Source organism: Rana temporaria, chromosome 13 (genome assembly GCF_905171775.1).
Source record: "Rana temporaria chromosome 13, aRanTem1.1, whole genome shotgun sequence".
NCBI classification, from domain to species: Eukaryota; Metazoa; Chordata; class Amphibia; order Anura; family Ranidae; genus Rana; species Rana temporaria.
Genome location: NC_053501.1, coordinates 32,415,823 through 32,487,911, shown reverse-complemented (window position 1 = coordinate 32,487,911; position 72,089 = coordinate 32,415,823). Strand labels below are relative to the sequence as shown.

Genomic DNA, 72,089 nt, shown 5'->3' with positions numbered 1-72,089 from the left:
TTCTGTGGGTTTGTGATATACCGTAAGTGGCTGTTTCAACATACACTATGCTTCAGTGTTGTCATGATCAGAAAGCCCACCCTGAAGAAATGCCAGACAGAAAGAGGCTGCAAAGAGGCCACAGGAGAGCTGCACACAAAAAGAATATATGCTGAATAAAAAAAAAAATAGGATTTTTTGTACTCACCGTAAAATCCTTTTCTCTGAAGTCCATGGACGGACACAGCTCCTTAAATCTTGACAAGTGGGTTATGTTCCCTGTTTACAGGAGAGGACTAGGCAGAAACATGTTAAATAGTTAAATACATGTTACATTAACAGAGTTGAACAGCCCCGCCCAGGGGGCGGTCCCTCCAGACATAACCCTCCTCACTGCAGCTTGCAGCCTCAGTTCGTAACAAGCAGTACAAACCTAAAAAGGAGGGGTGGGAGCTGTGTCCGTCCATGGACTTCAGAGAAAAGGATTTTACGGTGAGTACAAAAAATCCTATTTTCTCTTATCGTCCATGGACGGACACAGCTCCTTAAATCTTGACAAGTGGGACGTCCCCAAGCAGTGTCAAAAAACGAGGGGTGGGAAATATATCAGTAAAAACAATTTTAACTTCACCCCAAAACAAGCAGAGCTCCTCAACGGAGGAGGTGCAACTTTAAACAGCCGCCGGCAAAAACTAGCGGCTGAAAAAAACATCATAAGATGCACTCACAGCAACCATGTAAATTCTGGAAAAAGCGTGAACGGACGAGCAAATCGCCGCCTCGCACACCTGTGAGACCGACGCATGATGTCGGGAAAAAAAAAAAAAAAAAAAAACCCAGGAAGCACCAATTGCCCTGGTCGAAAGTGCCGTGACCGGAAAGGGGGGCCCGCCCTTAGGAGCATAGGCCTGTATGACGGCCTGCCCGATCCACCGAGAAATGGTGGTCGACGAGACCGCCAGGCCCTTTTGTGGACCAGACACCGACACAAAAGAGAGTCAGAAGCTCCGAAATGGAGCCGTAGTAGGCTGGTATACCCGCAAAGCGCGTACCACGCCTAAAGTATGAAAGGCCGAAACCTCCTTCGGAAGAAGGGAAGGTCGCGGGTGCACCATCACCTAATCCTTATGGGGGATCAAGCATGGCGGCTTGCAAGACAAGACCGCCAACTCAGAAACCCCTCTAACAGAGGTAAAGGCCACTAAAGGGGCCACCTTCTGAGATAGTGTCAAGAGAAAATCTCTCTGATGTTTCCAAAAGGAAGGTTCCTGAAGAACCGAGAGCACCAGAGTCAAAACTCATGGGGGAAGAGATGGGCCAAGAGGGGAAAGTATATGACAAACCCCTTGCACACAAAAAAAGGGGACCCACCAGGGAACGGGCCGCAAAAAGGCCACTAAAAGAACACAGCCAAGGCTGAAATCTGCCCCCAAACGGTGCTTTAAGCAATTTTTAGATCCAATCCAAGCTTTAAAAACAGCAGGACCCTGGACATTGAAAGTACGCCCGTGGACGTCACTCCATCCCTTCGCACCAAGAGAGGTGCGACGGTAGATCCTCCGGAAGAAGACTACGGTGCCCTGTTGAGATGACCGAGTCAGACAGACCCTGGTCACCTAAAGTCTGGCTTCCAATAACCATGTTAAGCAAGTCAGTGACTGTACAACAGGAGGAAGTATGGGACCTTGAGACAGGAACCTCCTGCCCTGGCAATCGCCAGGGTGCCTCCGCTACCAGGCGCCCGATATCAGCGTACCAAGGACGCCGAGATTAATCTGGAGCGATTAGAATCATCGGGATCTCCTCAGCATCCACTCTGTGGAGCGGCCGAGGAAGCAACTACCATGGAGGAATGGCAAAAAATCACCGATACAGACAACACAGGGCCACCAGCGCGACTGACGCGTCTGTACAAGATCACTAGACCTGGCCACTAACTGACACCCTTGCGGCGGAGACAAGCTGCCAGGAGATCCATGCCATGTGAGGCTCACCTCCTGCAAGGGAGCCGAAACACCCCAAGCACAAAGACCAGTCGCCCTGGTCCAGCATCTGGCGACTCCAGTAGTCTGCCTGCCGGCATACCTGATGGTAGACTGAAGCCACGGCCGTGGCGTTGTCCGGCTGAAACCAGATTGGTCGACCACAAGGAGAAGCATAGCCTGATCGCCTAAAATAGTAGGACAATGAACAGTAGACAGCACCTGGTATTCCCAGGCGGTCTTCCACCAGGCACTAGCCAGGCCCGACCCTGGGTAGCTACCGAGACCAGACACATTCAAGGAGGTGTGGTCATAGGTCCACGCAAGTCCAGCGACTCAGGGCCGACTGGACCCCCCAGTTTTGTGAACCTCCAGGTTCACAACCCGTGAGCTGGCATTCGTCGTAAACACCGACCACTGGAAGGAAGGAACAACTTCCCGGACCGAAGAGTCGGGAATCTCTGTCACCAACTCAGAGAGACTCTGACTAGGTGGCGCACAGGAATCTAATGATTTCAGAGACAAGAGATTTTTACCACCTGGACAGTAGTTCCACTGGAAAACCAGGGTGTGGAACTGGGCATACAGTACCACCTTGAAGGAGGCTACCCACAGACCCTGAACCAGCAGGCGCCCGGAGAGAAGACCGATTGCGTGATGCCAATACCTTCTCCGCAGACTGAAGAGTCTGCAATTTCTCCAGGGGAAGAAGGACCTTTGCCACTGAGGAGTCTGGATCAACACTAGATACTCCTACGCTGAGTCGGAACCTAGCATGCCCATAATTTGAACCCTGGGTCGCACACATGTAGGGCAGGCTTGCTGCCACTGAGCTACACTTTCTGGCCTAAACGTTTAACATCCACCCGAATCTTCGGAGGGTCTGAATGGGAATAACCCATCCACTAGGTCGGAGACAGAAGCTGCTCTCAGAAGAAAGTCGTCAAAGTAGCCAATGAGGCAAAGCCTCGCTGTCCCAACAAAATTCAAATAAGTGCGAGCTCCTAGCTGAAAACCCATGGTGCTGACGCCAGATCAAAACGGAGGGCCACAGGCTGACAGAGACCCTTCTCTCATCACGAAGCACAGAAAAAAACACTGTGACATGTGCAAAACGGGACATGCATGTATGCGTCCCTGATGTCAGGACATCCCCCGGATGAAGCGCAGCTACCACCGAACAAATGGATTCCATGCGGAACTACCCGACGTTCACAAAGGTATTTAGGGCCTGAGGCCCATAGAAAACCCCAAAACTCTCGTCCTGCAGGAAAGGTAAAATTACCTTGCAGCTTAGCAAATCCCACACTGCCCAAGGCAGACCGACGTGCCGGGAGGGGAAGACACAAGGACAGAACTTTGTTCTGTGGATAGGAGGAAACCCTATCTAGTACTCCGAAGAGACCACCTCGCAGACCCACTAGTCGGAGAGCAGGGAGGTTTCACTGAATTGTGAACCTGCAAGCCGCCCTTCCCACCTAGAGACAGGGAGGGAAGGCTATATACATTGGCAGGATTTGGGTGCCGGCGTGATCGGCTTATGCACCCAGGGACAGATTAGTCCCCCAGCTGGGCCTTTGACGGCCTGGGAGGGTTGCCCCTAAATAATACACACACATAGTGTGTATGTATATTATGTAGGTGTATGCACACATGTCTTTGGAGGAAACCGGAGTACCCGGAGGAAACCCACACAGACACAGGGAGCGACAATGCAAGCTCCAGGCAGATTGGCGTCAGTGTGCAGATTCGAACCAATGACTCTTTTGCTGCCAAGTAATGGAGTTAAGCACTACACCACCGTGTGCATAAAACCATTCTGAAACAGACGCCCTGGATAACAAGGGCGCAGCATTCAATGAAGCATCACAGACCTATATGAGATGAGGCCCTGGACCAGCTGGTCCGCTAGGCTAATAACCTCAGGAGAGAGTCGGTGCTCCTCCACTGTCTGGTGCAAAATGCTCACTCTGTGAGTTGTATACAGCACTAGGGGTCAGGACTACTCCAAGATGGCCGCCGAGCGTTCAGAACGCGGCCACAGGAAAAAGGCCAGCACAATGTAAGCTGCGCCATAGCGTGGCTACGACAAAATGGGCGCCAATGGGAGTTTTCAATGTAATTGAAAAATCTCCCAAAAAATAGCGCCAGCGACCACTGAGACCCAGTGTAGTGGCCACAATAGGCCGCAAGCCAGACCCCAGCATGGTAAACATGGAACGGGTCAGTACTTCGGATCTTCTATCAGTCAGATCCATACAAGTAGGGGTTCCCGCCCGGCGGTGAGGGACTACAAAAGCCCTCAGTGGCTTTTCTCATTCCGCATCTCAGAAATTATCAAAGAAGGGCACAGAAGGAAAAACCTACACAGCGGTCTGATGTGTGATCCAAAAAAGACCGAGCCCTCAGCGGAAACCCAGCTGCACTATGCAGCTTAGGAGAGTCCCTTGCAGCAGTAAAAAGCGCACCCATAAATGCCTTATTCTGCCTTTTTTTTTTTTTTTTTAACTAGGTACCTAGTCCATGGCTCCATAACAGAGCATTCCCCAGGGGATAACGGGGGAAGGGGGCACTCTTTTACCGCCCGCCCGCAGTCCACCCCCACCCTGGCACAAACTGTGTCCAGGACTAACAATAAAAACTCTGTGGGAATCACAGGTGCCAACACCTGCTGCCACCACCAGCATGTGGGGAAGGACCCAGATACTGACTCCAATATTTACATATAGTGTGTATTATAATATGCACACCTGTCCATACAAATAGACAAAAGCTCCTAGAGCCCTATTCAGGGCCTCTCACCCACTTGCTGCGCTGACCAGGGGTAACCAGGGGACTCCCTCAGGAGGAGACTGCACAGCGCTGCCTGTGAGGAAAAGAACCGTGAGGTAACTTTTGCAGGGACCTGTGTTTAAACAGGAAAAGCCTCATAGGGCTGTTTTATTTAAGGACAAGTCACAGATACAGCATAAAAAGCAAAACCGTTACAGGTGTCACCAATCAGTCAGCGTCTGCTGAAGTATAATCATAAACATCTGTGCTCATCACAGGGCTTTTTACCTCACAGGAAAGCCCAATACAAAAAAGAAAAAACACAGGCCAGATAACAGCCCCCTCAGGAAGGCCCCCTCCCCCCTGACAGCGGCAATGTTAGCAATGCAGCAAGGGAAAGGAGCAGGGAAGTAAGGGGAAGGGACCCCCGAACCCCAGGAATGCCCAGCCGTACCAACCCACCGAAGCAGGAGGGACTGTACTTACCCGTCCGAGCGAGGACTCGCTGACGCATTCCTGACAGACCTACAACCGCAATGGAGGTAGCTGTCGGCCCGGTCCACTGTGATTGAGGCAACACCACAGCTCAGTCATATGTGGACCTCGGAGCAAAGCTCACCGGCCACCTCAGGAGTCATGAGGTATGGCGTGGCAGACCAAGCCTCTTTGCAAAGGTGTGCCCACGCTTGCTGGTCGGACTGAGTAGACTACAAGGATCTATAATATCCAGCCTGTCTCTCAGCCAACAGTTGAAAGAAGATTCTTCAAGAAAAAGTAAAGTAAAATAAAATAAAATTTCTCCTCAGGGCGCTGGGCCCAAAGGGAGCCATACGTCCTTCTCCTTTGCTAGGCAGAACGAAACTGAGGCTGCAAGCTGCAGTGAGGAGGGTTATGTCTGGAGGGACCGCCCCCTGGGCGGGGCTGTTCAACTCTGTTAATGTAACATGTATTTAACTATTTAACATGTTTCTGCCTAGTCCTCTCCTGTAAACAGGGAACATAACCCACTTGTCAAGATTTAAGGAGCTGTGTCCGTCCATGGACGATAAGAGAAATGTGGGTTTTATATACGATACAAGTCTCAGTTTAAAAAAATTGCAAACTGGCTGGATCTTTTTTGCAGGAAATAAAATAAACCCACCTACCTGACTGCAGTCTTCTTTGGAAGTATCACTTTTAAAGCTGAACTAAAGTCTTCCTTTTTAATTGTACCTACAGGTAAGCCGATGTAGCACCCTGATGGTAGGCAAATTTAGTTTGCTAGGTGGTAATTAGCCTGGCCAATTCATATGGGATTCACTGGCTTTTGCCCTAACTCTGGATTTGATGCACCTCTCTCTATCACTAGGTGGCATTGTTGCCTGTGGCAGTAGACCGATAAGGGCATAGGAAATCCAGAGCACGAGTGAATAGGTCGACTCAGCCAATTGCCAGGGGTCTGCTTGGCCTGCTGGGAGCACCTTTTTATTCAGGAGGAGTTAGGTGATCAGGGTTCTGAGCTGTCTGTGTGGACGTGCGTCACAAGGCTCTGGGTTGCTAGGCCAGAAGCCTGAGGCCCATCCCGGGTGCACCTGACTGCTTATAGGCTGTAGTCTGAGGCCTATCCAGGTTTGAGAGAGGCAGCACAGGGTTGGTGATTCAGGCTGGGAAGCCCAATCAAGTTGCAGAGGTTCAGTCTGATAGGGGAACTGGATCATTGCCAGCAGTGAGGGAAAAGCAGTTGCCACAAGGGACGGCCACTCCTGTAGCCAGGGGCAAGTAATGATCAAGGCCAAGGGAGAAATAGTCGCCAGCAAGGGACAACCATTCCATTCATCAGAGACCAGTGTATAGAAATTTGAAGGATTACTAGAGCAACCTTCCACCAGCCGGGGAAGAAGTGGGAAAGCTTCAGCAGAATGCCAAGCCAAGGACCCAGCGGGGTTAGCATGGGTGAAGCTTGAGTCGTTTACAGCAGGTTAGCTGTGGAAGATGTAAGGGGATCCAGTGATGTCTGGGATCTTGAAGTCTAGTGAAAGACCGGGGAGCTCAGTGAGTGCATGGTCCACCTGCACTTCTCGCCGTTGATTATCTTTTGCCTCCCACGTCAGCCAATGTAGCTTTGCTTCCGAAAAATGCAGTACACAGTCCAGAGGTCGTGTAGCATCATAAACACTTGCAAATGTTAGTGGGCATCGGACAGCACTTGCACATGTTGAATCAGAATTTTTGAGTCCCATGTTCCAGAACAGCATCCAGCGTCCAGAAGAACATGATGTTCTCAAATGCTGGAGAACTACAGCAGTGAAAAGATAGTTATCCAAGGAGGTAAGTGCAGAGAGGACTGGGGATGCGAGGAGGGTGTTTTAACTTAGAGGAAAGGAGTCACCGCTCCAGGTGGGTAAGCTTGAGCAATCAGTGGCTTCTCAGGAAATCAAGGGTGCCGGCACTGCACGAGGCAATTGATAGAGGCTAAGAAAAATGACAGCCGCACTCCAACAGACCTTTCTGTTGTCTTTATTGTAAAATCAGAACAGAAAATGCACTACAAAAATGCAACAAAAGTAGGGATCGCAGCCAACGCGTTTCACACTTTGGGTCAGTGCTTAGTCATGGCATTTTGTTGCATTTTTGTAGTGCATTTTCTGTTCTGATTAGTAAAAAGACAACCGAAAGGTCTGTTAGAGGCTAAGAAAAATGGACAGCCGCACTCCATCAGGTGTTTTAACTTAGTTCCTCTTTCCACAATTCCACTATTCCTACCACTGCCCCCCCCCCCCCTCAAATACCAAAGAGAGAGGACACTGTTTACTTACAGTGACCCGGATATTTTATACTTCCACTGGCCACAGTTCGGCTCCCCTAAAGTTTGCAGAACAGTAAACTGGACCTTGGTTTGGAAAGAAAAAAGCAAGTATATACACAGTGGGTAAATTAAGTAGGTGATACGGACGTGGTGAAAATTTTCCTGTCAATAACAACCCAATCCATACACACAAAGAAACCAAAACATACAAGTTCAGAAATTAACCACTTGCCAACCGCCCTATAGCAGAATGACACCTACAAGGCGGTTTGTTAATTCTGGGAGGGCGTACATTGAAGTCCTCCCAGAATCGTGCGCACAAGGGCGTGTCCAGAGGACCCGGCCCATCACGGTAAATGGCTGCCGATAGCGGCCGTTAACCACGTGATCGCTCCGTCAAATGTCGTCATAACGCCGATTCCTCTCTCCCCTCTGTTTACTGGTCGGTACAGAGGAGAGGGGGAAGGATCGTGGCAGCAGCGCTGTGGGCTGCATCTGTAGTGCCCACAGTGCTGCTCTATGACAATTGCAGTCACATCCAGCCAGCCATCCCTCCATACTCTACAATACCCAGCCATACTCTGTGTATGGTTTGCATGGGATGTTACCAACATGTAGTGAACATTTCATGTCAATAGCACCTTTAGAAATATATTTACTTAGAAAAATGGTGACCTGTTCAATACTTATTTTACCCGCTATATTTTTTTTACACAGGGTTAGCAGCATAGCTAGGAGGGGAGTGGAAGGGAACTTTAAAGGATAGTTAGTGTTAGGATAGTCACACATGAATTTTGCTGTATTGTAAAAGTGGTAGTAAGCCTTTGTAGCAAGGTCCCAAGCCGCCTTTGATCGAATGAGAACCTTCAGGGCCAGGGATAGTCAACGTCCTTCTGGAGAAAGATAATTGGACAATTTACAGAATAGACACGATACTCCAGTCCTTGAAGTGTTCAAAGAAGGCGAGCATAGATAACACAATCTCCATAAGGTCCTAATTATTCTAAGTTGGCAAATACCCGCTCAGTTTATTGTCCCCAATTTTTCAGCCAACGTCCTTCTGTATGTAGTGTGCAGTAAGACATTGTGGGTGCAGAGTAGAATAACTTTCTTTTGCATTCAAGAAGTGTCTGGCATACAATAACTATTTTTCTTAAACTTTTTTTGGGGGAGAGAGGGTTAGGGCCAGGACACCCTCCTGAGTCAGAGACTTCAATAGGACAGCCATGCAGAAAAAGACATCCAGCAAGACGCAACATCTGCATGTGCAGGAATGCTGTCTCCTATGGCAACAGTCTTTTACAGAACTTTAACAGTTCTTTGACTTTCAATCGCTCCTTGTAGTTCTTCAGCCCACTGAGCCCCCGGTCTCTCACTAGACCCTCCGATTCACTGCCACTGAATCCCTTGAGCTCCTCCAATCTTCACAGTGGTATCCTCCTCAAGCGTCACCCCCACTTGTCTGCTGGGTCCCTAGCTTGGCACTCAAGATACCTCTCAAGCTTCACCCCACTGGCCTGCTCAGTCCCTGGCTTGACACACACAAGGCTGCTCTGCAAGCGTCACCTCCTATGGCTGGGTCCGTGGCTTGATACCCATTGAAATTTCCCAATTTTTCACTGTCCCCAGTTGGTGAGAATACTTCTCCAGTTTCTCACTGCGGTCTGTGGAAATTAGGCAGATAGTCCCTTACTGGTGACAGCTTCCCCGCTACCCCTGACCACGACAGGTTCTTGGGCCGGCAGAGCTGGCAATTTTGGTTGGACTGCTAACTGCAGTCCCAACCCTGCACTGCTCTCTTGCTTCTGGAAAGGCTCTCAGACAGCCTAGCAGCCAGATGTGCCCAGGATAGGCCTCATCTCTGGCCTAGCTGCCCGGGCAGTACAACACACATTTACCCAGACAGCCATCCAGGTGGCACAGAACACCTGACTACACCCAAATATATAGGCTCTCCCAGCAGGCCAAGGGATTCTAGAAAACCATTGGCTGAGATATCCCATATACCTATAACCTGACCTTGCATTGTCCTTCTCATATCTAGTACCACCAAGTACCCAGCCACCTAGTGGTAGAAGAGAAAAAAGCAACAAGGCCAAACTTTGATAGATCTATTGATTTCTCCCTATCAACCAGGATAATTATTCCTGGCAAGTAAGTTTGTGAGCAGCAATCCTGCCTAAACAGGTTGCTACACCTCGTATGTTCATAATTAAAAATAAATTGCATGGGTATGTCAATCATTTCCTGGGAGGCGTTGCAGTGATCTGGATCCTCAGCATTCAGGCCATGGCTGCCTGTGCATTATGGTTTTATCTACTGAAGGGGCTAGATCCACAAAAACGGGCATATATTTAGGCGGGTGTAGCGCATCTCATATGCGCTACGCCGCCGTAACTCAGAGTGGCTCGTAGGGTATCCACAAAGCACTTGCTCCCATATGTGCGCCGGCGTAACGTAAATCGGCCCGCGTAATTCAAAGTAGGCTTGGAGTGGGCGTGTTGTATGGTAATCGGGTTTGACCCCACGTAATTGAAGCTTTTTACGAACGGTGCATGCGCCGTGCGTAGACGTATCCCAGTGCGCATGCACGAAATCACGTCGCAAATAGTCAATGCTTTAGACGTGAACGTAACTTACACAAAGCCCTATTCGCGAACAATTTACGCAAACGACGCTGTCCATACCTAACATTGCGTACACCTCAGAGGCAGGGGTAATGTTACGCCGAAAAAAGCCTTACGTAAAAAAATTCCCCCGGGCGGACGTACGTTTGAGAATCGGCGTATCTAGCTAATTTGCATACTCTACGCGGAAATCAACGAAAGCGCCACCTAGCGGCCAGCGTAAATATGCACCTAAGACGTACGTCAGTCGGATCTAGCCCACATTCAGGCATATCTTGTTTTGTGGATACAAAACAAAGATACGACGGCGCATTGTAGAACTTACGCGGCGTATCAATAGATACGCCGCCGTAAGTTCTTTGTGGATCTGGCCCAAGGTTGCTCCAGCCTTAGACAGACTGCATTGGATGCTCTTGTGTAGATATGAACAATTACAATGTGTTATGGCCAATGACAATGTGTTATGGCCATCAAAGTGTGAATTTTTAAATTCCTTTTTCATTGCCACATACCTGTATGTGTCAAAATTATTTTTGTGTAGCATTTTATCCAGCATTACCATGACGACTGCGATCTCTGACCGACCAAAAATATTTATTTGTCAAACAGCAAAGCACGGACTTGATAATGTAACAAACAGGACAGGTGGGGGGAAAATCACAAAGAGCTTTTAATTCCTTTACACAATTATCATTTTTGACTATTTAAATAAGAGACTAAATTAAACGCCTTTAAAAATCAAACTCTCTAAAATATATCTCTCTGCCTTAAAGGGTAAATCTATTTCCCGGCCAGGCTTGGAAAAGTTCATAACCACTTTAAGAAGAAAAAAAAATGAATATATCAAAATGTATTAAGTCACATATATAAAACATTTGCCCTGTTTTATGAAAAATTAGATATATTGAGTTTTATATATTTTTTTATTATAATCCCAAATACCTTCTTACACAGCTCCGCTATGTGGTCATGTGACCTCACTCTGCTCTCCTTCCCTGATCTAAGGAGTACAGTGGGAGGGGCTGCGATTCCCCTTTGAGGTATGCCAGCCAGCAGAGGGAGGTCACATGACTGCACATCTGCGCTGTGCAAGAAGGTGTTTATGTCATTTCTAAAAAATATATAAAGCACATTAGGATTATAATATATATTATAATCCTAATGTGCTTTATATCGTCATAAAAACAAACAGAGGGGATGCAAGTGATTTATATATACATTATTTTACAGTCACAGTGGAATAGTGGCAGTGGAGGAGATAAGCTCTCACTACACAGACTACTGAGCTGACAGGCAGGGAGGGAGAGGGAGAGGAAAAGACTGACCACACACAGCGGGATGACGGAGGGATGAAAACTGGCCATGGTATCATGTATCAGCAGCCATTATAACTGTTCCTGTGTCCCCCAATGTGTACTGACCACAGACACGATCAACCAGGTATTTTACAACATAGAATAGGACAAATTACACTGCGCAAGCACTATTCTATAGATCATGCTTTACCCACTTGGTGACCATGCTATAGTTGTTAGACAGCTACTGCCGGACAGATCTGGGAGGGTGTCATATGACCGCCTACGATTGCAGGCGGTAAGCTCTGTAAATGCTGTGCCAATCAGCAGTCCTTTATATTGTGATCAACTGTGATTGGACACAGCTGATCACATGGTAAACACAAGCTGGTTATCGGTATTGCTTTCCTCACGCTGAAAGCGTGAAGAAAGGAGAGGTGAAAAGTGGCTTTTGTAAAAAGGACATCTACACTGATAATCAGGGCAAGGATTATCAGTGCAGTCCCAACGGTGTCCACCAGTGTCGCCAATCAGTGCCGCCCATCAGTGAAGGAGAAAAAATTACCCGTTTGCTAGATAAACTAAAAAAAAAAAAAACGTTTTTCATAGATTCTTATAAAATGTTGCTAACAAAAAAAACCTGTGGCGATTAAATGCTACCAAAGCTATACATTTGTGTGACAAAAATATCATATGGGCTGTGTTGCATGACTGTGCAGTCGTCAAAGAGTGACAGCGCTGAAAACTGGCCTGGGCGCAAAGGGGGTAAAAGTGCCCCGTAGGCAAGTGGTTACAGAAAAAAGGAGAGATTGTAACCCTTAAAAAAAAAAAAAAAAAAAAAAAAAAAAAACACACATTACAACCCCTTTAATATTAAAGTGGTTGGTTGTATTTTCGAAATAGGTTCCTTTAAAGTGTATGTAAACCCAAAAAATAGTTTTTTGTTTTTGATGTCACAATGTACAGTATAAGATTCCCTATCATCTGTGCCCAGTCTTGCCACACAGAGTTAATCCAGCGCTGAGCAATCCTCTTATTGTTCAGTGAAAATTAACAGAATTCCAGATAAAAACTTGCCAAATTATAAAGTCCGTTTCTCTGTTCTTGCTTTGTGTTACAGGTTATTTACATATCTAGAGCTTGGACATGTTTATCATATGTTATGTTATGTTATGTTATGTTATGTTTATCATAATATGAGGTGATCCAAAGTTCATTGTATAATTACCAGGATATGTAAATAACCTGTAACACAAAGCAAGAACAGAGAAACAGACTTTATAATTTGGCAAGTTTTTATCTGGAATTCTGTTAATTTTCACTGAACATTAAAAGAGAATTGCTCAGCGCTGGATTAACTGTGTGGCAAGACTGGGCACAGATGATAGGGAATCTTATACTCTACATTGTGACATCAAAAACAAAAAAAAATGTTTTGGGTTTACATCCACTTACCTTCGAATTTTCTTTGAATTTCTCACTTCCTGTTCCTCCTCAGTAAGCTTGCCCCCCCATCATCCGAATCATTCTGGCTGGGGGTTAGTCAGCGTGCTCGCCCCCTCCCTTGGGACTACATTCCTGCTTGGAGACGCTGTAAACTCATTGGCAGTGCATTGGTGTGAACTGAAGTAGTGTCTCCCTGCAGGGATGTAGTCCCAAGGGAGGGGGCGAGCACGCTGACTAACCCCCAGCCAGAACATCTCAGATGATGGGGGCAAGCTTACTGAGGAAATACAAAGAATTACAAAGCATTTGGAAGGAAAAAAAAAATAATGAAATTGTGAACATATTTGAATTGTGTTTTTACCTACTTTCCTGGAGGTCAGCTTTAAAAAGCTTTACATTTACAATGTATATAGATTTTTTTTTTTTTTACATTTACTAGTTATAGCAAAGTTATTTCCCCCCTTTAAAAAAAAAAAACTCCTCCTTAAATACACAGAAAATTACTGCAAATGACTGCAAACAGGTAGATTTGTCACAGCCGGTCTACTGTTTTAGATTGTCAATTATAAAAAAACAAAAAATATATAAAAATAAATCTGCATTGTTTTTAAATGTCATTCAAATAAAAACGCGGTCTGTTAAATCTCCAGAGAGGAACATAATGCACCCTGATTGTTTAGGCAAACAGTCACCTGCTGGCAGCAGGAAAAGCTTTTGCATCTACGACTAGTTATAAAGAGTCTCTTCATGGGGTGGTTTGGGCATTTTCAAAAACCCATTGCCAATAAAAGATGTACTGTACATCTACTCAGACGCTTGCGGAATGCTTACCATTTATATGCAATAAAAGTTCCCACACCAAAGAAGGACAAAACATTTCAAGCAATCATTTTTTTCTGTTGAGCTTTTCCCACCAATTAGTCTTATTCTTCACATTTCCATGCCAATAATGAAAGCAATTCTTTTGCATTGGGAAATGAAGGGCAATCAGAACTTCTTGCTTTCTTGCTAAGGAACACTTAGCCATTGGGCAGCACTGTGCACCTGGATGAGCACAATTCAGATATTCTGTAAGTGTAAGGTAACACAAATAACATGTACATAGTGCTGCAAGAGAAAGCAATTAGATTGCTGTGGCTGGGTTGATTTAGGGCTTTGATTGGTTGCCACAGGTTACAGCACTTTGTTTTACAATAGTGATGGTCTCTAAGGGAATTTTTAGTAATGCAGTGCAAACAAGTAGATGAAAGTGGCAATGCTCTAAGTTTAGGTTACAGTTTGGATTTTGCCTGTCACGGGAATGCATGGAACAGATTGGCCCAGGGGGGGCGTGGGTATTCCTGGAGTTGGGGGATCTCTACCAAAGTCTCCATTGGGCAAACAGATGAAGAGAGATTGCGTGTGATAAAAAAAAAAAATTAAAAAGCTATATTTAAACCTCAGATAATGCAGTAACCCAGGAGACACTAGGAAATAATCACTGTGGCACTGCAGGTTGCAACATCCCCCCTCCCTGCACCAGGAGCTACCGCAGGACTCCTCCCCTGCTGGTCCTTAGGGCTTATTTACATTAGCGGCATCCCTTACTGCCCCCTCCGAAAATTCTCCTCGTGGATGGCTTTTCAGACAAGACGATATGTCACTTCAACGCTTTATCTGCATGCATTGCATATCGTTGTGGTGCAGACCTATTCATTTGAAAGGGTGCGTTCAGCAATGGTACTGCCGACTAAATGCAATTGGGGGGGGGGGGGGGTGGCATATATAGTTTTTTTAAGCAACTGTACAGTCCCTTCTTCTCACTGTGTTAAGTGTAAAACAGGAAGGTAAAAAAACAACAGCAACTCAACTGCCTAGTTTTACCGCTCCTCTGCCCCAAGTGTGAACAAGCCCTTAGGTTGCTGCATTATCTCTGATATCTATAGCTAAATCATCACTGGATGCATGATGCCTGGATGCATAAATCACCACCAGAGGAATTTGAGCACAACATTTTGCTAGACCCCAGGAGGATGGACACAAAAACACTGACACCAGTAATGTACAGCACAAACAAATATTACATACATGTCCGCTAACCTCCAACAGAGTCAGCTGAAATTCTGTAGCTGTGATGTAGTAACTGAACTAGAAAAGGATTAGTGGAGAATACAGAGAAATTAATAAGTAGGGCACACTAGGAGAAAGTCCACCGACTGTGTGTGTGAGCCACTCATTGGTCAAGCAAGATGGCCTAGCTGCCAGGCAAGAGTGGTCACATGGTCAGTGGTGAGTGATCTCTACCTAAGGTAGGTGCTAGATGTAAGAATTTTGAAGGTAAATTTAATCTGGCCTAGCAGCAAGCTAGGCCTGTTTATTTTGATCTGTGTGGGCTGGGAGTGACCTAGAGCAGCAGCAAATGGCTCACATGCAGCATCATTTCTCTGTCACCTCCCTCTGGTTTCTAGAGGATTCTAGAACAGAGGTGGGGAAGAGGAGTGGAGTGGCATGAGGTGTCTCAGGGAGTCTTGACCAGTCCCCAACTAGGATTGGCAGGGGGCAGGCCTCCTTGAAATACCCAGGGTCAGCCCTGCTGGGGAGGAGTTGTTGGGTGGAAAAAGCTGGAGATAGAGCACTAGGTTGTCAAGGTCTTTGAGGCACTCCCCAATCTGGGGGGGGGTGACCTTGGGCCTGTGGGGTTCGGGTGCAACTCAGAGGCTGAGTAACAAAGAAGAAGCTGTACTGGAGGCATGGAGAGGGGCAGAGAAAGACAACGGGTCTGCCGGGTCTTGCCGGGTAAGTCTCCAGGAGGGATCCACCGGAGTGCAGCCAGGAGGGCTGGTGAGTGATAAGCACAGTTGGGAGAGCTGGGGAGGCATGCCGGAGCGGATTGGGAGTGTGCAGTCTGGGATGGATGTAGAACCAGCAGGAGACACTGATGTCATGGGCAGTGGAGTTGGGCAGCTGCAGTCGGGAGGGCTGGCAGGGTCTGAAGAGGACTGACTGGGAGCAGTATTTCACCAAAGGTCAGCTAGCACTAAAAGACTTTTCTATTTGTTGCTACATCAAAGGGGCCCATGGTCCCTGATTGCAAATGGCAGGTGCTAAGGCGAGAGAGAAAATTGTGCTGGAGGAGGCTGAACCTATAGAAGAGTAAATAGAGGTTCCTACTGATTATTCAATTGATTCTGGGCATCCCATAAACTTCCCTTACCCTATCTAAGTTCAAAATCCCTCAATAAAATACAAAACAAACATACTGTTCATTGTCTCCAAGGTGAATGAGAAGCGAAGGCCGGGCTGAGGTGATAGATGGGACCACAATATCCAGCAGCCCCTACGGGGTACCGCTACATAGCATTTGGAAAGCAATACAGGATTCAATTCTTTAGCTCCCTGGCAATCATGGTTGTTCATCTACTTCCAGGGGCCACGAGTCTGTAAAAACCTGAGCTGCTATGCCTTCTGTCACTGCTGCAAACATCTTAAGAAATCTAGGCGCTCCACAAGCTTTCAGCAACTGAAAGTCATCTGAAGCTTACAGACATCAGTTCATAGCCCACATGTGTTATGGATGACGTGTATCTTTAAATGCAACGCTATAGTGCAACTCTGTTGTACTTCTTCCTGTGTGGCGTTTCCTGTTCCTGCTGGGTCATTCTGTAAACATGGCTTCTGTACAGTAATGGCTTGTGCTGTCTTCACATATATCACATCAAACATGATGTCAGATTACTGGATCCATGCTCTTTCTACACATTTGATACTGAGAGCCTGCTAGCCTTGATGTGAGTGTTCTTGGAACTGATTGTGCCTCCTAATAATTGCAGTCCTGTCCTGGATGCTGAGTAATTGCAGCAAAGAAAACAGCATCATGGCAGCTAACAGCATTCCACTGCCTGAGGCAGCGATGGCGAGTGGAGATGTCAGCAGTAACTGGGACAATTTCAGGGCCGAGTTTGAGGACTACTCACTAGCCCCAGGGATTAATGAGAAGCCAGCAGCAGTGCAAGCAGCCACACTGAGGAGGGTAATGGGCAGTGAATGCCTCCATGTTTACAAACATAATCTGAACCTCAAAGGAGGAACAAAAGAGTGACACCAAAACCGGTCTGGATGCATTAGAAGCCTTCTTCAGACCCTCAAAAAATGCCATATATGAAAGATATATGTAGCACTACCCCCAAGGAGCTGCTGGTTAAATTTCGGGTTTGCACGTTACCTTTATAGCTTAGTTGTCAGGGTGGGAAAGTCTATAATAAATACAACGTCCAAACAGATGTAAAACCTTCAACAGTTGGGTTTTATTTATTTTCTGCAGGGTAACTTGAAGTAGAGAAAGTAGAAGGAGACAAAGTAGAAGGGAGGAGAAGAGTATGGGGAAGGTTCAGGTACATGGTACAGAATGCTCAAAATAGTGAGTCTCAACTATTAAGTGGGTATTGCTCGCCCAGATAGTCCCCTCTCATATGGCCTAGCAGCCGGTATGATGCACAATAATGTCCAGACGGTTCATTCTAGAAGGCCTGTGGCAGAGACCGAGTCTCTGCCAGACCCTTGAATGAACTTGGATGCGTCCAGGAATCCTCTGCCACAGGATTACAAAGTCCTGAACCTCCAGCCGCGCAGCAGAAGAGCCTTTAAGCCGGAACTGGCAGACTGCAGGGCTTTCAATATAGTGGATCCCTCAATTAGGTCACCAGGCCTCACTCTAGACACTTTGCCGGTCTCCTCCAGGGCAGGTCCTCCCCGATTTCCTTAAGACAGCTTCCTCCCTTGTGAACAGACAGCTTGGGATCCCCTCTTAGGATTGCAGGCCCCAGCCATCATAGCTGGGCCTACTCAACAGCGAAGCAACCCCGAGCCAACATGGCCCCAATGTCGGGCTCACACGCACTTCGCACCAGGAGGCGAAGGACTCTGATAAATGGTGTCTGCCCCTTAAGTACCCCTCCCCAGCATGCACAGCGGGGTCACCACTCCCACTGCACCGCTGCCGAGAAGGGACACCCAACACATCATGGTACACCTGCGTTCCAACATAGTGCCGAGATGGCAACACCACCTGCAAGCAACAAGGGAAACTACCAAGTAGTACCACAGCCAGAACAGAGGCAAATTTGCGCTACATATATATTTGGCTGCTTTAAGCAAGAAGACTGTGAATCAATACACAGGTTTTGTCACACGACCAAGAGTAAAAGCTGCAAGCTGTGAGTATGGCTCTCCGAGAGATGAACTTATTTATAGTTTTGGGTATCGCCAGTAAAAGCACTCATCCGCCACCTATTGAGGAAACATGATTTAGAGCTACAAACAGCAATTGAGACATGTCGCACTGCAGAACTTACTGACAAACATATGAAAGCTATGGAGCAGGATGAGCTGATTGACAATATCAATGCAGCCTCTAAAACAGCAAAGCTTCAAAAACTAGGAACATAAGTTTCAGCTGCACAACTCACCTGGGCGGAAGCCTGCATCATGCAAGTATTGCGGCAATGTGCATGCACGAGAAAAAGAAAAGTGTCCTGCATATGGGAAAATCTGTACTGCATGTGGTAAACCAAATCACTTTGCAAGAATGTGTCTCTCCAGTAAAATGGAAGCAAGGAAGCTGCACAGGATTGAGTTAATGTCAGATCTGGAGGATGCACACCTGCTTACCATTGATATGGTTTGCTCCTCAGAATACATTGGTGCTGTAAACACAAAAGGGCAAAAAATGGTTTGTAAACCTCAGATTAAACAATATAATCCAACCCTGCCAGCTGGACTCAGATGCAAGGTGTGATGTCATGAGTATGAAGGACAAAATGGCACCCAGAGCACCCCTTCAGCCTAGTAGCACCAAACTAAAGTTGTATTTAGGGTAACCAATGGAATCATTGGGGCTATTCCAAACAGAATGCAGCATACGTGATTGTATACACAAACTGAATTTTGAGATTGTTGACGCCGATCATAAACCGCTATTATCGGGTTCAACATTTGAGCGCCTTGGACCGATTGTGTTCACCATTTCTGCTGAGCTACATAATGTTGATAATCGGCCTGCAAAATCTCTCACTAGGCCACTGACAAAACAGCAAATTCTTCACGCCTACAGTGATGTGTTTGAGGGCCCGATAGTCTCTGAAGAGGTTTGTTTTGAACTTGATCCTACCATTCAATCTGTACAACGTGTCCCACGCAATGTGCCCATCGCTATTAAAACACAGGTTAGAGCTCAACTAGATAAATATGAAGCTGAAGGACATTCAACTTCAGTATCAGAGCCTACAGATTGGATCAGTAACATGGTTGTTATCAGAAAGCCTGAGAAGATCAGAATATGCATTGATCCAAAGTTACTGAATATGGCCCTGAAACGGTCACACTACTTAATGCCAACGCTTGATGATATTTTGCACAAACTACCTAAAGCTCACACTTGTTGATGCTAGAGATGCCTTTTTACAGTGCAAACTGGAAGAAAAAGAGTAGTTACATGACCACGTTCTGGACTCCTTGGGGCAGAAAGATGTCTCAAACTACCATTTGGATTCTCTGTAGCACCAGAGGTATACCAGCGAAAGCAGAATGAACTATTAGGTGGTCTTCAAGGAATTGAGCCAATAGCTGATGACATTCTTATAGTTGACTGCGGTAATACAGATGAGTAGGCTTAGTGTAAAGAAATTACAGTTCAAGAAGAAGTCCGTTTTCATGGACATATCCTGTCTTCACAATGCTTAAAAGCTGACCCAGATAAGATTAAAGCCATTGTGGACATGCCAAAGCGGTACAGAGATTTATTGGCTTTGTTACATACCTAGCGAAATTCCTGCCACACTGATCTGAGGTGTGTGAGCCATTAGGGCGACTTCTGGACAAAGATACAGTTTGGCACTGGCTTCCCAAGCATGACCGGGCAGTAGTGGATATAAAACGCTTGGTCACCTCTCCCCCAGTGTTGAAATACTATGTCGTCGCAAAGCCTGTTACGATACAAAGTGACTCCAGTAAAAATGGTCTAGGTTGTTGCCTTTTGCAGAAAGGTAAGCCAGTAGCTGAGCAAAATTATGCTCAAATTTAGAAGGAATGTTTAAGCATTGTATTTGCTTGCCAACGTTACCATCATTATCTTTATGGACGGGATTCAATTACAGCTGAAACTGATCACAAACCTCTGATAGCCATTATAAAAGAGCCCATTTTGTGTGCTCCCAAGCGTTTGCAAAGCATGATGCTTACATTGCAGGGTTACAACCTCAATGTTGTCTACAAGCCAGGATGTGAAATGTATATCAGCGATACCCTGAGCAGAGCTACGTCAGATAATGTGGCACCTAGAGGCAGTGTTGTAACTAACGGCGTTTAAATAAACGCCGTTAGGCAACGATGGGCCTCCTGAGGGTAACGAGTAATCTATCAGATTACTTTTGCCCTCTCGGCAACGCCGTTCCCATTACTAGGCGGCGTTACCGAAATTACTTAGAGCGCACGGGGGGGGGCAGTCCGGGCAGACTCTGCCTCCTCCCGTGACGCTGCTTGTGAGTGACTCACCGTCCGACCACCTGACGCGGTCGCGTCGAAACGTCACTCCGTACACTCCCAGCCACCCGAGTATCGGGTGGCTGGGAGTGTACGGAGTGACATTTCGACGCGGCCGCGTCAGCTGGTCGGACGGTGAGTCACAACAAGCAGCGTCACGGGAGGAGGCGGAGTCTGCCCGGCGAATGGCGATACTTGACAGTGAGATGGGAGTGGGACCGGATGCCTAAAACGGATGGAACAGCGGCGTTGGAGCCCGCCGAGGAGATCATCATGACAGTCGGCGATGGAGAGGCACACAGGTACGCCCGCACAGTACACGGGACGGGACACACAGACCCAGGAGGTGGGGAATGGGGATAGAGTCAGAGCCAGATCATGATATCAGGCAGCTTAGCGGGCTTATCCAGGCTCTCTCTCCCCACAAAGGATGACATGCCTGGGCAGTGGGCAGTTGGGCACTGTGGGCAGGTGGATTTGATAATTAATTATACACAGTATTGCATTTGCTGGGCCTACCATATACTGTACTATACTGTATAACTGCACTACAAAATTCCTTTACAAATAATGCATATTTTAAAATGTTATTAGTAATAACATTTTAAAATATGCATTATTTGTAAAGGAATTTTGTAGTGCAGTTATACAGTAGAGTACAGTACAGTATATGGCAGGCCCAGCAAATGCAATACTTTGTACAATTATTAATATCATCATCACACTCCACCTGCCCAGGCAGCAATACTGTACAATATAGATTCAGTGTGCACTGCAGGAGTGTCACTCACACTGCACACTGAGTCTATATTGTACAGTATTGCTGGGCAGGTGGAGTGTGATGATGATATTAATAATTGTACACAGTACGAAATGTTCTAAAATACTGTATATAGTGTTTCTTGAAAACAATAAGAGTCTCAGGCTCTAAACATGCGCTTCAAAAAAGAAGAAAACCCCCATAGAAATCCATGTGTCCGGCACCCTGCATGGAGATTAGGGGCCAGGCACATCAATTAGGGGGGCAGCGCTCCTAATGGATGGGCCTTCACTGGGCCCAACCCAATTGCCAAACTTCTCAAAGCATCATGGACAACAGATTTAGCAACCCCACAGAACAAGTAAACCCTGAGACCTTGTTCACACCATGTGCAGAGACATCAGTTTTTCTGCACACGTTCTACAAGGGCGCAAAAAAATAAAAGTTCTTTATGTGAACGGTTCACACCACAACACTGATTATGCACAGATTTTTTTTGTGCAGGAATCCGCAAAGTGTATGCAGTTTTCTGCATTGAAAAAGGAAACTTGACGCAACATCAACACTTTGGGGTGAACAGGGCACATAACTAATATCAACGTGAATACCTCACCGAAACGCACATGAAAACTGATGTAAATCTGAAACTGAGTAAACGTATGTCTCTGCAAGTGAAATCTGTACAGTTTTCCCATCAGTTTTCATACACATACTGTGCCTTGAAAAAGTATTCATACCCCTTGAAAATGTAAATGAATTTTATTCGGATTTTATGTGATAGACCAACACAAAGTGGCACATAATTATGACGTGGAAGGAAAATGATAAATGGTTTTCAAAATGTTTTACAAATAAACATATAAAAAGTGTGGTGTTCATTTGTATTCAGCCCCCGAGTCAATACTTTGTAGAACCACCTTTGACTGCAATTACAGCTGCAAGTCTTTTTGGGGATGTCTCTACCAGCTTTGCACATCTAGAGAGTGAAATGTTTGCCCATGTTTCTTTGCAAAATAGCTCAAGCTCTAATAAATTGGATGGAGAGCATCTGAACAGCAATTTTCAAGTCTTTTAACAGATTCTCAATGTAATTTAGTTCTGCACTTTGACTGGGACATTCTGACACCTGAATATGCTCTGATCTAAACCATATGCTTCAAACACAAGGCCCGCGGGCTGACTCTGGCCCTCTAGGCCATTTCATGTTGCCCTCGCACCTCCAGCCCTCCTCTGTTCCTCCTCCAGACCATTACCTTCTGCTTTTAAGCAATGCATCCAGCGTCTTCCCAGCGGCAGCATAAGAAAGGGGGGTGCACTGTGATGTAAGGGAGAGTGGGGGACTCAACTGATGGTGGGGAGGCTCTTGAAATCTAATGTAAGGGGAGGGGATGCACTGGACATCTAATCTTACAGATACAACCGGCCCTTTTAACATGACAAAATTTGCAAAATTTCAAGGGGTATGAATACTTTTTCAAAGCACTGTATGGTGTGAATGAGCCCTAACTAAATGACAGTTTTCTAAAGCACTGTGTAGCATAAACAAATGCATTTTTTTCTTCATAAAATGCTTATATTCACTCTTTTTATCCTTCACGTGTACTTGTTAAACCCTTATATTTTGATATAGTTACATAGTTGGGCCCCTTTTACACTTATACGACTTGTCCCACGATTTGTGATGGCAAAGTAGCACGACAAGTCGTTTTCCATGATTTCCAATGACAACCATTCATATTAGTACGACTTCAAGTCGTTCCGACTTTAAAAGTAGTCCATGCACTACTTTGGTCAGATTTTGATGCCACTTAAGCAGGCATCCCCTAAAATCACAGCCGCAGAATCGTGGTGAAGTCGTACAAGTGTGAAAGGGGCCTTAGTCAGGTTGAAAAAAGACAAGTCCATCTAGTTCAACCATAAAAAAATAAAACTAAAAAAAAAAAAATATATAAAAAAAAAAAAATTCTATACCCACAGTTGATCCAGAGGATATGAACAGGAAGCCCATGATCAGTAGCTAGGAAATAAGGCCATATGCATGCAGAGCGATTGATTTTCTCCTCTGAACACCTTTCATTTCTGGCAGAAAAAAGCAGCGAAAAACAGAACACGACACCGAAATCCACACACGTATAGGTGCGTCAAGCATTTGAGCACTAATGGATTCCATTGGCCAAAATAATGTGTTCTGGCCTTTAGAATGAAGGAAAGCTCACGCACTAAATGAGTCAAATGTTCTCAAAAGCTCCTCTCCTGAACACACTGGTGATGTTTTTTTATTTTAGCCTGTAAATGCCTATGTGTGCATAGACACATAAAGCTTACACAGAGGTGCTCAAAAAAAAAAAAAAAAAAGCCCAAACTCCTGTAAAAACTGCCTTTTTCAAAGCCCAGTGTGAAAAGAATGCGTATATGCATGCTCTTGTTGCAAACACCACATGATACATTCGCCTCACATGGACGGTCCTCACCAACACTGAAGAGATTGCCTTTAAACAAGCACTGCCAGTCTTTCTGTACATAATGATATGTATTTATTCAAGCAATATCAGGCACAAACTGGATTAAAATATATATGTGTGGCGTTTGTGGAACAGGGTGCGTTTGCAACTTCTTCCATTAAAATATCTTTAGTCTTCATATTTGTTTTTTTCTAGATTTTTCTCCACCCTGACAAGCATGAGAGAGAGTATTACGTCGCCTCGCTGCACCAGGAGGAGGTGGGTGGAGCTGCGCTGCTGGCTTAGCCTCGGTCTGTGTTCTCTGCACTAGTTTCTAGGGCTTGGGCCGCCTGGCGTCTAGCAACGAATGATGTCAGGGAGTCACAGGGTGGGGTCCACACTACAGGCCTCCACCCCTGAGTGAGTGTTGGCTTCACCCACCTCCTCCCTTCATCTTCTTCACAATGTAGTGCAGATCGGCGTGAACCCAGGAGGAAGAAGCAGACTCTAATGCTGCCTGCAGACAGACTAGTGCAAATACCGGATCCCGCTCATCTCATTGCTCCTGCGACCTGCATGGGAGCCCCTCCCCCCACCAGAGGTCCAGTCAAAGCACCAAAATAATTTATGAAAAGTGAGTAAAAATAAATAAACAAACGTCATTATGGATGAAAGAAAGAAAAAAAGCCCCTAAAACTTGTTCAATCTTAACCCCCCCCCCCCCCCCTTCATGACCAGTCAATTTTTTGGTGATACTGTGCTGCGTTACATTAACTGACTGATAATTGCACGGTCATATGACGCTGTACATAAATAATGTTTTTACTCCATAAATAGATCTTTCTTTTGGTGGCATTTGATCACCTCTGCGTTTTTTTGTGCTATAAACAAGTTCTGTAAGCAACACCTTATTTTCTGGCAGTGCCCCTCCCGAGACTAGACTCTGGATCCGCCCCTGGTTAGCAACTGTATCCTATATAGTATATATTTTTTTTATTTTGCCCATAGTTACACTTTCATGTAAATGCATCAAATGGCCTCATGGGAATATCCGGGCACATTTGTTAAAGAACATGCCTGTAGTCTTGGTGAACTCATTGCATGATGCATGATGACAGCACCATTGAGCAATGTGTACATACTCTAAGCTGCAAGCTTCATCTTTTAAGCATTCACTAACCGAGTTAGAGACAGCTAAACAAACTGTTGAGGTTTCATGAGACCAATGTCCCTTAGTCCAACAACTCGGCTTGACCTTATCCATTATGTAACTAGAGGCAGAATGATGTCATGTTACCATAGATACATTAATGCCATGCTACAGGAGCAAAAGCAGTGTCGCGTAAAGAAAGGTATTCAAGAGTCTGGATCCGAGGTTTTGGAGACAAAAAGCATGAGAACCAACTTTCAGGTTCTAGGTTTTGGAGACAGAAAGACTGGGAGTCAGCTTCCAGATCCCCATTTAAGATTGGGAGCCAACTTCTAGGTCCTAGATAATTAAATCAGAAAGACTGGATATCAACTTCCAGGTCCCAGATTATAGAGGCAAAAATAGCCAACTTCTAGAACCCAAATTATAGACAGAAAGACTGGGAGTAAATGTTTTGCAATTACAGAGAGAGAAGGACTGCAAGGTCTTCCAGGTCCCAGAGTTATAGCGACAAAAGAATTGGAGGACAACTTCCCGGCTGCAAATTGTAGAGACAGACGGATTTTGGGCCACCTTCTAGGTCCCCTCAATTGTCTCATCCAGAATACAAAAGGATGTTGCAACACACTAGAGACTTGTTATATAGTGAGGTAGACGAACAACAAAACAGACAAAACATCATCCCTTTTAACAAAACAGTGTTTGTAGGACGTAATATGTACTTACTGACCATTGCAGACCACAGATCATCATGTGCCACCTCATTTTGAATTACCTTCATGATCCCCCCCCCCCCCTTCAGTCTGGATTTTGTTTGCAACATTCCACAGAAACTGTTCTCCTAAAACTCACAAACCACCTACTTATGGCTAAAACCAATGGTCACTGTTCTGTACTTTTAGTCTTGAACTTCTCTGCTGCCTTTGATACAGTTGACCACCCCCTCCTCCTGGGGGGAAAAAAACCCCTCTATTCCCTTGGTCTCTGTGACTGTACTCTTTTTTGGTTCTAATCCTACTTACCTCACCACACCTTCAGTGTCACAACATTACCGCCTCCTTGCCTACTCCTTTTTCCATTGGTGTCCCCCAATGGATCTCTCTTATTCTCGACCTACATCTCCATCCTGGGTCAGCCGATAGCCTCCCATGGCTTCCAATATCATTTCTATGCCGACTATACCCAAATCTATCTTTCTACCCCTCAACTCACAATATCAGTCTCCTCACACTTAACTAAATTACTAACAGACATTAATATGGATGTCACACCACTTCCTCAAGCGGAGTGTATCCAAAACAGAGCTTATAATATTTCCTTCCCCTGGCTTTTCAATCAGGATTGATGACACATCAGTCTGTCCTTGCATGCCAGGGTGCTAGGTTTAACCCTGGACACTCCTTTTGGTACCACATCCCTTTGCTGTGCAAATCGTGCTGTGCCAACCTCTGCAACATATCAAAAATCAAAATGCATCCCCTTCTTAACCAACGACACCACAAAGCTTTTAATTCACTCCCTGGTTTTCTCTTGCCTCGACTACTGCAACTTCACCTCATTGGCTTACCTTTACATAGGTTATCTCCTGTCATCCATCATGAACGCTGCTGCCAGACTCATCCAGCTTACTAACTAACTGTTCAGAGTCTGCTGCTTCTCTCTGCCGATCCCTCCTTTAGCTTCTACTCACTCAATTAATACAATTAAAAATATAAACAACTTACAAAGCCATCCACAACTCTGCCCCCAGCTACATCACTAACCTTTTTACAAAATAGCACACCATTCTCTTCCTTATAAGACCTCCAACTCCCTCGTCACCTCCCATGCTCACCTCCAGGACGTTTCTAAAGCCTCTCCCATCCTCTGGAACTCCTTACCCCAATCTGTCCATCTTCTACTCTATTCACCTTTAGGTGTTCCCTGAAAACCCATCCCTGACTCAATAGTTGTCCAACTCAGCATCTAATATGGTCACCTGAGAAGTTTGTAGTTCACTTTTTAAAAGGGTTTTAAGCTTTCATTATTCAAGCCAATGTATTTTTCAGTTGAGCAAATGGCAATGAATATCAGTTAAGGTTCTAAGCAGCACATATCAACAATTGTCTCAGACACAGTTAGGAAAATCTCCAGCATCATTTTCATGTTTAATCTGTATTCAATAATTATCTTTACATGGGTAAAATAAGGTTGCCACCTGTTTTATTGATAGGGCTTGTTGCCATCATTATTAACAGGAAAGACAAGTAATAAAACAAACAAAAAACACTAAGGACAGTGTACCCCCACAAAAATGGCAACTCCAGGTACAAGCCTTGGCTCCGCCATTATAAATATGTACAAATCAAGTGCATGCAAATTGAAACTCACCTGAGAATCCGATATAAAATTATCTGCTTGTATTAACTATACAAAGTACATTCCTATCTTAATTGGAATTTGGGAATTTTTGTCCATTTGTAATACAGAACAAAAAAAAAAACGGTTTTCAGCACATAGAAGAAAGCTTCATTATCGCCTTGTAAAAAGTCAAGTAAATGTTTGTAGGCTTTGTTCAGTCATCATTTTTTCACATTAGTTACAGAGCTTGGCCAGTCACTGAGGTGGCTGGGAGCTGGTGTCCCTACCGTCTGCTTTGGCACAGTAGCTGGCAGCTGCCATCGGCTTTCTATGGTCCCGGAGTGTGTGCGCATTCAGCATCTCTAGCAGCAGGTCATAGACAGGTACCACGTTCTTACACTTCATGCTAAGCAGATGCTCCATCCCTTTGTTACTGAAAACAACAAGGAACAAGTTTTAGGTGTGTTGTATACAGATATTTTAGCAACATATAGAAATTTTTTTATTTTTCCTCTTTGGAGGAGACCATAAGATTTGTTCCAATGTTCTTAAACCTGCAAAATCTTCAAGAAAAATGTATTGGAAAAGAAAACGTTTTTTAAAAGTTGGCACATACTGTAAACCTAGGGACTCAGGGCTGTCTTAATGAGAGGGCACACCCGGGCACTGCCCAGGGGCCCCAGCTGCATGGGGGGGGGCCTGCACTTTTCTCAAAGAAGCTGATCCTTGAGCCTGGAGGCACCACCAGCGATCACAGCAGCTGATTTAGGCTTCATACACATGGCCACAAGAGGGCGTATAGCATGCATGGAGTGCAAATAACTGCAGCATTCAGCCTTCAATTGCAATGAATGGCTGAACTAGGGGCATCTTTTCTTGGGCCACCCCACGCAATTTTTCTTTCCACCTGCTAAATAGCAGCTAGACTCAAAATCGGTTGTGGCCTGAGAAAAATATCCTCTTATTTTCTGTAGTGTCTACAGGAAAGGATGGAAAGCCTAATCTCCAGAATGGAATACAGATGGCAAAAATAAGGGGCAGGTTTTAACCATCCCCTACTTAAAAAAAATAAAAAAAAATAAAACAAAAGTTTGGGTTTTTTATATAAATATTAATAGGACAACCTCTATATTTAAAGAAAGGGCTTTTTAACAGCACAGATTTGTGGTTAACACACATTACGAGCTGGTGCATTTATTGTAAATGACAACCCAACACCCCTTCAAAATGCAAGTGTGCTACAATGCATGGTGTCCTGTGCGTTGCGCCTCACAAAATTGCAGCTCATTTAAATTTCCTGGAAGTCGAGGTGCAATTCAGTCTATTCATTTTGCATGAGCGGAAACTTGCAGCATGCCGCACTATGCAACAATGCGTGCATAGCAGTATATTGCATTGTGGTGTGAATGGACCTCAAAAGCATCGCACTGTATCCTTCAGTGTGTTCCAATGGCAGACACTCATAAGGGGTGCAGTCCCCCTAATTCATGCACCCGTCCCCCGCAAAAATTTCAATGGGGTTTTTTATTTTATTTGAAGCACATGCCTCAGAGCCTAAAGGCTTTAATTGGCTAATAAAAGGGTGGGCTTGGGGCGCACCCACTTGTGTGACATTAGCAAATTAATATTCGCTAAGGTCTTCCTGCTTCTCCTCCTGGCCAATCAGGAAGTGGGTCCTGAGACCCTATTGGCGGGAGTCCTAAGACTCAATTGGGCAGGAGGAGAAGCAACCGCCGGAACTTGGGTGGAGATGCAGGGGGGGAGGCCGCCGAAGCCATGACCTGGATGGGCCTGGTAGGCATGAGAAACGGTAATCGATCGAGCGTCAAGAGGGGGGGGGGGGGGGGGAGGGGCCAGGTTTGTTTGATGCCCCCCCCCCCCCAAAAAAATAAAAAATTCATGAGTACCAGCCACCACTGGTGTGTTCGAAATTGCTATGTCTTGCAAAATTGCCAGCTGCAGCCACTTCTTAGGGCTCATTCACACCAACTGTGCCGAGCTCTGCTGATCAATGCAGGTTCAAAACAAGACCACATAGAAAACAATTGCTCTCTATGTGCACTACAAGTGCGTTGCAATGTACTGTTGTGCATACAGTTTAATGAAGTGGGTTTTTTTTAAACATGAAATTAAAGCAGGTATTAAACCCCAAAAAATGTATTATATTGCAGTTTATCAATTGTTCGGTGTGGTGGCTGTATTAGTTTTATTTTTTAGTCTTTATTTTCACCTGGTACTCCAGCCAGTTTCTGTTATTTTTCAACTTCTTTTTACAGCCCAAGCTGTCCAAAAAAATAAAAATAAAAAGATACTATTACTTAAAGGGTCACTAAAGGATTTTTTTTTTTTAGCTAAATAGCTTCCTTTACCTTACTGCAGTCCTGGTTTCATGTCCTCATTGCTCTGATGTTGCTGTAAAACTGTTAGTTGGGGGTTCAGCTTTGTTAGTGAAATTCACTTAAATCTGCTAGTCCATCCAAAACAACCCTCTGCACAAATTAACAACATTGCTGTCCAAAGGGGTCTCTCTTGCTCCTCCATCCAGAGTGGAGACAATAAGTGTGTGACCGGCTGGATCACCAAGTGAAAATAAACAACAACACAATAAAAAACACACAGGTAAATGGGCCTGTTAGCAATTACATGCAGGAGACCCAGCAGCGGTTCCTGGCGATTAGCTGCAGACAGAAGCCCATTGAAAACAATGGGAGGCCGCCAGCTCCCACAGCTACTGCTGCTTGGATGCAGACTGTTGTAGGGGGCGAGAGGGCTGCATACAGGCCATATTAATAGTAAACCTGCCACGTCCACCTTATACAAAAGCCACATATGTGTTGCCCATAGCAACCACAGTCTATTTTTTACAGCAAGTCAAATAATTAACTGCCCAACCTCAGACAGTTTTTTGATAAGGTGAAGAAATGTTAGAATCTGAGGTATTACTGCTGTCTATGTCTTCCCATCCCAGAGATCCCTGTTCCCCTTATTCTTGTGTCACAGGGATAAAAAAAAATATTGGAGTCGCAGAAACAAAACAAACACTCTTAAGAGCCCATTTACCATAGCTTTGCCATCTGAGGAGCATCCCACCTTTAGAGGGCGTCTGACATAATACCTCCTTACCGCCTGTTTTAACCCCCCCAAAAACCTTTACCACTGTGCTGGGGCAGTTGCAGCTGGGCCCCATTTACTGGGATGGGTTGCATTCAGCAGGCAGTGCGGAGGACAAGAAGGTAGGGGATTACAAATTATAAGTAGGGGGTCACATGTGTACACCCCCCTCATGTGCTGGCTTTGCAGCTTATGGGGGAGCAGTAAAAACACAACTCATATGTTTACCCCCAACTAGAAGCTCTATCAGATTTGGTGTGTCCTCTTTTCACAATGACATCCGTTTCTCTCAATTTCTTGTCTTACTTTAATTTTTTTTTTTTTTTTTTTTTTTTACATAAATAAATCTTCTTAATGGAGTCAAAGACAGCAATACAAATAATTTTACCCTATCCAAAACCAAGAGCTAGAGCTTAGCATATGGCAGGCACAGAGAACTTGTTAGAACTCAACACTTATCATACATTTAGCATTTCAATTAGCCTTTTGATTAAACTTAAAATCACAACTTTAGAATATATGGCAAAAACAACTAAACTACTGCTGAAGAGGTAGAGAAGTCATGTAAGTCCATTTCTTACCTTAGCCTGGCACTGAGTAGTGACTCACAGGTGAGTGTGATGAAATGACAGAGAGAGGCTCAGGTGTTTCATTATATGTGACTACCTCTATTTGAATCATTAACTCCTTTCTGACAGCCATAAGGATGGTTATGGTATTCAGAATATTCAATATTCCTGTGTAGCCAGGCACCTGGCTAACTAACAGGAGCAAATTAGGACACTGAAGTGCAGTCACTGTAGATCTGAGGGGAAGATCTGACATGAGGGGAAGCTCTGCTGATTGTATTATCCAATCATGTGCAAGCTAAAAAAATAACATTGTATCTGTCAACTGTCATTGAAAAAAACACTTTCTCTTTGGGAATTGTCACCCATCACTCCAATAACTTTCATAGCAGAGTCCTTCCTCAAAACTACATCTCCCACAGTTCACTGCAGCCTGCCCCAAAGTCTCTCAAGTTCTTTATGCTCGCTGACTCGCTCTCCTGACTAGAGGCCGGATAATGTTAACTGAGTTAGCATAAAAGTCTGGTGGAAGCACCCAATGGGGGTTATTTACAAAATTCAAATCCACTTTGCGCTACAAGTGCAAAGTGCACTTTAAATTGCACTGAAAAAGTGCAGTCGCTGTAGATCAGAGGGGGACATGCAAGGAAAAGAAAAAAAAAATGTTTTACACTGAGCTTAACTACTTCAATACAGGGCACTTTCACCCCTTCCTGCCCAGGACAATTTTCAGCTTTCAGCGCTGTCACACTTTGAATGACAATTGCATGTTCATGCAACACTGTACCCAAACAAAATTTGTATAATTTTCTTCCCACAGCTTTCTTTTGGTGGTATTTGATAATTTCTAGGGTTTTTATTTTTTGCTAAACAAACCAACATTTTGGGGGGAAAAAAAGATTTTCTTTGTTTCTGTCATAAAAATTATTGGCACTGACAGGTGGCACTGATGGGCAGCACTGATGATTAGGTACTGATTAGTTACTGACAGGAATTACTGATTGGCAGTGGCACTGTGGTGGGCTCTGATTGGCACTGTGGTGGGCACTAATTGGTACTGTGGTGGGCATTGGCAGACTTTATTATGGGGGCACTGCTGGATACTGATTTTTAGCTGATTGGCAGATCTGAGGGGGCTGTGCTGATGATCATTGTGCTGATTATCAGCACAGACCCCCCCTCTGACAGGGAGAGCTGACGATCAGCTCTCCCTGTCAGCGCGAACCAAGGAATGACGTTTACCGTAACTTCCTGGTTCACGGGAATATCAGCTGTGATTGGTCACAGAGCAATTGCACAGAGCAGGCAAGTATAGAGATATTTGTTATTTTTGTACACATTTTTTTTTCCTTTAAAATCGTTTTAACAAAGGACTTGGGGCCTGTTCACACCAGACGCAGTTCCGGGTACTTTTTTCTGCACAAAATGCATGCACAGTGTTTTCCATGTATTCCAATGGCTCTAGTTGGCTCTAGTTCACACCATGCAGTCAGTTTCCGGTCAGTTTCTGCACCGGAAACTGACTGCATGGTGTGAACTAGAGCCATTTGAATACATGGAAAACACTGTGGCCCAGATTCTCATAGAATCGCCTATCTTTAGGCGGGCGTAGCACATCTGAGATACACTACGCCGCCGTAACTTAGAGCGGCATGTCCCGTATTCTCAAAGAACTTGCGCTTTAAGTTACGCCGGCGTAGTGTAACTGGGCCGGCGTAAGCTCGCCTAATTCAAATGTGGAAGTGGTGGGCGTGTTTTATTGAAATTAATCGTGACCCCACGTATTTGACGCTTTTTTCGAACGGCGCATGCGCAGTATCTTGTCGAATTTTCAAATTAAATTGCGCCCGCTCAATGCCTAGTCGACGTGAACGTAACTTATGTCCAGCCCCATTCACGGACGACTTACACAAACGAGGTAAAACATGAAAAATTTTACGCTGTTCCGAAGTCCATACCTAACATGGTACGCCTCATAGAGCAGGGGTAACTTTACGCCCAAAAAAGCCTAACATAAACGACGTAAAAAAATGCGCCGGCCGCACGTACGTTTTAAGAATCGGTGTATCTAGCTCATTACCATATTCAACGCGTTAATCGACGGAAGCGCCACCTATATGCAACTTGGATACGACGGCGTAAGAGACTTACGCCGGTCGGATCTAAGACAAATCTATGCGTAACTGATTCTAAGAATCAGGCGCATAGATACGACGCCTCAAACTCAGAGTTACGACGGCGTATCTGGAGATACGCCGGTGTAACTCCTACGAGAATCTGGGCCATTGCATGCATTTTTAGTGCAAAAAAAATGCACACGAAACTGTGTCTGGTGTGAACTGGCCCTTACACTATTTCACATGTTTATTAATGTTTAGGGCAGTGCAGTGGTTTAGTGGATGTACTTATGCCTTGAAGCACTGGGATTCCTTGTTTGAATCTTGGCTTGGACACTATCTGTATGGGAGAGTTCTGTGCTTGCATGGGTGTTCTCCCACACTCCAAAGAAATGCAAGTAGGTTAAATGGCTCCTGTCTAAATTGGTCCTAATATTTGTGTATGGTAAATCAACTTCTTTTTCAACCACAGTGGCCATATATGAATCGAAATTTGACCAGTCCCTGCTGAAATTTCTATCCATGTATGGACAGTTTAATTGAATAAAATGCCTATTTAAGTCAAGGTAAAATAACAGGTACATTTAAATGACCACCCACTAATATATTTACCTTTCATTCACTATCCCCGGTAGGGGTTGGTTCTTTCACATGGGGACAGAAAGAAGATCCTTAACCTTGTGTCAGGGGCGGACTGAAATCTCATGGGGCCCCCGGGCAATAGAAGATTATGGGGCCCCTGGGCTTACAGATGGCCACCACGCCAGGAGGCAGTGCAGAGGCGGGGCAGCTAAAATCGTGGGATTTTCACCTTAAAAGCATGTCGGTTTCGGGCATATCAGGGACAGATGTAAAAAAAACATAGATTTTTACATACAGGGCCGGATTCATGTAGCTCAGCGGATCTTTAGATCCGCTAGATCTACCTGGTTTACGATCCGCCGGTGCAATTTAGCGAGGCTAGTGCATGATTCATAAAGCACTCACCTCGCAAAAAGCACCGTTGGATCGTAACTCCCCCCGGCGGAATGCAAATTCCGCGGCTAGGGGGAGTGTACAATTTAAATCAGGCGAGTTCCCGCGCCGATTTAACTGCGCATGCGCCGCCGGCGAAAAAGCCTAGTGCGCATGCTCCAAATGACGTCGCTAGGACGTCATTGTTAGCGGCGGGTATGTCAATTGCGGCCATCGGGATTCCTGATCGACTTACGCAAACGACGTAAAAAATGTAAAACTCGGCGCGGGAACGTCGGCCATACTTAACATTAGCTACCCCTCATATTAGCAGGGGTAGCTATCCGCCGGAAAAAGCCGAACGCAAACGACGTTGAAAAAGAGAGACGGGCGGGCGTACGGACGTGAATCGGCGGTTTTCCTCATTTGCATATGCGACGTGTAAAAAAAAGCGACGACACCTAGCGGCCGGCGGGAGATTACAGCCTAAGATTCGACTGGTGTAAGTCACTTACACCAGTCGGATCTAAGGGAGATCTATGCGGAACTGATTCTTATGAATCAGTCGCATAGCTCCGACCGTGGGATCTCACAGATCCGACCGTCGGGTCTCACAGATACGGCGGCGGATCAGGAGATCCGCCGGCGTATCTATTGATGAATCTGGCCCACTGTCCCTGGTTTTACTGAGCCTGGCATCCCTGATGGGGCCCCCTAGTGGCATGGGGCCCTCGGGCAGTGCCCGAGTGACTCAATGGTCAGTCCGCCCCTGCCTTGTGTATGTCTAGTCATACTGACATGCAGCTTACATTGGACTGTTTTGACTTGACTTCAGCAAACAAATTAGACAGCAAACAAAAGGCTGGACTTTAAGGAAAAGTTCAATCTTGTTCATCTTTCCCAAAGTAACCATGTGAAATTTATTCTCCCTGTCAATTCACCCCTTCCTGTGTGCGTTTTAAAGGGCTAAAGTTGAGGGTTTGTATGAACTGTGTGATTGTACCTGGCATGCCGCACATGGGAAAGCAGCATCAGTAAGTTGGCCAAGCGGGAGGACTGCTGCCGGAAGGGAATTCCACTCTTGGCTATGACCCAGACCAGTCCATCAGTGACTGTGTTTAAGAGGTGGTGCAGTTTCCTGCTGCTGTCCGATTCCTCCTCAGAACTTGATAGTGGAAACATGTCTGTGAGCGATACAAAGCAAAAATGGCTTACAATATTATAAAGAAGTGTCATTTTTTTCGTTTTGCATATAATACACATAGGGCATCATACTATTTAACACTTGGCACCATTATGGGGTGCAGGTAATCAATTTTCTAGTATGCTTATAAACATAGGCGTGCGCACAGGGAATGCCAGGTGTGCCCAGGCACACCCTAATCACCCTGTGCAGCACAGATTTCCTCTACTGCCCTCGCACCCATCTTTCCCCCTGCAGTGCTGCCAGCTTCCCTCCTCTCCTATCGGCTGTTGCTGCTGGAATGTTTTAGAAGTTGGGAAGAGGCCAGTAAATATGTAATTTAATGGCATCATGCCTCACCATATACAGTTTTAGAAAGCAGATTATTGTTTGTAATTCTATTTCAATGTTTCATAATTTAAGGTCCTGCCAGGAACAGCACTTCCTGAAGCAGGCTGACAACATTAAGCCACTGCCTTGCAATTTAAAGCAGCATGGTCAGCCTGCGGTTAATGGCAGGTAAAAAACTAGGAAACGTTGCTACGAATTTCTGCCTACCTTAAGTGGGCTTTAACACTGGCAGTTCATGTAGTGAACAGATGATCACTGTTATTGTCTCTCACAGCAGTCACGTGCATGTAGGGAGGTTGCCTACTGTGTTCATGTTAGCCAGATTAGTGTAGCTCAGTGTTTCTCAACTCCAAGAAATAGGGAAAGGATGTTCTGTCATGCTGTGTTTATCATGCTGAACCTTTAGTAAAAGCTATTAACTGCACAAAGCTGGGTCTGAAGTTATTCAAGGCGCACACCCACAAGCGTCTGAGTCTACTGCTGCACACCAAAGGTTCTAGTATCATCACAGCAACCAAAGGTTAACTGCAACCAGTCGTTGGCATGGTACCTAGTAAGATGGCGGGTTATCCGGTTGTGAGGGGGTCCGGTGTTACGGCTTCCTCCCTAGCTGTCTGTTTCTGTCTGTCCCCAGGAGCAGATTAGCATTATCGAAAGTCTCGGCCTGATCACTGGGTACGGGAGAACAAACGTTAAGTGAGCACGTATGGGGTCCGTGCTATGTGCTCGGCGGGACCCCATTCTGTTACCAGGAGTGAGGTATGCTGACTGGTGTAGTGGGCATAGGCTCTGCGTGTTCCTCCTAATGCAACACAAGGCCCTATTCAAGTGTGTAGAATACGGGACGCTATCCTTAGAAGAACTCTAATTAACACTACACACAATTTGACTGCCTCAATGTTTGACTTTCGCATGACCGCAGTCCTTGTTTGGTCCCGGCACTAATGAGCATGCCTTCAGGCAAGGTGTAATCCCTCTGTTATAACAACTGACCCTTCTTGCCACCTGGTGTAGCCCAGAAGAACCCACCACGTAGTAGGACTCCTGTGTGACCCACACTTGGCACCCAATGAGTTAATGGGGAGAAGTTCTTCCTCTTGGCGCTAAGAAGAGAGGGAGAGCAGAGCATCTCTATCTGAGTATTCACCTGCCAGTGGGGATGCAAGCCTGAGACTAAGAGTTAGGACACCAGGGGCAGCACAGCACTGCCCACATCAGAGATCCTTTACCGCTGCTGCACAAAGGTTAGAGCATCCACTCACCCTCTGCTTCCCACAGCTGATCACCAGGCTTTCAGGAAAAGATTGAGGGGGCCCCCTTCTACAGTGAGCATCCACAGCAGCATACTAGGAACTTGTGAGAGAGATATCCACCCATTATTGACACTGCTAGCAGAGAGTGAGCCACTGAGCGCAAGACACCAAGTGTATCCAATCCATACAGCAGCCATACTGCACCCTATACCGCACTTATTCCAGACCTAGGGGGCAGATCCACAAAACCGTTACGCCGGCCTATCTCTTGATACGCCGGCGTAATTTTAAAATTTCCCGCGTCGTATCTTTGTTTTGTATCCACAAAACAAGATACAATGGCATCTGGGATCCATCCGACAGGCGTACGTCTAAGGCCCCGTACACACGAGGAGACATGTCTCCTGGGAGCTTTTGGTCTGATGTGTGTACACACCATCAGACCAAAATCCCCGCGGACAGAGAACGCGGTGACGTAGAAGACACCGACGTTCTCAAACATGGAAGTGCAATGCTTCCACGCATGCGTCAAATCAATTCGACGCATGCGCGGGATTTCGGGACGCTGGTTACACGTCATAACCAGCGGACATGTCCGATTAGGTGTACCTTTACTAACTGGTTTGGTGCCTGTTTTCTTTGATATAGCACTACTGTTGGGTACTAAGTATTACTTTCAGGGATTTCCTGTGATATTGTATGTTTGTACACTCAACCTGGCGTGTCAGAAGGGCTGAGGTTCTTGAGAATGTTGAGGCAAAGAACAGGACCCATTCTATCCAGTGGTTCTTAAGGGGGTAGGGCTACAGACACAATCTACAGTATGGTGCACCTTTACTCACTAGAATTCAGCAGGATCATGACCTTCAGGCAAAGGTACTCTCTGTGTTGCAGTTTTAGCTCTCGAAATCTTGAAGTTGTAGCCAGTAGCATGTCAAAGATTTCCAAAATTCCTTCCACGCATTTGCCTTCATCCCTGTAAATACAAAAATCAGTCTTCACCCACTGCTTCCACACTGTGCCAAGAGTAAATCCTACTGACCTCTCTCTAACTTTATTTACCGCAAGGTAAACGACAGGCAGGGCCGATCCTAGGCAGGGTGCTTTGCACCCAGGCGCCTGCAGAGGTGGGGGAGCCGATGTGTATACACACACGAAAGTGCCTCAAAGAAGCTACTTGCAGGAAATTTTTGGACGTCCCACAAGCACACCGCTCCAGTGTGAAAGCACCCGGGCTCTCACACTGGGATTGCAGATGAGGCTTTTTTTAGGAGCTATTTTTAATGCTAAAGTGCCTGAAAAAACCCTCCAGTGTAAAAGGGGTCTAATGGTCCATCTTCTGTACTTTGTCTGCAGTCTCTGACCATCTCCTATATCATGGAAAAGAAAATTTTGCGCCAATCTAGTTAATAACATTCAAGTCCATTGTGAACAACACAAATAAATAAATAAAAAGTCCAAAAATTAGTGAAGTTCTTGTGACAAACAACACCCAGTGCACCGATATTGATAGTGAGCCACCACCACACGGACAGAGGCTTACCAGATGGTAGGTAAATAAAAGCATTGTTATACAATCCACAGCAGGATATCCAGATAGCATGGACACACACAGGGTGGGATCAGGCATACAGCTCATCCACGGAGGGATGTGGTTGAATCAGCACAGACAAAAACCTCTAAGACCTTTCCAGGGAGCTCAGCAGTGTGTCATGTAGAAAAGAAAGCCGCACATGGTGTAATACGTCCAACGTTGTTTATTTAAAACAGGTTAAAATCTACTTACATCCATAAAATGTAACAGCAGCATAAAAGAGATGCCGGCCGGCATGGATAGGAGCCCTCCTCCTCGTACAAACGCGATGACGTCACTGCACGCCGTACCCAGACGCGTTTCGTTATACGATAACTTTTTCAATGGGTTATACGATCCCCATCTCCTGTACTATGTCTGCAGTCTCTAATCATCTCCTGTACTATGTCTGCAGTCTCTGACCATCTCCTGTACTACGTCTGCAGTCTCTGACCATCTCCTGTATCATGTCTGCAGTCTCTAATCATCTCCTGTACCATGTCTGCAGTCTCTGACTGTCTCCTGTACTATGTCTGCAGTCTCTGACCATCTCCTGTAACATGTCTGTAGTATGTCTGGGGGTCTTTATAACAGAAGCCCTCTCTGTGTCCATCAGAGAGGCCCCCCTCCAGGTCCCAATAAAGTACTTTGCTTCTCTTCCTGTATTTTTTTTATTGTTAAGAGATCATGTAAGGATCCCAGGGTAATGACTTTGTGGGGGAGCATTTCTGTGGTTGAGTCATTGCCATAGAAACATTTGTAAAGGGGAGGAGTTAGCAAAATGACCACACCCATGTGGGGGCGCCAGAAATATTTCTGCACCCAGGCGCCTGTGACCCTAGGATCGGCCCTGACGACAGGGTAAGCAAAAAGTATTAAGGGTGGACACAACCAGGCAAGCAGCATTTTTAGGAGGAGGTCAGCAATAGCGGCCACCATATTTTTCTAAGGACAGGTGCAATTATTTTTTATTTAGATAGAACCAATTAACAGAGTGCTTTACAGAGATCATTGAACAGTCCTTGCCCCAGAGTTGCGGGTTTACATAAAATATTTTTATAATTTTAACCCCTTGTGAAAAGGTTAGTTGCCTGTTTTTATATTATTCTTTTTTTTTTTGCTTTAAAGTGGTATTATATAAGCGTGTACATACTGTATCTTGTTTTGATTCTGGTCCTGTCTGGCCAGGTGATTCAGCAGCTCTGACTCCCCTGTATAGAGGAGCGCTTGACATTGACTGTGAATTCCCATTGCCATGATGCCACCTATAGACTCCCATGGTCTCCGCTCCCATGTAGCAGCTGCTCTCTGACACTGGGAAGCCAAAGCTACAGGATCATATGCAGTGGCAGCTCGTGTTCAATAACTCAGGGGGTGGGGACAGCAAACCACCACCCCCCGTGGGAGACAGACGACTTCCTTACCTTAGGAGGCAGATGTCCTGCATGGGATGACTCCAATCTCTTTAAGGCCCCATACTCACGACCAAACATGTCTGCTGAAACTGGCCCGCAGGCCAGTTTCAGCAGACATGTTTGGTCGTGTGTGGGCGCGAGCGGGCCGAATTCCACCAAACATTTGCCCGCCGGGCCTTTTCCCAGCAGACAAATATTCCTGGACTTGTTTTAAAACAGCCCGCTGGAATTCAGCCCGCTCGGACATGTACGGTCGTCAGTACAGACCTACCGTACATGTCCAGGCGCCCGCCGTCCCTCGCATGCGTCGAATGACTTCGACGCATGCGTGGAAGCATTTTAAAGGCGGGCCGCCCACGTCGCCGCGTCATTGTCGCGGCGACACCGCGTCATCGACGCGGCGACACCGCGGACACGCCCCGCGTATTGTTTACGCGCGGACTTCTGTACGATGGTGTGTACAACCATCGTACAGAAGCCCTCTGGCAGACATGTATGGTGAAAACGGTCCGACGGACCGCTTTCACCATACATGTTTGTCCGTGTGTACCCGGCCTTAGGGACCAGTGACATTATTACAGTCATCAGTGCTAAAAATATGCACTGTCACTGTACTAATGACACTGGCTCGGAAGGGGTTAACATCAGGGGCGATAAAATGGTTAAATGTAATACAGTGTAGTGGGGGAGGTGCTTTTACTGGTGGAAGGCATGAATTGATGTTCCTGCTGAAAAGGATCATAGGATTCAAGGCCTTCTGTACTGTCAGAACAGCAACCTGCCTTGTTTATATAGGCAGACTGACGTTCTGCCTGTGTACCAAACAATCAGCGGGTGCCTGCAGACATCAGGTCCATGGGTCCTGCTGCGTAAAATTACAGTAGGAGCGAGGTGCCAGGGGCGCGCACCCGTGCCAGATACCTGGAAGTGCAGGATCACATATATATATATATATATATATATATATATACACAGTACAGACCAAAAGTTTGGACACACCTTCTCATTCAAAGAGTTTTCTTTATTTTCATGACTATGAAAATTGTAGATTTACACTGAAGGCATCAAAACTATGAATTAACACATGTGGAATTATACATAACAAGAAGTGTGAAACAACTGAAAATATATTTCATATTCTAGGTTCTTCAAAGTAGCCACCTTTTGTAGCAGACACATCTCTAGAACTGTTAAGAGGAGACTGTGTGAATCAGGCCTTCATGGTAGAATATCTGCTAGGAAACCACTGCTAAAGAAAGGCAACAAGCAGAAGAGACTTGTTTGGGTAAAGAACACAAGGGATGGACATTAGACCGGTGGAAATCTGTGCTTTGGTCTGATGAGTCCAAACTTGAGATCTTTGGTTCCAACCCCAGTGTCTTTGTGCGACGCAGAAAAGGTGAACGGATGGACTCTACATGCCTGGTACCCATCGTGAAGCATGGAGGAGGAGGTGTGATGGTGTGGGGGTGCTTTGCTGGTGACACTGTTGGGGATTTATTCAAAATTGAAGGCATACTGAACCAGCATGGCTACCACAGCATCTTGCAGCGGCATGCTATTCCATCCGGTTTGCGTTTAGTTGGACCATCATTTATTTTTCATTAGGACAATGACCCCAAACACACCTCCAGGCTGTGTAAGGGCTATTTGACCAAGAAGGAGAGTGATGGGCTGCTGCGCCAGGTGACTACCTCTGGAAGCTCATCAAGAGAATGCCAAGAGTGTGCCAAGCAGTAATCAAAGCAAAAGGTGGCTACTTTGAAGAACCTAGAATATGAAATATATTTTCAGTTGTTTCACACTTTTTTGTTATGTATAATTCCACATGTGTTAATTCATAGTTTTCATGCCTTCAGTGTGAATCTACAATTTTCATAGTCATGAAAATAAAGAAAACTCTTTGAATGAGAAGGTGTGTCCAAACTTTTGGTCTGTACTATATATATATATATATATATATATATATATATATATATATATATATATATATATATATATATATATATATAAATATATATATACACATGTGATCCTGTGCAGTGCGGCCGTCCTGTAGCAGTAAATGTGCTTTATGGAGTGGTTGGCAAACTGTTAAATTGATCATTTGGGCCAAGGTGGCCAAAATTAATTAATTTTTTCATAAAAAATGCAGCTGCTGTGTGCTTTGTAATATACTGTAGTAACATTAGCTACATGCAGTAAATTATGCTGTGTTCTGGCAGCAGTAAAGGTAACTTCCGGTCTGATGCTGGAATTATAGTGTTACTAAACCCACAACAGTAAAATCAGTCTGTATATGCAGTAAAGCATGCTTGTTATACTCACTGTGGAACCTAAGGGGTTAATCATCTGCATTGTGTAAAAAGGCTGTTTGATTTTGTATGCACAGATCCTCCCTTCCTTCCACCGTCTCCTAATATTTTACTGATATCACAGAGCCTATGGAGTCAGCCTGCACATGCTCAGTTTGGTGTGCATTGCTAGACAGGTTTTTCATTTTTTTTTATTGGGAGAGTGCATGTGATCAGCACAGGGCCAATCAGCACTGCCCAGACAGAGGGTCAGGGGTCTTGCAGTCTCATAGGGCAGCCAGAAAACTCCTCCTACAAGCTCTAACCAGTGCTTGGCTGGACACTGATAGAAGTCACAAGACTGCTCTAACTACTGATGAGAAAAAGTATTTAGCAGTTTAAATTGACTAAAATAATTGCATTTCCATGTTCTGTGTACTGTGAGAGACCAGATATAGTGAATGCAGGGTGCTGGGTTTAGTAACACTTTAAAGAGTCACGCTGAGGACTTCTTTGCCATTCAGAAGAAGTCTTGTATTTTTATCAATGGATACAAAGATGCCTCTGATTGGATGAGGTGGAAATTGAGACATCATCCATCCGCCTCAGTCAATCAGTATCAGGATGCCTTGTATTCCATCTTGGCCCAGACAAATTTTTTTTTTTCCACAAGAAACCAGACAAATTATTTAAAGTGCACCAGAACCGGTAGTTTTACTTTAAACTTGATTGATGGCTGCAGCCTGCAAGAAGCAACAAGGGTGTTTCAGCATCACCAGCAGATGTGTTTCAGGAGCAACAGGTTATATATAATAAAAGGAGAAAGGTGGACTGGTGTACCCGACCACTAGGCAAGCTTGCAATACTACAGTACCTGTATGTATCTCAAGATTCGTTTTTAAGTTTGAATGACGTGTACCTTTAAATATTTCCAGTAATGTATGAGTGGCCTCAAATACATTATAATAAAATCAAAGCAGTAGCTAGTTTTAATCACAAAAAATGGTCTGCGATTTACCCAATGTTCCCTCCTTAAAAAGATGCCTTAATAAATATTTACTAAACAACAGCTGCCAAATCGGTTTTGACCTGCTTGTTAACTGCGCCGTGAGCTAGAATATTTTACATAATTCTCAGTCACAGGAGGGTTTACGGGAGGAAACCATTTACAAACAACCACAAAAAAAGGGAAAAAAATTATAATTTGCAAGTCATTCCAAAGAAATTGAAATATTTAGTGAAGAGCGGAGAGAGACGTGGTACATTTAGGAGCAAATTAAAAAATAATGAGTCAACTTGTACAGACTCTCACTGTTTAAACCTGTTTGAAGATTTGTTGTCCTGACACAGCGCCCTGGGTGTCAGGCACAAAATGTGTGTTTAAAAAGAATGTGATTTCAGCTGCAGGGCAATGGGTAAAAAAAAAACAAGTCTGAATTTGAAACCAAAACAACAACAAGGCCACGATTGTCTGCTAAAAAAAAAATGCATAAAAGAAGTTCCAGAAGTCTTTGAAAAACAATATTCTGGTACATGGTTTTAAAGCTGTCCTCAAACTTTATCAACAGTTCATGTTCTGTAGTTCTGAACGCCCAGGTGGTTTACCATGAACCTGTGATGACAGAAATATGGGAGATATCATCAGGGCAGCCATCAGGGGGGTACAGCCGATACAACTGTAAGGGGCCCTGAGACTGGAGGGTCCCACCCGGGCCAGAAGACGGGAGGACGGGTGAAGGGGAGCCGTGTTGTGCACTATAGAAATGATCTTGCAGCTTGTGCTGCTCTCTGTGTCATTGAGCTCAGACATCAAGCTCTTTACCGCCACATCTGGCTACTATGTGCATGTGCACTCCTAGTGAGAGCTGCCTGTACTGTGCCCCTCTGTGTCAGCAACATGTCAGCTTTGTGAAAACGAGCTAGGACTAGGTAGGAGGATATATACAGGTGTGGGGGGATGGCATATATACAGGTGTGGTGGGCTAGCATATATACAGGTGTGAGGGGGGATGGCATATAAAAAGGTGGGGGGCTGACATAAACAGGTGTGTGGGGGGTGACATATATACAGGATTGAGGGGGGGTCGTGTGTACAGGTGGGGGGAGGGGCTGGTGTGTGGATTAGATGGGATGGCCTGTGGGCAAGCCCTGGGCATTGTTGGTGGTCGGGCTCGGGGGGGGGGCCCAGGTCTAAAGCTGTGTAAGGGGCCCAAACGTTTCTTATGGATATCATTGCCAACTTTGTTGTTAACAGGTGCCAGGGCGGTCATACTATACAGATCCTGGCGTCAATGCCTTATGAGGAGCTAACCCATGATAAACATGTTCCAAGGGTAAGCAACCTCAGCCTCCAGCTGTGGTGAAACTACAAGTCCCATGAGACATTACAAGACCCTGACAATCACAGGCATGACTCGTAAAGGCATAAAGGGATCTGTAGTTTTACCACAGCTGGAGTGCCAAGGTTGCCTACCCCTGAAAAACAGTAAAGACCAAAAAGTCTGAGCTAAAAGTCAGGATAGAAAATCATGTTTATTTTAGTTTTAGTAACTTTTTAACTAAAGAAGACAAGATCAAAATGACAGGCCTAGAGCCTGCACCTTTAAATTATTTAAAATGCTCTCCTGTCTAGTTTTGTAGTTAAACACAGGCAACTGGGACCATGTCCCCTGGTTCATGCCCCATGTCACCGACCCACAGCATGCCTGCACCACTTCACAGTGCCTGTATTGTTCAAGTGCCATATCCTGGCAGAGCCAACGTTGGTGGCATGGTGCACAAAGCATGCCATCTAATTTCTCAGATAAGTAAGCACTGAGTCCTTTTGTATAGGACACTTTCTCTCTTAATCACCAGCAGTTTAAGAGCCAGTGTCTCTTCTACTGACATTAATGTAAGAGTCAGTGTTCCTCCTAGTGACACCATTTTAAAGGGCCAATTTACTTCTGCTGACTACCAATATAAGGGATTGTCTTACCCCCACTGTCTACCGATATAAAGGGACAGTCTTAGGCCCCTTTCACATTGAGGAGTTTTTCAGGCGGTACAGCGCTAATAATAGCGCTGCTATCCCGCCTGAAAAACTCCTTCACTGCAGACTCAATGTGAAAGCCCGAGGGCTTTCTCACTGAGGCGATGCGCTGGCGGGAGACAAAAAAATCTCATGTCTGCAGCATCTTTGGATTGGTGAGAGGAGCAGCATGTATACCACTCCTTCACTGCTCCTTCCCATTGAAAACAATGGGAAACCGCCGCAATACCGCCTGCAATGCGCCTTTATAGAGGCGCATTGCGGGCGGTATTAACCCTTTATCGGGGTTAATACCGCACCGCTAGCGGCTGATTCCTGCGGCAATCCCGGCGGTATAGCGCCGCTATTTTTAGAGGCGTTATACCGCCACCGCGGCTCCCGCCCCAGTCTGAAAGGGGCCTTATTCCCACTGTCCACCAATGTACTGCACTTAGATTGGCGCCTGTGTGCTTTATCCTCAGCAAGTCCATTTAGTTAAACTCATAGAAAAAACAAAAACAAACACACACAAATAGAAAACCTCCATATTCACAATCCTATACCCACAGTTGATCCAGACAACATAGGATACACTATCATGCGTTGTGGCGCTCCATATTAAAATAAATGGAGTATGTCTATGTTTTTATTGGCCTAGCATTATACATGATGACATATGAAAGCCTGCGACCAGTGGAGCAGCAAATGGAAGCCGCTTCATGGGACTGGTTGCACAGCGTGCTGAAAACCTGCTGTCTGAAGTGAAATTCTAAAGCAAGGCACGATAATGCACAGGAGGTCGCAACTCATATACCGTATGTTACTGGGATCCTAAGTTTAAGGTTTAGGGGTACTTTACCTTGCCATTATTTGCCGGGCTATTCCCAAATAAATTGTGAATTGTGCAATAAATTTACACATAATAATAACAGTGTTATGGGACAGTACTCACATGCCAGGCAAACAATACTTTTTGTTTGCATTCATTATGGCCTCACACAGTGAGAAGAAAATGGACTGTTAGTGCCAAGATGTGCTTTTTACTCTGGGTAAGAAGCAAAGGACGTGTGAGAGCTCCTAAGAGACATTAGTTCCCATTTCATTAAAACTGTCCCAAGTTATAAGGCTTCACACCTTTAATAATTGTATTATGAGCCAGAAAATATCTCACTGATGTGAAAATGGACAGGGCTTAATGAATGTTTGGAGGATTGTGTTAAGATTCTTTTCTACGGCGCATGCGTGGGAGCTCCTAAGATGGCAACTTAGGCCCGGAGCTCCGCTCACCGCCCGCCGAACGACGCTAATAACCGGGGATTCAGACCCGATACGAGTGGAAGATTGACATCCGTGGGTTGCGGATACATTAGAGAACTAGTAAATGCCGTGCAAATACTTCAGAGGAGGCAAGAAACATAATAAGGAGCCTGTTAAAAAACGGACCCTTTTCAAGATGGCCGCCATACCTCAGAAGCGCACACAGAAAGCAGCTGAGGCCTCCTCATCTAACAGGCAAGTTATGTCTCCTATGCTGGCTACATCTTTACCTCAGTCACCAAGGGCCAGATTCACAGACATTTGCGGTGGCGTAACGTATCGCATTTACGTTACACCGCCGCAAGTTTTACGGGCAAGTGCTTGATTCACAAAGCACTTGCCTGTAAAGTTGCGGCGGTGTAGCGTAAATCCCTCCGGTGCAAGCCCGCCTAATTCAAATGGGGCGTGGATCATTTAAATTAGGCGCATTCCCGCGCCGAACGTACTGCGCATGCTCCGTTTTGAAATTTCCCGCCGTGCTTTGCGCTAAATGACGTCGCACCGACGTAATTTTTTGAACGTCGAGGTGAGTTACGTCCTTTCCTTTTCACGGACGACTTGTACACAAAAAAAAATATTTTTAAATTCGACGCGGGAACGACGGCCATACTTTAACATGGCAAGTCTAACTTTAGACCACAAAATAGCAGCTTTAACTATACGCCGGGAAAAGCCGACTAGCGACGACGTAAGAGAATGCAACGGCCGCGCGTACCTTCGTGAATCGCCGGAAAAAGCTAATTAGCATACCCGACGCGGAAAATGATGCAAACTCCACCCAGCGGGCGCCGAAGTATTACACCTACGATCCGAAGGCGTACGAAGCCGTACGCCTGTCGGATCGAAGCCCAAATCAGTTGTATCTTGGTTTGAGGATTCAAACTAAAGATACGATGCGGCAAATTTGAAAATACGCCGGAGTATCAGTAGATACTGCGGCGTACTTCTTCTGTGAATCTGGCCCCAAGTTCTGACACTTGCCCTACTTTATCTCCCCCTGCACTGAAGGAAAGGGAGAATCATATGGAAGCTGTGCACTTAACCCCTGTGGAAGTTTCCCCACATAATCCTGTCCATATGGTTACAAAAGCTGAACAGGCTCTTGATGTTACCTTTAATGTTTCTGAACTTTTTACTAGAATATCTGAAATGCTGGACAAAGGATTAGCACAGAATGCTGAAAGTATGACTGGGGAAATTAAGGCTGACTTTCAGTGTCTTGGAAACAGAATTGAAAATATTGAACACAAATTGGATGTTAATATAGCAAGAACTGATCAGAATGCTGATCATTTACAATTCATGCAGGAACAGCTTGAAGCGGCACAGGCAAGGATTGATGATCTCGAAAATAGATCAAGAAGAGATAACTTTAGGGTCAGAGGAATACCAGAATCCATCGTCGATGTTAACTCGGCTATACAGGACATTATTAAAATCCTGATACCATCTATTCCAGCTCACAAGCTGGAACTGGACCAAGCACATAGGTCTCTGGGACCAATTAGAAAAGATGGTTTGCCAAGGGATGTGGTAGTAAAACCACATTATTACTCAAATAATACAAAGGAGGATATAATGAAAATTGAAAAGGTCTCGCCAACAAGAGCAGTTACAATACCAAGGCGCCACTATCCAAATATTTTCAGATATTTTCCCATACACAAAACAAAGAAGAAGAGCAATGAAGCCTTTGTTAGCAGCCCTATTGAAGAAAGACATAAGATATAAATGGGCATTTCCTTTTGCACCAAAATTTTCCTTCAATGGCAAACATTATGTGGTTCATAATTTTCAGGAAGGTGAAAGACTGTTGATGGATCTGAAAATTATCTTTATGGAACCTGACATGGATACTACACCTACCCAGCAAGGTTCTGTCAAAAGACAAACCCATATTAGCCCAACTTTTTCTGCCTGGAACAAGGTCAAACACAGGAAGGTTAAATATAACATTGCTACCTGAAGAAGAGATCCATTTTATTGGATTTTCTTTTTCCCTCTGTTGGACTTTTATTTTATTTTTTTCTATCTATCATTTCAGGAAGAAATGATTTAACCGAAAAGTATATTTCTGTATTTTCCCAAAGGATATATAAATGCATATATATAGGTTGATATTTGTAAGTGTGTCAAGCATGAGTATTTATGGAGGGGGGAATTTTTTTTTCTCTTCCCTACCATCCTGGGGGGAAAATACTTTAGTATTTATTGAATTTACAGAGTCTGATTGGGTTGAATCCTTGCTAACATGTTTATGTTTTTATTTTTATTCTTTTATTTTCTCTTTCTTCACTGTCTTCTTTACCCTATCAGCCTACGTGCCAATGAGAGGTTTCATTGAGATGTGTGTGCAGATGTCATTACACAACCTGTTTAATGTATCCACTCCGTTTTGAAATATATCCTAGAATGGATAAGGTCTGGGCAAGCGAGTTGATTAAGCTTGCTAATATCCTGACCCATGGCTGGTATAGCTAACTCTCCTTCTCCCCTTCGTGTTGTTTCGCACAACACACAGGGGTTGAATTCTCCAGTTAAAAGACAGAAGGCCCTGCAAGTCTACAAATCACTTCACATTGATGTGTTTTTTTTACAGGAGACCCACTTCCCACAGCGGTACACCCCCTCCTTTTTACATGCACACTTTCCAATGTTTTATCTGTCCAAAGCAGAAAATTAGACTAGAGGAGTAGCTATTTTATTCCCCAAACAATGCAATTTTAACTTGATTAAGGAGTATGCGGACCCAGAGGGAAGATTCATTTTGCTCAAGGGCACCTTGGAGGGGAGACTGTATACTTTTGTTTCCTATTATGCACCTAATAGGGGACAAAAAGTGGAGAAACTTAAACAGACATTTGATGATTTGAGTAAAAAACATAAAATAGATCCTTATGGTTTCCCTACTTCCAAATTGGATGCTGCTAGGACAGCTTTGAATCTAGCGCTTACAGTAAGAGCAGATGAGGCCATAAAATGGTCTGGGGCAAGATTTTATCAATTAAAGGATAAGATAGGTCCGATGTTGGCGCATAAATTATCACCTAGATTTAGATCAAGGGTCCTTCCCAAGATTAAACAAGCAGATGGTTCTTTTACTCTAATCCCTCAGCGAGTGATGGAAGCCTTCCAAAATTGTTATTCAAAACTTTATAGTTTTGAAGGACACTCTGCTTCCAATAGAGTAGAGGAGTTCCTTGATAGCTTAGATCTTCCCAAATTGGCGGATGTACATAGAGAGGAAATGGAAGCTCCCATATCGGTAGAGGAAGTTTCGGAAGTAATTAAATTGTTAAAAACGGATAAGGCTCCCGGACCTGAACGCTTTCCTTCTCCTTACTACAAAACATTTTCAGTTCTTCTAACACCCTATCTCGCACGGTTTTTTAATTACATGACGGACGTTAACCCAATAGGTAATCAACTTAATATGGCATATATATCTGTGATCCAGAAACCTGACAAAGATTCCAGTCAAATTGAAAATTATAGACCAATCTCTTTGATTAACAACTACCTAAAAATGTTAACCAAAATAATAGCCAATGAATTATCATCCTTCATTGGTCAATATATACATAAGGATCAAGTGGGATTTATTCCCGGTAGACAAGGTCCAGACCAGGTAAGAAGAGCAGTCGATCTGATTTCAATAATGCAATCTGGATGGATTGGAGAACATAGACAAGAGGGTATGCTCTTATCATTAGACCTTCAGAAGGCCTTTGATTCGGTCTCCTGGCCAAATATGTTTGCGGTTTTGAGACGTTGAGTTTTGGTTCAAGAGTGTTGGGTATATTATCCGCCCTTTATTCTTCACCTGAGGCTAAAATAAGATTACAAGGTCTATTTTCAGAATCTATTAGAATTAAAAGGGGTACACATCAGGCATGTCCTTTATCTCCCCTGATATTCGCTGTTGTAATAGAGTCTTTCGCAATAGCAATTCGAAATAACCCGAATGTCAGGGGGGTCAGCTGTACCCAAAAAGATCACAAATGTGCGTTATTTGCGGACGATCTTTTAATATTTGTAACCTCCCCAATTTCCTCTTTGTCTGAAATCTACTCTTTGCTTGATAAATTCTCTAAAGTTTCAGGTCTTAAAGTCAATATGGCCAAATCTAAAGCCCTTAATTTGTCGCTCCCTAAATCTGTGGTATCCTTCATTACAAAAAAATATGAATTTGGTTGGAACAATTCATCTATTAAATATTTAGGTATTAATCTGACTTCAAAGTTTGAAGATCTATACCAGGCCAATTATCCCCCCATGTACAAGAAACTTGAAACTGATCTGGGTGATTGGGGTACACAAAATATAGGTTGGATAGGCAGGATAAGTTTGGTTAAGATGACTCTTCTACCCAGACTTCTATACCTTTTTTCCTTCACTTCCAATACCGATAAAAATAAATCATTTTGATAATGGAGCAGGAAAAAAGGATTGGCTCAATGTTGGATAGAAGTACTCAGTTTAATGAGATTTGGAATCCATGGTTGAAGTATTTAGGAATCTCAAACACCTTAAGAGTTTAGCAACACTGTTCGCTGCTTACTAATGTATAAATTTGGCAGGTAGGCTATCTGTCCTTTTACCCTCTCATCCCCACCCCCTTTCTCTTTCCCTTTCTCTCTATCTTTTTCATGCTTTCTTTTACTCTTTCTTATTCTTTCCTTCTCTTTATTTTTATTTTATTTATGTTATTTACTGTATATACATGTGGAGTTTTCTTTATATATAAACATCGTTAAAAAATGCAGCATGGTCGGAAAAAAAAAATTGGTAGTTTTTCAGAACCCGAAAAATTATGTGAAGCCCACACACCATAATTTTAAATTACATTTTTTTAAAACGTTGTTTTTTTCATGCCGAAAAATGATTGTGTGTACGCGGCATACGTTTTTTCACCGATGGGGAAAAAAAACGATGGGGCCCACACACGAACGGTTCGTCTGATGAAAACGGTCCATCGGGTGGAACCCGAAAATTTAGAGGCCTGGATGGAAAAAAGCCTCCGTAAAAGCCTCAAAGGGAAAAGAAAACCATCAGTAGGTCTGTGAGGTATAGTGAGGAACAGCAACAGTTGTGAGAGGACTGTAGGCTGTTGATTTACTAAGATGGCACCACCCAGCTTGGCAAAGTTCAATCTGAAAATTGAAGGAAATCGAGCAGAATTAAAAGATGCAGTCGCTGTTCGGGTATTCTGACAGCCACAGGAGCAGTGGCTGTCAGAAAACAATAGCCAGCAGGGTAGATGCCCACGTGGATGGGGAAATCTATTTATTTCTCTCATTCAGACAGCAGGATTGAAAGAGAGAAATGTCAACATGCATGGCTAGGCTTAGACCAGGAGTCTGCAAACTTTTGAAACAAAGGGCCATTTTGCTGTCCTTCAAACTTTAATGGAGGCTGGACTGTAGCCAGTGGGAGTAGAAAATGCCCACGCATTAGTGGGAGTAAACAATGTCATAGGCTTGGGGGGCAGTGGGAGTGAAAAAAAATGACACAATTGGTGTCAGTGGGAGAATTAGTTCCCCATCAATGGTGTCAGTGGGAGGAATAGTGCTCTGACTTTGGTGTCAGTGGAAGGAATAGTGCCCCAAGGGCCCGATAAAGGCAAGCAAAGGCTGCAGTTTGAAGACCCCTGGCTTAGACTACAGCAGCTATATACAGTTTATTTGCTTTGAGCGCCCCCTGAGGGTTGCAGATTGCAAAAATTAATAAAGAGAGAGAGAGTGAGGGTGTAGAACAGGGGTGTCAAACTCAATTTTTATTGTGGGCCGCATCAGCATTATGATTGCCCTCAAAAGGGCCGGTTGTATCTGTAAGATTAGATGTCCAGCGCAGTGGCGTCACTAGGGTTGGTGTCACCCGGTGCGGTAAAACATGGTGTCACCCCCCCTCTGTCTAGGCTGCCCAGTACCAAGCAGGCAGCGGACGGGCATGGGGCGCAACCCAAACCAGCCCCTGTAAATGATAGTATAGGGCAGTATAGTGGCAGGTTAGGGTAGTATAGAGTGGTATAGTGGCAGGTTGGTGTAGTGGGGTTGTATAGGACAGGTTAAGGTGGTATAGGGCATGTTGGGGTGATATAGGGTAGTTTGGGGTGGTATAGGGCAAGTTAGGGTTGCATAGGGCAGGTTGGGGTGGTATAGGGCAAGTTAGGGTGGTACAGGGCAGGTTGGGGTGGTATAGTGCAAGTTAGGGTGGCATAGGGCAAGTTGGGATGGCATGGGAAAGGTTGGGGTGGTACAGGGCAAGTTAGGGTGGCATTAGGCAGGTTAAGGTGGTATAGGGGAAGTTATGGTGGCATAGGGCAGATTGGGGTGGTACAGGGCAGGCTGGGTGGCACAGGGCAGGCTGGGGTGGTACAGGGCTGTTTGGGGGGGTACAGGGCAGGCTGGGGTGGTATAGGGCTGTTTGGGGTGGTACAGGGCAGGCTGTGTGATACAGGGCAGGCTGGGTGATACAGGGCAGGCTGGGGTGGCATAGAGCAGGCTGGGTGGTACAGGGCAGGCTGGGATTGCACAGGGCAGGCTGGGCATTTTAGCTATAAAAAAACTGTGGGTGGTATAGGGCAAGTTATGGTGGCATAGGGCAGATTGGGGTGGTACAGGGCAAGTCAGGGTGGCACAGGGCAAGTTGGGGTGGCATGGGAAAGTTTGGGGTGGTACAGGGCAGGCTGTGGTGGCACAGGGCAGGCTGGGGTGGTACAGGGCTGTTTGGGGGGGTACAGGGCAGGCTGGGGTGGTATAGGGCTGTTTGGGGTGGTACAGGGCAGGCTGGGGTGGTATAGGGCTGTTTGGGGTGGTACAGGGCAGGCTGGGGTGGTACAGGGCAGGCTGGGGTGGTACAGGGCAGGCTGGGGTGGCACAGAGCAGGCTGTGGTGGTACAGGGCAGGCTGGGATTGCACAGGGTAGGCTGGGCATGTCAGTGAAAAAAAACAAAAAAAAACGGGATGGTGTCACCCCTCTAGCGGGTGTCACCCGGTGCAGACCGCACCCCCCCCCGCACCCCCCTAGCAACGCCTCTGGTCCAGCGCATTCCCTCCCCTTACATTATATGTTAAGAGCCACCCCACCATCAGAAATTGAGTCCACCACTCTCCCTTACATCACAGCGCACCCCCCTTTCCTTATGCTGCTGCTGGGAAGAAGCTGGATGCATTGCTTAAAAGCAGAAAGTAAGGGTCTTGAGGAGGACCAGAGGAGGGCTGGAACTTTCCTGCAGTGGCAGGAGAGCTGCGAGGGCCACATGAAATGGCCTGGAGGGCTGGATTTGGACCGCAGGCCTTGTGTTTGATACCTGTGGTGTAGAAAAAAGTATATAGTCTTCAACATCACACAGTAACACAAGAAAGGCTGGCACGGTATTGCACTGCTGATCATATTGTAACTCGTGTTGTAACTTTTTATTGCAACAATGTCTTGATTTTAACAGCACATCTATCCCCATCTTCTGAATCCTCTATGCACGTCAAATTAATTCTAGAGGAGCAAAGTATGTTCTTTTTTTTATATCAAATTGCTGCAGCAGGTCAGAGGACACATCTTATGTCCTACCACCACGGTAATTCTACTCATCGTTTGAAGGATAAATGCATAGCTGTTCTGAGCTGAACAACACATTCAGGCATACTTATTGGAGCAGTTTACAAATAGCAATGATGATATGTAAAGTGCATAACAACCAATAAGGTGTTTGAGGTTAGATAATTGGTTGCTCTTGGTTAAAACTTTCTTTCTGTATGGTGCTTTACTTGCAAGACAGAATATAACTATACTGTACCAACAAAGCAATGGAATCCGTGTTCTGTTAGGTCCCGATTAGGGTCCCTGAATCCGAAGACAGATTTTTGGGCTGGGAAACAGCCTCCAACCCTGACTATGGGTACTGTGGCCCTGATGGGTTAACCCAAGTAGAGAGGCTGCATCTGCTCAGGGGAGACACAGGCAGCTATAAAACCACCATCTGGAGCAATCATACCGATGATTACCCCTCAGGTTTCCTCCAGTTGTATCAGTTCAGTGCACACTTTTTTAAGGAATACTAAAGTCCTGATGAAGGGGGGCCCTTTGAACCCCTGAAACATGTTGGAATTTATGATACAAGATTCTGAAGAAGATTAAATATGGACTTCATACAGTAGGTTCTCTTTTTAGTGCTTTCTTCCTTACACATCTAGCAATAACAATTTGATAGAGGTTAAGGTCTTTCCCTACAAACAAAAAAAATTGGGCTTTAGATAAACTTTAAAAAAATAAACTTAGTTAAAATATTCCCATTATGGGAATACATTAACATTTAATAACATTAGAATAAATCTTAGGTTTCAGTGTCACTTTAAATATCTGACAATGGACCTATGGAAATATATTCCCCATTATATAACTCACCGGTCAACAGTGAGATCAGGCGCAAAGATAAGCTTTCCAGGTTGTTCTATTGACCTCCACATGAGTCCCATCATTAGAACTTCCAGCCAACAGCTCTCCAACAAGCGAACTTGATCATATAGACTCAATTCCACGAAGCCTGGAAATGGTAAACTTATTCAAAAGTCATACTAAGTGTATACAAAGAATCATTGGTTAAGAAATTGGACACACACACATGCAATGCACTCACACACACAACTCAACACTTACTTGCACCTCTCCTATATGACTTACCTGGTATTTTTTTTGCCCATGCTATCATGTGAACCAGTTCCTTGTCAGCAAGCTTAGTCAGTGACATCATCATGGACGCTTCAGTGAAAGGTTTGCAGGGGCGATTCATTAATAAAACATTGGGGGGTTCTGCTTCAATTAATGATAACACAAACTGCTCTGGGCCCAAGGCACAGGGAAGAACTTCTTTCACTCGGCTTATGTTTTCAATTATTTTCTTGTTTTTTCCAAGACATTGCATCTGATCCTCGGAGTGGCGGCGATGTCGTATGATGCGGTACCCACAACGTTCACGCCTTGTTCCTAAAAATGAGAATTTGTTAAATACAGTCATGCCACTTGGGTAAAGAACACTTTAAAGACCATGACAGAAAGAAAAAAAGATTTTGATTAATGAATCAATTGTATTTGACACAGCTGGGAAGATTTACTGAAACTGTTGCACACAGAATCCAGTGCAGCTGTGAATAGTAACCAATCAGCTTCTAACTTCAGATTGTTCAAGTAAGCTTTGACAATAAATCCTGGAAGCTGATTGGTTACAATGCACAGCTGCACCAGATTCTGTGTGCTCTGGTTTTAGAAGACCTCCCCCAGGGTGTCTGAGGTTTTAGAAGTGAAAAGTTAATACATGGTCTGGAGTTGAGTAAGTGCTGCCTGCATGTCAACATGTACTGTGACATACTGAAGCAGAGCATGATCCTCTCCCTTCGGAGACTGGGCCGCAGGAAAGTATTCCAACATAACAACCCCAAACACACCTCCAAGACGACCACTGCCTTGCTAAAGAAGCTGAGGGTAAAGGTGATGGACTGGCCAAGCATGTCTTCAGACCTAAACCCTTTTGAGCATCTGTGGGGCATCCTCAAACCGAAGGTGGAGGAGCGCAAGGTCTCTAACATCAACCAGCTCTGTGATGTCATCATGGAGGATTGGAAGAGGACTCCAGTGGCAACCTGTGAGGCCTCATACACACGACCGTTTTCCTCGACAAAATCCATCAAGAAACTTGGTGGCATAGCTTTTTTGCCGAGGAAAATGGTCGTGTGTATGTTTTTATCGTCGAGAAAACTGTCGTGGATCTCGACGAGAAAAAAAGAGAACAAGTTCTCTTTTTTCTTGTCGAGAGCAGTGTTGTAGGTAACAGCGTTTAAATAAACGCCGTTACCTAACGCAGCCCCTTTTGAGGGTAACTAGTAATCTACCAGATTACTATTCCCCTCTCGGCAACGCCGTTCCCATTACTTGGGCGGCGTTACCATAATTACATATACCGCGTGCGGGGGAGGCAGAGGGGGTCATGTCATGTGGAGCTGGCCTGTGATTGGGTCACAGCGTCGGCGGCCGGGTCATGTGACCACAGAGCTGGCCTGTCTCTGTGATCACGGGTGGCGCCAGCTCAGAGTCAGCAGTGCACCGACCGACGACTGTGGCCCTGCGCAAAGCGTGGAAGAGAGAGAGAAAGACACAGTCCAGACTCCAGACAGTAAGAGCAGCGCAGGTGAGGACCGGCATCATGCATGTGTGGACTGGATTGGAACTTGGAAGTGTCTGGGAGTGGGGGGGGGGAGAGCGGCCTTGTCTGGGGCTGGGGCCGGGCTGGTCATGTTGTGGAGGTGGAGTGTGATGAATCTGATATTGTACAGTATTGCTAGGCATGTGGAGGTGGAGTGTGATGATGATATTGTACAGTATTGCTGGGCTGCCCACCAGCAATACTGTACAATATCATTCATCACACTCCACCTCCACATGCCCAGCAATACTGTACAATATCATCACACTCCACCTCCACATGCCCAGCACTACTGTACAATATCAGATTCATCACACTCCACCTCCACATGCCCAGCAATACTGTACAATATCAGATTCATCACACTCCACCTCCATCTCCACATGCCCAGCAATCCTGTACAATATCATCACACTCCACCTCCACATGCCCAGCCTGGGCATTTGGAGGTGGAGTGTAATGATCATATTCTACAGTATTGCTGGGCATGTGGAGGTGGAGTGTGATGATATTGTACAGTATTGCTGGGCATGTGGAGGTGGAGTGTGATGAATCTGATATTGTACAGTATTGCTGGGCATGTGGAGGTGGAGTGTGATGATCATATTGTCGGAAGACTGTCAATCAAAAAGGATTGCCTAGTCCCGCAGCGCATACCCAGAAGGGGCGGAGAAGATGTATCTCTAAAATGGTAAGTACGGCTTCGATTTAAAAAAAACTAGCCGATTCCCCTAGACAAAATGAGCATGAATCTAATCTTAAAAATTGTAATTTCCGGGTGAACCTCCATTTTAAAGGGTCAGTCTGCTCAAAGGTAATATTTCAGTTAAAGATACAATGTGGTGGATTTATTAAAGGGAAAGCCACTCTGCACTACAAGTGCACTTGTAAGTGCAGTTGATGTATATAGCTGTAGATCTGAAGGGAAGCTCTGAAATTAGGCGAAGCTCTGCTAATTTTATCATCCAATCATGTGCAAGCAAAAAATGCTGTTTTTTATTTCCCTTGCATGTCCCCCTCTACAGCGACTGCACTTTCAGTGCATTTGTAGTGCAAAGTGGATTTGCCTTTCGTAAATAACCCCCAATGTGTTGACCCAAAACAGTCTTGGCTTCTTACATGTTTATATGGTCTAACAGAGAGATCCCCATGAGACAATTTTTGACTTCTAGAAGTTATGTGTATTCCTGCCCACCTTCTGCATTACACTATGCAGACAAACGTTTTTGGATAACTTACCATAATACTTACCTAGAACCCAAAAGTATGGTGACAGCCCTCTAAATTATCAAGTTCAGGTGTTTCAAGTAAAGGGTACTGTTATTGCAACAACTTTGCACAGTAGGGCCTCTTAGAATAGAGAGTATTGACAAGTCCCACTCCATCCTAAACACCAAAAATAGGAGTATTCATTTCAGGGTAGTGGGCAGAGCTATGGAAATCATTCCTTGTTGCCTCAGTGGTCAACAATGGCCATGTAGTATATATAAAATCCAGCAGGCAGAGTGGCACCCCATTACAATCATCCCGAGTGACACTGAAAGCAAGTGTTTGACAAATGTTCCTTCTTTTCAGCTTGCAAAATCTTATCAATTGCACAGCTTGCAAAATCTTACAAATTGCTTTACTGATGACCAATAACAGCATACAGTAGACTTCTAGAACCAGAAACATTCACTAAAGCATAATGTCCTCTGCATAGCATTGGCAATACCTTGAATATAGAATTGTCTTTTATGCAGTTCCCTTTGGGCACAGTTGGGTTGGTTTACTAAAGGCAAATTGGTTGTTCACTTTGCAAGGGAATTTCCCCTTAGATTATTTAATGTGGTGGAAACGTATTTTTGCAAAGAACACCCAATCATATGCATGCACAAGTTTGGATGACTAAAATCAACACAGCTTTGCCTTGTTTACCAATGTAAGAGAAAAATCCCTTGCAAACAGCTTCCCTTGCAATCAAGCGCACATATTACAAAGTTAATATTGTTTTGTCATATGAAATGTATCTGGATGGTAGAAAACAGACTTTGCTGAGGTTCAGCAGCTGGTACTGTAGACTTCATAATAATTATTACATATAACATTTTTTAAATCCCACCAACACAATACAATGAACCTGTCTCATGCCCATTGTCAAGAGGTAGGAAAACATTTAAGTATTTTACATTGTGCTGGCTGCTGATGTGATAATAAGACTGGAAAGCAAAAACAAAGAAGAAAGAGACTATCAAACACGAAGGAAAATAATCTCACCACATTTCATCATTCCCACTTCAAAACACTTGCGCAGTCGACATGCTTGACAACTTTTTCGCCTGTTTTTGTCTATGGTGCACTGGTTTGTAGCAGGGCAGATATAGTCATTGTGTCCTTCCATATGAAAAAAAAAAAAAGAAACATATAGAAATGAGACATTTTACTGCTTGCAATTTTTAATCAAGGACCTAAGGTAACCTAGCCCACTAGCCAGGCCAAGCCAAGGCCACTTCCAATGCAGGTAGGAACTGAATGTCTTCTGAGAAAAACTGGGAATCTAGCACCATCCCATCTGTAGAACCATGAGTTTACTGATGTGTAACTAACCCCTTTCTATGATGTATAGAGGGCATATTAAAGTGACATTTTCCAAGGGTAAAGTGACAATTAGCAAAGTTATCTGAGCTGTTTTGTGTTGGTAATGTAACCAACTCCTCACAACATTTACCGCTTTTAAGTCAGGTAACCTACCCCCAATTTTCCTTAGATAAAAACATACAAGTTGGCCCAATGTGACTTTGTCTGCTTATAGAATAGATGCTTAGCAACCAAATCACACACGTCCAAATTAGGCAACCTCTACCATTTTTAGTCACCTTAAAATGAATAGATAAACCACTAAAGAGCTTGTGGGCAGGACCAGTTGCTCGATACCCATGATAGAATAAAGGTACACTAAAACCAAGTAAGCTGGCACAATTATTTTGATAAGTATAAGTAACAAATAACTTGTGGAAGACAGATGCAAGGTGCTTATTTCACAGTTCCAGACAATATGGCAATAGAGCCCTAATATCACAGGCAACCCGGGTACAATAGCTCTTACCAACATTGGCAGTACTTTAGCACAGTCTCTTCAATTGAGAGGATGCTCTGACGTTACTGCAGCAACATTTGATGGTCGATAGGCAGAACAGTGCAGGCACCTTTAGAAAATTGATAGGAAGCTCCCTGTCCCAACTCTAGTGTTCCTAGATAGCAGAGCCAGGCATGGTATCCCTGCACTATCCCACTTCAACTGGAACCTCTCCATAGCACTAGATACACTGTCCCTAGCTACAGTGGGATTATGTCACTACACTATCCACTTAACGAATGCATGCCAACCACAGAGGGACAGTGCTATTTATTAGTATTGGACTCACCAAAGATAGCTGCTGGGGTCAGCCAAGGCAGCAGCATCCAATCTGACTGCTGCTCCCCTGATTACAAATATGGAGGCTTCAGAGGAACTCAGCTTCTCTCAACCTCCATTCCCTGCTGCACAGTGACCAGCTAAACAGCAGCACCTACAAAAGTTAGGACAAATTGCAACTGCCTATAGGCCAATTTATAATAGAGAGTAGATATCACTATTCTATCTCCGCTGTGCACTATTGCAAACAGTTAAGCCAAAGTAGGTCCCAGATCACCAGATTAATGACAAAAAAGACTGAGGAGGACTGGTGCCCAAAGATTTGACTGAATGAGGGACTGGAGCTCTCAGCAAGTAGGCAATAGGGGAGATTTACTCAAAATCTGGTTCAGCTGTGCATGGTAGCCACTCAGTCTCTAACTTTAGCTTGCTCAATTAACCTGGTAGCGGATTGGTTTCTATGCAGAGCTGCACCAGCTTTTGCACACTCCAGTTTTAATAAGAAACCCCCAATGTCTCCTGTAAGCTTCTTAAAATTGATTTTTAATTTTGGCTGGAGCTTTAACATAAGCTTCCATGATGCTTTTAAAATCCTAAAAGCTACCATTGGTCTACAAATACTCCCGAACCCACACCAGCTCTTTTTGCAAATTCCAGAATTGATGGGTTGCTAGCCTGGCTACACTTATACAAATAATGCTAATTTGAAATTTTGTCTGCTTTTCACAACTTGCAAAGCACAGAAGGCTTTAGCTGCACACAACAGTCATTATAAGGCCTCATTAATATTCTGAATACATTAATCAGTCGGAACACTCAGCACCAGGGAATGCAATGTCCTAAATCAACCTCAGCAACAAGATCCAAGAACTAAACATACCTTGGATGCTCCTCTTGAAGAAAGCTTTACATCCCTCACAAGACCAGACTCCATAGTGGTAACCGGAGGCATAGTCACTGCACACTGCACAGAAGTGGGTGTCTCTTTTGGAGCCCGGGTTACTTCCAATATGATTAGTACATTCACCTCCTATGGATTTTCTCTTCATGACTTCCCTGTAGTCAAAACAGAAGTAGTGATAAACATAAAATTTACATATCCATTTTACATGCTTTTTGGATGTTAATAGATTGTGCCCACCTATACATTTTCCATTATGCTCTTTAATTAAGAAATGTATACCTTTAAATTCTGTATTAGAGAGCCGGTTCCTCGACTGTTTTTGGTGTAGCAGTATTCAAAGTAATCTACAAGACAACAGGATTGCCGAAAGGTCCAAAGTGCACGAGACACTGACATATCTTGCCAATCTAGGAGTGGCATAATATGGTACGTACTAAAGACATGACCACAGAGTCAAGCTCAGACTGTAAACTGTGCAATAACTTCTATTCTCTGGGTAATATATTATACATGGTGATCCGCAGAGTAAACTTATCACAAAATCTGGCAATTCAGATTGTGCATATAATAAAGAATGCATAACAAAAAAACAATACTGGGACAAAGTCCTCTGGCACCCAAAGCGTAGATGCTAAAGTGTGCCAATTTCTGTGCTGAGATGAAGGAAGTTTGCACATACGCATCAACAACGGCCAGGCTGCCACAGTGTGCAGAAATAGATACAAAAGATGGAAGTTGTGGCGCTACAAAACAGTAACACATTACTGGAAAAGTCAGCTGTACAGGTTATAAGTCCTTGTTGCAATGAAGAGATAAAAATGGATGGGAAATAAAAATAAAAATAAATATAAATAAAACCTGGGGATGAGGAGTGATGAGGAGTGGAACGGAGGGAGGACACTGTTCTATGATAAGCTGATCGTCCCAAACACTGTTCCGGGGCAAGCCTTCCAAAAGCAGGGGAGACCAGACAAAGACTCCAACATGTACAAAAAAGAAGAGAACAGAGGGCGCCTCCTGGTTAAGCGTTATACAGCTTTAATAATACATAGATGACAGTGTAGACTTACATATAAAATAGTAGAATCCAATGTAGAGATTCGATCGGTAGGTCCTGAGGGGAATGTGACGTCTAGCCGAGCTAGTTGTTGAGCCGATCGTGCTCCCGGGTGAACCTCCTATGTCGGACCGTACATGTAGCAAGGAGAACCAGCTGGTACGGAGGACTAGTTGGAAACGAGGCCCGGAGCACAGCGTGAGCCGCGGTGACGTCACTGTAGTGCGACGACGTTTCGAAGCAGGCGCTTGCCAATGACTAAGCGCGCTCCTTTCTCAAGCTTTGCATACGAGGTTCACCCGGGAGCACGATCGGCTCAACAACTAGCTCGGCTAGACGTCACATTCCCCTCAGGACCTACCGATCGAATCTCTACATTGGATTCTACTATTTTATATGTAAGTCTACACTGTCATCTATGTATTATTAAAGCTTTATAACGCTTAACCAGGAGGCGCCCTCTGTTCTCTTCTTTTTTGCAGAAATAGAGGTTGCTGTCTTTTCAGCTTAGGCCACCTTTGGGTCAATGGAAAACCAGAATGGAAGGCGGGAGATGCTGCAATATAGTTAAACCAGTGTCATATTCAGCTTTCCATTTACATTTTTGATAATCAAAATATGTTCTTTTGTCTTAAATTATTCATGAAAAGTGCACATTTTATTCTGTGATCATTCCCTTTTATATTGGTACTAGAATGATTCTGGTTCAAAGCATTTTTCTTAATTCGGTAGTATAAAAACCAATGAATACAAAGTAACATTTGCTATACATGCATAACAAAAAATCAGCAAAACAAAACAAAAAAAAGCTAAGGGAAGAAGGGAATGAAGGTGTTAATAACATTAAATAGGGTTAACTAACTAAGAGTTAATAAAGAGCCAAAATTGATTTTGACTGTATCCATAACAGAAATGTATAAATAAAGATTACAACAATGAAGGTGACAGCTTTTCCCTATAATTTCCCACTGTGCCATTCAGCCTAGAAAGCCATAGCAAAAAAAATAAAAAAAAATTGACTAATGAGCACCATTTAAATGCAAAAAAAGTATTTAGAATTAAATTTAAAACATATCCTAATCCGGTGGAACCAATCTGTATTTTCCTCCTGCAGCAGCTGAAAGCCTGCTTCTCCTCCTCTCCCTCCTGCTGGCATTCAGCTACCTCAGGAGGAAAATATTGGGGTTGGTACCAGTAAATGCCACCCCATGCCTCTCCTTCCCTCTTTTTTCTGCTCTCAAAGCCCACGTGTGCTCCCCTGGCCCCCCGTCCCCATCATTTCAGCATTGGTAGCATGTAAATGGCCAGTAAATATGTAATTTACTGGCCCCTTTCTTTTTCTGAATGAACATAGTGGGTGATTAGTACTAATTGCTTCTTTGTCAATTCATAACTAAAGCATAATAAATTGTATTTATGATGCTTAAGTTTTGTGAATGAACAGGAAGCTGCTCAGCACAGAGTACTTCCTATTCATTCACTGTCCAGTGCAGCTGAGGTTGCAGAGAAAGGGACTAGGAAATCTCTGTCCTCATTTCTATTCTCTGTCTCAAAAGTGAGACAACAGGGTTCTCCTAATATTTCACTGTTTACATTTATTTTATAGGAGTGTGTGTGCCTGTGTGTACTGTATGTGTGTGTGTGTGTGTATATATATATATATATATATATATATATATATATATATATATATATATATATATACATACACACACATGCATGTGTGTTTGAGCTTTGGGGTACACATCCTAAGGCCTCTTTTACTTGATCGGCCTGCCTGTCCGGATCCGAGCGGGCCACCCATTGACTTCTATGGGCAGGCGGATGTGAGTGGAGATGTGTACATTCGCTATGTATCCAGCAGATCGGATGAAAATGGACATGCTGTCCGTTTTTTTATCTGATCTCCCCATAGAGAACAGTGGGGCTCTCACAGGTCCCTCCCTGCACAGTGAGCAGAGACGGACCTGTCATCCGCCTACTCAACGGGGATCAACGGGGAGTCCGTCCAGTGGATCTACCCCATATGAAAGGGGCCTAATACAATAGGCTGCGCACACCCCTAGTTGATATTGCCGTCTATGTCTCCACTGGGTAGATTCCCTTTCTCTATTTTTCTTAGTGGCTGTTTTAACCAGAATTAGTGAGGGACAATCCAAAATATTTAGTTGACACTGGAACAAGAAACAAATATAGACATCTATATCTATCTAGACATCTGTGCAACTTTGGGAACATCCTATACCAGCCTACACTTTTGAGAAAGCCCATTGAGCGCAACACGTGAGGAAGGCTATGATGCGATCATATATATATATATATATATATATATATATATATATATATATATATATATATATATATATATATATATATATATATATATATATATATATATATATATATATATAAATATATTTTTTTTTTTAAACGTGAGAGGTGAGCGCTGCACTGTTTTTTATGAAATATACATTGTTTTGGGCGTGTACTGAGAATAATTAATTATCAATGATTGTTTATTTAATTTGTACAATTTTTTTATATTATTTTATTTACAGTATTTATTTACACTTGAAATCATTTGAGAAATATTTGTAGTTAGATGATCGGGGGTGTTTGCACATTATAGCATGGAAAGTTTTGTTATTGAATTCAACTTTGGGAACACACTTTAAATAGAGTTGTAATTCTCTCCGTTCTGAAGCCACTAATGCTGATTTATACAACAACCAATTAATCCTAATTTTGGGCACATACCTTAAATAAATGAATTCTTTGCTTCTCCTTTGGGGATGAACTAGGTCCAAATGGACTTTGGATTTTTCTCTCAATGAGCTAAACATCCCGTGTGGGGAACGATAAGGGCCAGGATGACTGAGATAGGCAATCCCTACACCTGTTGCCAAAAATGTTTTTAACAGTAATAAAACTGCTATCTTGTATGATATAATTTTTTATATAATATGCTCTCCTGGAGAAGGACCCCTATGGTCTCCTGACAAAGTGGGCATTGGTCTAAGAAATGTGTAAAATGTTATGTTATGTCATCCCTCCTTATGTTCCTACCTATCTGATATGGTGGGAGGTATCTGGTTAATGTGATATTATATGAAATAGAAATTACAATCAACTTTAATCTGCAAACTTATTTTTACCTTTGTTATAATAAAAATCTTTTGTATAAATGTTTTAGTAGAGTTTTCATGATTGATGTTTAAAAATTACCATAAGGTCCGATTTTCATGTAGAGATAAGAAGGCAATAGCATTTAATTAAACTATGCAGGGAAAACACAGAATCATTTTATGCTATTTATGTGTCTAAAGCCTCATACATGCGATCGAATTATCCAACGGGAATCGTGTGACAACAGGCTGTTGTCGGAAAATCTGACCTGTTTCATCGAACAATTGTTGTTGGATTTTCTGCCAACAAATGTGGGATAGCATGCTTTAAAATTGTCTGCAAACAAATGTGTGTTGATGGATTATCCAATCGTGTGTAAGTCCATCAGACAAAACTCCAAAGTACAAGCACGCATGCTCAGAAACAATGCTAACCATAACACAACATTAGCAGAAGTTGCCCAAAGGGTGTGGTTAGCTGAAAAAACACATAGTTTCGTGTTTGCTGGCCAACAATTCTTTGCCGTTTGTATGCAATACGAGTTCCTGGCCAACGCCCTTCGGACAAAAGTCCTAGGCTTTGTCCGCAGAAACAAAAAACTTTACTCTACTCCCATAAAACCGAATGTTTCTCATTGCAAGTCCAGGCTGAGAAAATATATAGAATAAGTTTGCTCATAAGGTAAGGTAATGCAGGATGCGGCACACTTCCTACCAATCTTGGCTAAATTCTGGCACTATCTTTTCTTGATGTTGGTTAGAAGCTGCCCACTGACAATGGGACTATTAAATCCCAGTATTAAATAAAAAAAAAAATCAAGTATCATGTAAAAAAATAGCTGTCATGGTGCCACAAGCCTTCTTCATGGCAAAGTGTTGCCTTAAGCTAGGAGCTTACCGCAGCGGTAATTCCTGGTAAAGGGTTTGGGACTTATGTCCCTCGAGCACAGAACTGAGAATATTCAAACAATAGAAGAAAGCCAAGAAATCAGCAGTGACTTCACACGTGCCTCATGCCAGCCTGGCAAAGAAGAGTTAGCAGAGAATGGCACTGAGATGTTTTTTATTACATTTTTCACTATCAATGGACCACATATACATGTAAGGTGAGCTTTTAAAGCCTAATTTCAGGAATATTATGACTTTAAATGGTTTGTTTGGGCCAAGCTAGCCCTAACAAATAATTTTCTTTACTAATCAATGCACAGGTGTGTGCGCTGTGAAAACTATGTGTACAGTAACATCAGCTACATACAGTGTACAGCACTATGCTTTAGCATCAATACAGGGACTTCCCATTCCATTCCCAGAACAAAAATAAATTTGGGCTGAGCGCTGCTCAGCCATTCATCAGAAGCTTTGTATTTTTTATAAATGAATAAAAGGCTTTCTCTGATTGTTTGAGGTGGAGATAGTGACGTCATCCACCCCAGCCAGAGGAAACCTTATATTTATTTAAAAAAAACAAGGCTTCTCGTGCATGGCTGAGCAGGATGGGAAACCCCTGTACCATGCCAGAACACAGCGTAGTATACTGTATGTGGTTGATGCTACATACAGTTTATACAGTGCTGAGAGCCAGCTGGGCATTGATTAGTAAAGGAAATAGTTCATTTGGGCCAGCTTGCACAAACAATGTAAGCGCTTGCTGACCAGCCAGCCGCCTTTGCTATACTGCGGCAAGGTGGCACGTTCCCACAAATCACCGTAGGCGTACGTTGGCTCGGGAACTCGCTTTTGTCAGTGCTGGCCACATTGTGGAGTAACTTTACAAACTTTGAAGTGTATAGCGGTAGGCGAATGGCAATATTCACTCTCCATTATAAACCAGCTGCTTAGCTTTCATTGATCAGACTTTCCCTTTCTTTAGCATTTATGCACAAAATAACTTACATTTTCAGTATTCACACACCTAGCCTTGATTTCTCTATAGCTTTCTTTCTCATAATTCCATCAAACCGGCAAACCCAATCTCAGTCTTTTCTGTACCTGTACACTCTATTCTGCTGCCTCTTGTCCAGTTATTTACCTCTTATTTCTATTGGTTTTCTTTCTTTTATGTTCTGACTCCCTTTCTCACCTTTTGTCTCTCACTACTCACTATGCACACACCCATAGCTGTGTTCCCACATACAGGGTAAGCTCCTACGACTTCTGCCTTGCCTATTAGTCCACCTCTCTTGTATGTTACCAAGCAAAAGTAAAAAAGAAAAAATAATATTCTGCAATGACAAGTCGAAATTTATACGGAACACCATTAGTTCAGGGACATTAGTGTAAATGTCCCACTTTACTGGTGGTCATAATTGTAAGTGCCCCTGTTACATTAGTGGTCAGTGTAAATGCCCCTGTTACATTTAGTGGTGAATAAAAAGGTCACTGTTAAATTAGTTGTCAATCTAAAGGCCCCTGTTACATTAGTGGTCAATGTAAATTCCCCTGTTACATTAGTGGTCAATGTAAATGCCCCTGTTCATTAGTGGTCAATGTAAATTCCCTGGTTACATTTGTGATCAATGTAAATGCCCCTGTTACATTTGTGATCAATGTAAATGCCCCTGTTACATTTGTGATCATAGTAAATGCCCCGTTACATTAGTGGGAAGTGTACATGCTCCCATTACACTGTTGTAAATGCTCCTGTTATTGTGGTGGTCAGTGTAATTCTCCTTATTACATTGGTGGTCAGTGTAAATGCCCATGTTACATTAGTGCAACGTGTAAATTCCCCATAACATTTGTGGTCAGTGAAAATGTCTGTGTTACACTATTAGTCAATGTAAATGTCCCTGTTACATTGGTGACCAGTGTAAATACCCCTGTTACAGTGGTGGAAAGTGTAAATGTCCCTGTTGCAAGGGTGGTCATTATAAAATGAAGTTCCTTAATGGCTTTGCAGGGGCTGCATATTGGGGAGCACTGTTGGTGGCTGTATATGAATAGGCTGCACATCGGTGGCAGCTGTATATAGCGGTTGGGGGGTGATTATGAGGGGACCTGGATGTGGATAATTGGGAGAGTGGCTGTACATGAGAGAGACTGGGGATGAGCTGATTTTATGTTGTTAGTTAATAAAAATCACTTCTGGTTTTCCTGGGTTATGTTGCAATGTATTTTAGTGTGATATAGTTTTCTGTTGCTGGTTGATCTGCTATTGTGATGCTACTGCGGTGTGATGTGGAATGCTTATGTGATATGACATATTTGGCTTAGTTTATTCTATCACATGATTTTTTTTTGCATTGAAATGGTAATTTTCTAATAAATAGTTTTTGATCTTACCAAGAAGGTTCAATTCACCAAGTAATAAAATATGTATTATTTACCATTATGATAGCTATTTTTAGCAATGTGTCTGTTTAAGCTTTCATGCCCTGTACACACGATCGGTCCATCCGATGAAAACGATCTGATGGATTTTTCCATCAGTTATCCGATGAAGCTGACTGATGATCAGTCGTGCCTACACACCATCAGTTAAAAAAAAACGTCAGAACGCAGTGACGTAAAACCCAACGACGTGCTGAAAAAAATGTTCAATGCTTCCAAGCATGCGTCGACTTGATTCTGAGCATGCATGGATTTTTAACCGATGGACGTGCCTAGAGACGATCATTTTTTTCTATACGTTTTTTATCCATCAGATAATCTTGAAACAAGTTCCTAATTTTTTAACCGATGGATAAATAACCGATGGGGCCCACACACGATCGGTTTAGTCTGATGAAAACGGTCCATCAGACCGTTTTCATTAGACAAACCTATCATGTGTATGCGGCATTAATGGTCCTTACTGCTGAAAATACAAGCTTTTATAGCTTAGTGTAGGGGGCCTGAACATAACATTTGCACAGGGCCGCCTTGTTGACTTTGTCCACCACTACTTGAGTGCCTTGTATTGCTGTCACTATAGGAGCTGCATATGCTGCAATGGCCTTTGTTGTGCCTTTGTATGTGAAGTGTTGGAGTCTTGTGATCTTACCGGTTAATTGGCAGAACATGTTCTTCTGGTTTGGCTTCAAACCATGGGCTCCTAGGTGGCTCTGCATACAACAGCGAGGACTGGCAATGTAAAGTTACTGGGGACATATGATCCGGAGCTGTCCACATTAAACTTGGGCTCATAGTTTGTCTCATAATGGAATTTTCAGAATCACTAGAATTTCCTGGTACGTTGTAGTTTATAACAGAAGGGCTGCAGAAAGCTATAGAGGAATAGTCATGTCTGTTTTCCATATATGGAGAAAGGTACACCGGGCTTTGGTCTACTGTCATGAGGTTCTGATTGGCACTGTACTCAGGAGATGACAAGGTGGCTGGAGAACTTTTGATGTCGCCCTTCATATGTCCACTATGCTGCATGGGCTGCAACTGACAGAATTCTTTGTGCATGTATGCCGACATGTTGATTGAAGATTAAATTCTGCTTCTTAAAAAGTCATTGTTTCCAGTTCACTAGGATAGAAGACAGATCGTATTATTAATAGGATAAACTTCCTACATATACAATCTCTTATATTGGCCACTGTAGGTGAGCAGACCAGAGAAACCTAGTTATCTGGGTACCAGAATCCAAGAAAAAAATAAGACATAGGTCAATACTTTTTGTGTTTTTTTTTGTTTGTTTTATTATCACAGACTTTAACATCAGAGAAAGAGGCTTTAAAGCTGAACTAACTCCAGGCAAACAAACAAATACATGGATGGAATCGGTTTTACCTGCCAAATGATTTGTATTTCTCTCCATCCAATATATAGTTAAAGGATATCTAAAAGGTAATTAAAAAAAAATGTCATACTTACCTCCTCTGTGAAGTTAGTTTTGTACAGAGTGGCCCCGATCCTTCTTTTCTGTGGTCACCCTCGGGGCACCCATGCGGGTGCGCTTCTGTGTCCTGCTGCTACGTCTATTGACACAGACAGCAAGACTCGGTCCCATCCCCGTCTCCCGCATCATTGTATTTGATTGACAGCAGTGGGAGCCAATGGCTGCGCTGCTATCAATCTATCCAATCAGGACACAAGACACCGGCTGGAGCTGGTGTGCTCGTTCCCGGCGCGGGAAAGACTGGGTTCAGGTAAGTAAAATTGGGGCATTGGGGGGTTGCTACACTAAAGGAGGTTTATCATTAAAGTGTTACTAAACCCAGGACCCTGTATTCATTATATCTGGTCTCCCACAGTAGACAGAACATGGAAATGCAATCATTTTATTAAATATAAACTTCTAAAATACCATTTCTAATCAGCAGTTTATACAGTTGTGCTCATAAGTTTACATGGCAGAATTTATGATTTCTTGGCCATTTTTCAGAGAATATGAATGATAACACAAAAACTTTTCTTTCACTCATGGTTAGTGTTTGGCTAAAGCCATTTATTATCAATCAACTCTTTTTAAATCATAATGGCAACAGAAAGTACCCAGATGACCCTGATCAAAAGTTTACATACAATGGTGATTTTGGCCTGATAACATGCACACAAGTTGACACAAATGGGTTTGAATGGCTATTAAAGGTAAACATCCTCACCTGTGATCTGTTTGCTTGTAATTAGTGTATGTATAAAAGGTTGATGAGTTTCTGGACTCCTGACAGACCCTTGCATTTTTCATCTTGTTCTGCACTGACGTTTCTGGATTCTGAGTCATGGGGAAAGCAAAATAATTGTCAGAGGATCTGCGGGAAAAGATAGTTGAACTGTATAAAACAGGAAAAGGAATATAAAAAGATATGCAAGGAATTAAGAAATGCCAATCAGCAGTGTTCAAACTCTAATCAAGAAGTTAAAAATGAGGGGTTCTGTTGAAACCAAACGACGGTCAGGTAGACCAACTAAAATTTTAGCCACAACTGCCAGGAAAATTGTTCTGGATACAAAGAAAAACCCACAAATAACAGGTGAAATACAGGACTCTCTGAAAACATGTGCTGCGGCTGTTTTCAAGATGCACGATAAGGAGACACTTGAAGAAAGGTGGGCTGCATGGTCAAGTCGTCAGAAGAAAGTCATTACTACGCAAATGCCACAAAGTATCATGCCAAACAGCACAGAGACAAGCCTCAAACCTGGAGTCAACAAGGCCTAATGCTGCGTACACATGACCGTTATTTATGTAATGGGAAAAAAACGTTTTTCTCAACGTGATTCCTCTAAAGCCTGCCTTGCAAACACACGTAAGGCGGCACTATAAAGGGGAAGTTCCATTCGAATGGCGCAACCCTTTGGGCTGGTTAACCTAATTTCCCATTTCATAACTTGTTTCTGAGCATGCACGTTTTTTCCCCCCTCGTTAAAGCTCACACAAGACCGTTTTTCATGACGAGAAAAACGTCGACGTGAAAAACGATAAGAAAAAATAGAGCAGGTTCTAAATTTTTAATGGCCATTTTTCTCGTCGAGAAAAATGCTCTGGAGCCTACACACAACCGTTTTTTAAGATGAAAGGTACACCATTCCTACTGTGAAACACGGAGGTGGATCGCTGATGTTTTGGGGATGTGTGCGCTACAAAGGCACAGGAAATTTGGTCAAAATTGTTGGCAAGATGAATGCAGTATGTTATCAAAAAATACTGGAGGAACATTTGCATTCATCAGATGGTTGTTCTTCTGTAAGATTCTCCTCTCTCCACAGAGAAAGGCTTGAGCTCTGTCAGAGTGACCATTGGGTTCTTGGTCACCTCCCTGACAAAAGCCCTTCTCCCCTGTTTGCTCAGTTTGGCCGGGCGGCCTGCTCTTGGAAGAGTCCTGGTGGTTCCAAACTTCTTCTACTAATGGGTAATGGAGGCCACTGTGCTCATTGGGACCTTTAATGCTGCAGAAATTCTGCTGTACCCTTCCCCAGATCTGTGGCTCGTTACAATCCTATATCGCAGGTCTACAGACAATTCTTTAGACTTCATGGCTTGGTTTGTGCGCTGACATGCACTGATAATGCTACTTTCACACTGGAGTATGTTTTTTTTTTTTGCGGCGCATTACCATCCTTTTTGTGACGCTTTTCGGCCACTAGTGGGGTGCTTTTAACCCCCGCTAATGGCCAGAAAAGGCACTGCTCCTACAGCGTCCCTGCCCATTGAAATCAGTGGGCTGCGCCAGCGATTTGCGGTTTGCAGGACTTTTTTTGGTGTCCTGCCAGCGCACCGCTCCAGTGTGAAAGCTCTCGGGCTT

The 72,089-nt window shown here is 44.1% G+C and overlaps 1 protein-coding gene across 1 annotated transcript; it reads right to left on the bottom strand.

The window, feature by feature from the left end:
* Positions 1-26,880: 26,880 nt before the first annotated feature.
* ESR2 (estrogen receptor 2) lies at positions 26,881-70,488 on the bottom strand. The gene is made up of 9 exons (XM_040332578.1): positions 70,449-70,488; positions 68,897-69,369; positions 60,709-60,884; positions 58,691-58,807; positions 54,919-55,221; positions 54,643-54,781; positions 37,473-37,606; positions 34,847-35,027; positions 26,881-27,525 (listed from the first exon to the last, which is right to left on the bottom strand). The coding sequence occupies exons 2-9, from the start codon at positions 69,316-69,318 to the stop codon at positions 27,348-27,350; spliced, it is 1,650 nt and encodes a 549-aa protein (XP_040188512.1). The 5' UTR covers positions 69,319-69,369; positions 70,449-70,488; the 3' UTR covers positions 26,881-27,347.
* Positions 70,489-72,089: the final 1,601 nt, after the last annotated feature.

Excerpts from the sequence above, each read along its gene's own strand:
- ESR2 (XM_040332578.1), bottom strand. The coding sequence starts at position 69,318 with ATGTCGGCATACATGCACAAAGAATTCTGTCAGTTGCAGCCCATGCAG. Across the intron at positions 55,222-58,690 it reads AGTGGGAATGATGAAATGTG|GAACAAGGCGTGAACGTTGT; the intron begins GTGAGATTATTT and ends TCTCATTTTTAG. Across the intron at positions 27,526-34,846 it reads TCCCATGTGCGGCATGCCAG|TAACAAAGGGATGGAGCATC; the intron begins GTACAATCACAC and ends TGTTGTTTTCAG.